This window comes from Mus musculus, chromosome 18 (assembly GCF_000001635.26).
Source record: "Mus musculus strain C57BL/6J chromosome 18, GRCm38.p6 C57BL/6J".
Taxonomy (NCBI): domain Eukaryota; kingdom Metazoa; phylum Chordata; class Mammalia; order Rodentia; family Muridae; genus Mus; species Mus musculus.
Window position 1 is genome coordinate 66624096 of NC_000084.6, and position 72089 is coordinate 66696184.

The 72089-nt window shown below is 41.6% G+C and overlaps 3 long non-coding RNA genes across 3 annotated transcripts; 2 read left to right on the forward strand and 1 right to left on the reverse strand.

Moving 5' to 3' along the window:
• The first annotated feature begins 9809 nt into the window (after positions 1-9809).
• Gm41762 lies at positions 9810-33043 on the forward strand. The gene is made up of 3 exons (XR_877508.1): positions 9810-9900; positions 10084-10182; positions 32966-33043. It is a non-coding gene; the product is annotated as a predicted gene, 41762 (long non-coding RNA).
• A 15073-nt stretch (positions 33044-48116) lies between these two features.
• On the forward strand, positions 48117-55208 carry Gm22219. The gene is made up of 5 exons (XR_386296.2): positions 48117-48152; positions 50355-50713; positions 50828-50913; positions 52161-52336; positions 55004-55208. It is a non-coding gene; the product is annotated as a predicted gene, 22219 (long non-coding RNA).
• Positions 48919-50487, reverse strand: Gm30190. Its single transcript, XR_386295.3, has 3 exons — positions 50382-50487; positions 49438-49536; positions 48919-49020 (listed from the first exon to the last, which is right to left on the reverse strand). It is a non-coding gene; the product is annotated as a predicted gene, 30190 (long non-coding RNA).
• Positions 55209-72089: the final 16881 nt, after the last annotated feature.

Genomic DNA, 72089 nt, shown 5'->3' on the forward strand with positions numbered 1-72089 from the left:
CATTTGTCGATTCTCAATCTTACAGCACAAGCCATTGCTGTTTTATTCAGGAATTTTCCCCCTGTGCCCATATCTTCGAGGTTTTTTCCCATTTTCTCCTCCATAAGTTTCAGTGTCTCTGGTTTTATGTGGAGTTCCTTGATCCACTTAGATTTGACCTTAGTACAAGGAGATAGGAATGGATCAATTCGCATTCTTCTACATGATAACCGCCAGTTGTGCCAGCACCATTTGTTGAAGAAACTGTTTTTTTCCACTGGATGGTTTTTGCTCCCTTGTCAAAGATCAAGTGACCATAGGTGTGTGGGTTCATTTCTGGGTCTTCAATTCTATTGCACTGGTCTACTTGTCTGTCGCTATACCAGTACCATGAAGTTTTTATCACAATTGCTCTGTAGTACAGCTTTAGGTCAGGCATGGTGATTCCACCAGAGGTTCTTTTATCCTTGAAAAGAGTTTTTGTTATCCTAGGTTTTTTGTTATTCCAGATGAATTTGCAGATTGCTCTTTCTAATTCGTTGAAGAATTAAGTGGAATTTTGATGGGGATTGTATTGAATCTGTCGATTGCTTTTGGCAAGATAGCCATATTTTAAATATATATATATTTATTACGTATTTTTCTCAATTACATATCCAGTGCTATCCCAAAAGTCCCCCATACCCTCCCTCCTCATCACCCTACCCACCCATTCCCACTTTTTGGCCCTGGCGTTCCCCTGTACTGGGGCATATAAAGTTTGCGTGTCCAATGGGCCTCTCTTTCCAGTGATGGCTTACTAGGCCATCTTTTGATACATATGCAGCTAGAGTCAAGAGCTCCGGGGTACTGGTTAGTTCATAATGTTGTTGCACCTACAAGGTTGCAGATCTCTTTAGCTCCTTGTTTACTTTCTCTAGCTCCTCCATTGGGGGCCCTGTGATCCATCCATTAGCTGACTGTGAGCATCCACTTATGTGTTTGCTAGGCCCCAGCCTAGTCTCACAAGAGACAGCTATATCAGGGTCCTTTTAGCAAACGCTTGCTAGTGTATGCAATGGTGTCATCGTTTGGAGGCTAATTATGGGATGGATCCCTGGATATGGAAGTCTCTAGATGGTCCATCCTTTTGTCTCAGCTCCAAACTTTGTCTCTGTAACTCCTTCCGTGGGTGATTGTTTTCAATTCTAAGAAGGGGCAAAGTGTCTACACTTTGGTATTCGTTCTTCTTCAGTTCTTCATGTGTTTTACAAATTGTCTCTTATATCTCGGGTATACTAAGTTTCTGGGCTAATATCCACTTATCAGTGAGTACATATCATTTGAGTTCTTTTGTGATTGTGTTACCTCACTCAGGAAGATAGCCATTTTTACAATGTTGATCCTTGCAATCCATGAGCATGGGAGATCTTTCCATCTTCTGAGATCTTCTTTAATTTCTTTCTTCAGAGACTTGAAGTTCTTATCATACAGATCTTTCACTTCCTTAGTTAGAGTCATGCCAAGGTATTTTATATTATTTGTGACTATTGTGATGGGTGTTGTTTCCCTAATTTCTTTCTCAGCCTGTTTTTTCTTTGTGTAGAGAAAGGCCATTGACTTGTTTGTGTTAATTTTATATCCAGCTACTTCATTGAAGCTGTTTATCAGGCTTAGGAGTTCTCTGGTGGAATTTTTAGGGTCACTTATATATACTATCATATCATCTGCAAAAAGTGATATTTTGACTTCTTCCTTTCCAATTTGTATCCCCTTGATCTCCTTTTGTTGTTGAATTGCTCTGGCTAGGACTTTAAGTACTATGTTGAATAGGTAGGGAGAAAGTGGGCAGCCTTGTCTAGTCCCTGATTTTAGTGGGATTGCTTCCAGTTTCTCACCATTTACTTTGATGTTGGCTACTGGTTTGCTGCAGATTGCTTTTATCATGTTTAGGTATGGACCTTGAATTCCTGATCTTTCCAAGACTTTTATCATGAATGGGTGTTGGATTTTGTCAAATGATTTCTCAGCATCTAACGAGATGATCATGTGGTTTTTGTCTTTGAGTTTTTTTATGTACTGGATTACGTTGATGGATTTCCATATATTGAACCATCACTGCATCCCTGGGATGAAACCTATTTGGTCAGGATGGATGTTTGTTTTGATGTGTTCTTGGATTCGGTTAGCGAGAACTTTATTGAGGATTTTTCATCGATATTCATGAGGGAAATTGGTCTGAAGTTCTCTATCTTTGTTCAATCTTTCTGTGTTTTAGGTATCAGAGTAATTGTGGCTTCATAGAATGAGTTGGGTAGAGGACCGTCTACTTCCATTTTGTGGAATAGTTTGTGAAGAACTGGAATTAGATCTTCTTTGAAGGTCTGATAGAACTCTGCACTAAACCCATCTGGTCCTGGGCTTTTTTTTGGTTGGGAGACTATTAATGACTGCTTCTATTTCTTTAGGGGATATGGGACTGCTTAGATCATTAACTTGATCCTGATTTAACTTTGGTACCTCTTATCTGTCTAGAAATTTGTCCATTTCGTCCAGGTTTTCCAGTTTTGTTGAGTATAGCTTTTTGTAGAAGGATCTGATGGTGTTTTGGATTTCTTCAGGATCTGTTGTTATGTGTCCCTTTTCATTTCTGATTTTGTTAATTAGGATGCTTTCCCTGTGCCCTCTAGTGAGTCTGGCTAAGGGTTTATCTATCTTGTTGATTTTCTCAAAGAACCAGCTACTTGATTGGTTGATTCTTTGAATAGTTCTTGTTTCCACTTGGCTGATTTCGCCCCTGAGTTTGATTATTTCCTGCCAACTACTCCTCTTGGGTGAATTTTCTTCCTTTTTTCCTAGAGCTTTTAGGTGTGTTGTCAAGCTGCTAATGTGTGCTCTCTGTAGTTTCTTTTTGGAGGCAATCAGAGCTAAGAGTTTTCCTCTCAGGACTGCTTTCATTGTGTCCCATAAGTTTGGGTATGTTGTGGCTTCATTTTCATTAAACTCTAAAAAGTCTTTAATTTCTTTCTTTATTCCTTCCTTGACCAAGTTATCATTGAGTAGAGTGCTGTTCAGTTTCCAAGTGAATGTTGGCTTTCCATTATTTATTTTGTTATTGAATATCACCCTTAGTCCATGGTGATCTGATAGGATGCATGAGACAATTTCAATATTTTTGTATCTGTTGAGGCCTGTTTTGTGACAAATTACATGGTCAATTTTGGAGAAGGTACCATGAGGTGCTGAGAAGAAGGTATATCCTTTTGTTTTAGGATAAAATGTTCTGTAGATATCTGTTAGATCCATTTTTTTCATAGCTTCTGTTAGTTTCACTGTGTCCCTGTTTAGTTTCTGTTTCCACAGTCTGTCCATTGATGAAAGTGGTGTGTTGAAGTCTCCCACTAATATTGTGTGAGGTGCAATGTGTGCTTTGATATTACTAAAGTTTTTTTAATGAATGTGGCTGCCCTTGCATTTGGAGCATAGATATTCAGAATTGAGAGTTCCTCTTGGTGGACTTTACCTTTGATGAGTATGAAGTGTCCCTCCTTGTCTTTTTTGATGACTTTGGGTTGGAAGTCGATTTTATCCGATATTAAAATGGCTACTCCAGTTTGTTTCTTCAGACCATTTGCTTGGACAATTGTTTTCCAGCCTTTCACTCTGAGGTAGTATCTGTCTTTTTCCCTGAGATGGGTTTCCTGTAAGCAGCAGAATGTTGGGTCCTGTTTCTGTAGCCAGTCTGTTAGTCTATGTCTTTTTATTGGGGAATTGAGTCCATTGATATTAAGAGATATTAAGGAAAAGTAATTGTTGCTTCCTATTATTTTTCTTGTTAGAGTTGGCATTCTGTTCTTGTGGCTGTCTTATTTTTGGTTTGTTGAAGGATTACCTTCTTGCTTTTTCTAGGGTGTGCTTTCCATCCTTGTATTGGTTTTTTTCTGTTATTATCCTTTGAAGGGCTGGATTCATGGAACGATAATGTGTGAATTTGGTTTTGTCGTGAAATACTTTGGTTTCTCCATCTATGGTAATTGAGAGTTTGGCTGGGTATAGTAGCCTGGGCTGGCATTTGTGTTCTCTTAGTGTCTGTATAACATCTGTCCAGGCTCTTCTGGCTTTCATAGTCTCTGGTGAAAAGTCTGGTGTAATTCTGATAGGCCTGCCTTTATATGTTACTTGACCTTTCTCCCTTACTGCTTTTAATATTCTGTCTTTATTTAGTGCATTTGTTGTTCTGATTATTATGTGTCGGGAGGAATTTCTTTTCTGGTCCAGTCTATTTGGAGTTCTGTAGGCTTATTATATGTTCATGGGCATCTCTTTCTTTATGTTTGGGAAGTTTTCTTCTATAATTTTGTTGAAGATATTTGCTGGCCCTTTGAGTTGAAAATCTTCATTCTCATCTACTCCTATTATCCATAGGTTTGGTCTTCTCTTTGTGTCCTGGATTTCCTGGATGTTTTTAGTTAGGATCTTTTTGCATTTTGCATTTTCTTTGATTGTTGTGCCGATGTTCTCTATGGAATCTTCTGCACCTGAAATTCTCTCTTCCATCTTTAGTATTCTGTTGCTGATGCTTGCATCTATGATTCCAGATTTCTTTCCTATGGTTTCTATCTCCAGTGTTGCCTCACGTTGGGTTTTCTTTATTGTGTCTACTTCCCTTTTTAGGTCTTGGATGGTTTTCTTCAATTCCATCACCTATTTGCTTGTCTTTTCCTGTAATTCTTTAAGGGATTTTTGTGCTTCCTCTTTAAGGTCTTCTTCCTGTTTAGCAGTGTTCTCCTGTATTTCTTTAAGTGACTTGTTAAAGTCCTTCTTGATGTCCTCTACCATCATCATGAGATATGCTTTTAAGTCCAGGTCTATCTTTTCGGGTGTTTTGGGGTGCCCAGGACTGGGTGGGGTGGGAGTGCTGTTTTCTGATGATGGTGAGTGGTCTTGTTTTTTGTTAGTAAGATTCTTATGTTTGCCTTTCGCCATCTGGTAATCTCTGGAGTTAGTTGTTATAGTTGTCTCTGGTTAGAGCTTGTTCTTCAGGTGATTATGTTAGCCTCTATCAGCAGATCTGGGAGACTAGATCTCTCATCTGAGTTTCAGTGGTTTGAGTACTCTCTGCAGACAAGCTCTCCTTTTGCAGGGAAGGTGCCCAGATATCTCGTGTTCGAACCTGCCTCCTGGCAGAAGTTGTGTTCCACTCACCAGAGGTCCTAAGGTCCTGTGGAGAGGTCCTCTGGGGACCTTGGGGGGTGTCTGAAGACTTCTCGCCCAAGGTGTGTCGGTGCTGGTGCTGACGACCAGAAGGGCGATCCTTGCTCTTATAACCTCTACATCTTTTTAAATCCAATAAAAATTCAAGGGAAATAGGTAACACCTAAACGAAGATCTACAGTTTCTATGACACTGAGTAAATCAGTTTATTCTCACATTGGATCAATATCTACATAGAATACATTTAATATAGTGAGAGGTATTCTGTATATACTTGGAATGTGCTTATGAATAGAAGAAAGCTTCAACTCTCCCTTATTTACTAGACCTAGACTATCTTGTCTACTGTTTCAACCTAGACATAAATTGTGTCCTTTTAACACAGAGAGAAGAGCTCTTTTCTTTGGCTCTTGGAAGACCTGTGGCAGCTCCAAAGTGTCTGCACCTTTTAGGTAATAGAGAGAAAAAGTGATGGATTCAGGGTAAGACACTTCTCGGATTGGAGTCTCAGCGCACAGACAGGGAGTCAGACACTCAGGTTGATATTTCAATGTTTCCTTGTTAACACGAAGCTACAGGTCAGACTTTAATGCTTCCCAGTCCCAGGAAACACCTAGCCGCTGTCCACAGCTGCCTGGCTGGCACTCACCTGTCTGGCACTTGAGGTTCTCAATGTTCTCTGTGTCTGGGAGATTTCTGAGGACATAGTTCCAATCTTGGCCAGCGCTAAAAGCTGAGATAAAAGACCTGCTCTTCCATAAGGCAACCCATGAGCACCTCACTGAGAAAGAATTGCTTCTCCTTTCATGAACCAGACTTTCACAGCACGAGGTTATTCACTACACTTTATCTTGTACTGAAGATATATATGTGTGTGTGTGTGTGTGTGTGTGTGTGTGTGTGTATAAATTAGCTGGATTAAAAAAAAGCTTTTTATTGCTTCTTTGTGAATTTGACATCATTCACCCCAATCCTGCTCATCTCCTCCTCCCCTCTTTCCCACCCTCCACCTCAACCTCCCTGTCAACAGAGAAAAAAAAATCTCACTGTGGAAGCTGTGGTGTATCCCACAGTATACCCTTTTGTCCACACTTCTTTGCTTGCAAATGTTCACTGCAACGGTTCCCTGGCCTGGTATAGGAGCTCTGTTTTGTGATAAGCTATCCCTGGAACCTTACTGGGACTCCTCTTGGATAGCCTATTGTTACCCTATGCCATGGAGATCCTGTAGTTTTGGGTCTGTAGGACTGGCCCCTTCACACACTTGAGCAGTTCATCCATGGGTACATGTTGGGGTGAGCCAATTCAAAGCTCTGGATCTGGGCCTGAGAGGTATCTGAGCTGGTCAGATCAACTGCTCTTATGCCCTCAGGGCTGGCTCACCAGCTGACCCACTACCAAGGCCAACTGTACCCTGCTGCTCAGGCGAAGTGCTTGGCCCACTCTTCTTAGTTTTGTAGCTGGTGAGGGACAGGGCCAGTTCTCCCGTTCTTATGACCCCAGGGCCAGCTCTTCTGCCTGTCATAGATGGTGAGGGATAAGGGAGTGGAGGAAGGCATCTCTACCTCGAACTGGATCTTTTTCTAATTAAATTTATTTTCCAAAAAAATTTTTTGGATATTTCCCCTTACAGTACTTTCCAGATTCTCCCAACCTCCTTTCCCACCCAATTCCTGTTCTTTCCCTCAAACAAAAAGTCAATCAGGCAAACACACACACACACACACACACACACACACACACACACAATCCCAAACAAAAGCCCACAAAACAAAACAAAATGAGATTGGCCAATTAATTCTGGGCATTGGGACTTTCATAGAGCTTGGTTGATAGACACAGTGGCCACTCCATTGGAGAAAATGGATTTTCCTTTTTCCAGGAGGTCTCAATTGCAAACAGCTTCTTGGTAAGGGGTAGGACCCCCATGTCCATTTCCCTTTCTCCGTGCTGGGACCCTTTTTTGCTTGAGTCTGTGGAGGGTCTATGCATACTGCCACAGTCTCTATGAGTTAATCTGGGCATCAGTCCTGCTGTGTTTCGAAGACACTGTCTCCTTGGAGTCACCCATCAGCCCTGGGTCTCACAATCTTTCTGCTTTCTTTTCTGCATAGATCCCTTAGGGGTAGGGGGGAGGGCTTGGTGAAAACATCCCATCTGGATCAACTGCTCCAGAACCTTTCAGTCTTTCACTGTCTAGTGGTGGGTCTCTGTGTTAGTTCCCATCTATTGCAAGAAGACACACCTCTGAGTGCCATGGACCGGGCCTAGTCGGCCCCCCTCAATCCGTGGGAATCAGGGTCTCAGACAGATGGGCATAGAGTCGGTGATAATAGGGTGACAAACAGACAGGACACAAGGGAGTGTGCTGAATCTGAATGTAACTTGTCAAATCGAGCATCGAACTTTTTATACAGAAAAAAACAGGGAAGTTAGGTGACACATCAGCAAGGTACAAATGAGGTTACCGGATGCTTAATGACTCTTACACAAAACAGAGGGATGTAATCACAAAGACTGGCAGGAACTGGGCAATAAAACAACTGAGACAAAGTCAGCTCTATCTAAGGTCAGCTATAGTCTTAGAAGCCAGGTGTGAGGTCTATACACTCCCAGGGCAAGGGCTTTCACACCCAAGTCATGGTTCTAATTAAGGAGTTCCACTCTAGCTAACCATCTCACGAATAATGCAACACTCTAAAACCACAGCTGGTTCTACTTCTTAAACCATTGTAAATTCCTGTATATGGGAGCGACTTGGCTTTTATTCTAAGTGATAGTGTGGGGGGACTTTTCTACTAATAAGTAATGTAGTCTGCCATACATAACTATAATAAGAATTCTAAACTTACTTTGCTAAGCTTGCCCTGAGATTTCTAACTCGATGTAGTAGATATTAAAGCCTGATTTCTTTCACTATCTCTCTTACAATACTAGAGGCAATTCTGAATGTCACTGAATAGGCAACATTCTTACTGAATTCCAAGCCCAGGGTTGGCTCAAAGACTACCTAGTAGGCATTGGTGAAGGCCAGGAAGCAAAGTTCGATTTTGCTTAGGTATTTGGCAAGTCATTGCTTGGAGGCACCTATAACAAAACAATACTGAAAGGAAGCACACAGATCCATTTGCAAGGACAAAATTGGAGCATACGTGCTATGGAATGCCACAGTTCCAGGAGACTAAGTTTCCGTGAAACTCTTCATCTCAGGACTGCATCCAGGCTTTTGGCCTGTCATGCATGTCACTACTGGAGTGGATGTAGCCTCTGAGCAAGGCACCGATCCATAGGGAGAGCAATATGTCATTAGAAGTCATGCTATTGCTAGGTCCTTTTAGGAGAGCAATAGTATTGGGTTTGCCTAGGCCCATGACCTGTCTGGTCTCAGGTTGCATGCAAGGTGTTTTGTTCTTCATATTGTCCCTCTAATTTGAGCACACTCCAGAGTGGGAGCCATAACTAATTCATATTCACATATATTGAAAACTTTAAGTAAATGCAACAGTCATTCAATGTTTATCAAGGGTGGGGTGGTTTCTGGTCTGTGTGGCTAGCTTCACTTACAAGAGAGGAAGAACTTGACTTTGTGGGTTTCTTAACTTCACATCGTTATTTAAGACACCCCTGTGTCTTAAATCATCCCCACGTGTTGACAAAACCTAAACTGCTGTATCAATCTGGAAGGGCAATTTTGTAGCAGCCATCAAAATGTGTAGGAATATTATTTTTTTCAACTTTCTACAAACAAGAAGCAGAGGTTTTATCAAATATGCACTCAAGGTTGTTTTATGTTATAGCATTCATAATAATGAAAACCAATTAATTAAATAAACAAAAATCAGAAGCACCAAAATACATTGGGGAGGGGGATTAATAGGCCTTTTACTTCCTTTGTCTACATCTATATTATATATATTTACAGCATTCTTGTTTGCTTTTCTATTGCTGTCATACACACCATGAGCAAATACAAAATGAGGAAGAAAAGGCATATTTCTTATTACAGGTTACCGTCCATCATGTAGTAAGGCCAAGGCAGGAATTCAAAGCCTGACCTTGAAGCAGAGACATGAAGAAGCACTGCTCACTGCCAGGCTCATGTTTATCTACTTAGCCCAGGCCCACTTGTCCAAGGATGGCACCACCCACAGTCAGATGGGTCTTTCTACTTTAATTAGCAATCAAGAAAACGCCCCGTCCAGCCTGGCATCATGTGGGAAGCCACATGTGCCGTTGCTGAGTGGCACTGACTACTGCTGGCCACCATGCATAAGATTGGACAAACAACCAATGTGTACATATGCAGTAAAGTTTTTTGCAAGGACACTGCCTGGCCCAGGCATGATAATGAGGTTCTGTAAGGTACTGAGAGTATAACCAATCAGATGTGAGACATGCAAATGATGCATGATAATGAGGTTCTGTAAGGTACTAAGAGAGTAACCAATCGGATGTGAGACATGCAAATGAGGTATGATAATGAGGCTCTGTGAGGTACTGAGAGAGAGTAGCCAATCAGATGAGGAACATGCAAATGAGGCTTAGTGCATAACCAATCCGGGTATGAGACACGCCTCTCCTAGGCCTATAAAAGCAGCACCAGTTCTGGGCTCGAAGTCTTTTCGCCTCTGCAATCAAGCTCTCCCAATAAACGTGTGCAGAAGGATCCTGTTGCAGCGTCGTTCTTGCTGGTCGAGTCCGGTGCGCGCAAGAGCATCACACATCCTGGTGGGTAGAATAAACCTGAGACTATCCCCAGTCTAGCCTCATGGCAGACCACACCTGAGACGATCCCTGCCCATTGCCACATGGTACGAGGGGTGGGGTGGGGTGGGGTGGAATGGGGTGCGTGGGAGACATAGCACTCCAGAGACAACCCCAGACACTCAGAGAGGCCTATGGAACCACTAGGGTGAGCACGTGGTGGAGAGATGGAAGAGAAAGAGAAGTAGAAGGATGTGCATACAAGGAAGAGAGGTGGAGCTGGAGACTAGTGAGAAACAGCCTGGGGTAAGTAGCTGATAATGATGGGGAGGTCCTGGCCCATGCTGCTACCTAGGGCCATCTCTGGGTCCATGGCCCTGCAGTAGCAGAGGTCAGTTACCACCAAAGGCCAGATGAACATTTCTGATCCAAGCAGCTACCTGGGGCCATGCGGATGTCTGAGGGGCTGTGCAGACCTGGCCCCTCCCTCACCTGGGCATCTTTGGAGAGCTGGCCCTGAAGTCATTCACGAAGGAAAGGTGGCTTTGCCCCCTGCTGGATGTGGCATTGGGTGAGCTAGCTGGGTAAACTTCCCTGGATGAGCTTTCATTTCCATGATGATATCTCTGACCTCTCAGGTTTCTGGAGGTCCTCCACTTATACTGCCCCACCCCCTTACTTCACGCTAACATCGTCATGTGGGTACAGTGTGTCTCCTCAACTTGACTGTTTCTCAGAACTGCACTTGTCTTTGTATAACCGCCGTGAGTGTAGGACTGGGTGAGACATGATGGCAATAGAAATTATGTTTCTTTTGGGCATCACTATCAGTTGGTTTGCTGGAGAGGTGGCTCAGAGGTTAAAAGCACTTGCTGTTCTTGGAAAGAACCAGAGGTTCTGTTCCCAGCAACAGCATGGTGGCTCACAAACACCCATAGCTCCAGTTCTAGGGGGTCTGATTTGCTCTCTTTTGTTCTGCCACGATCTTTTTTTTTTCCATTTTTTATTAGGTATTTAGCTCATTTACATTTCCAATGCTATACCAAAAGTCCCCCATACCCACCCACCCCCACTGCCCTACCCACCCACTCCCCCTTTTTGGCCCTGGTGTTCCCCTGTACTGGGGCATATAAAGTTTGCAAGTCCAATGGGCCTCTCTTTCCAGTGATGGCCGACTAGGCCATCTTTTGATACATATGCAGCTAGAGTCAAGAGCTCCGGGGTACTGGTTAGTTCATAATGTTGTTCCACCTATAGGGTTGCAGATCTCTTTAGCTCCTTGGCTACTTTCTCTAGCTCCTCCATTGGGAGCCCTGTGATCCATCCATTAGCTGACTGTGAGCATCCACTTCTGTGTTTGCTAGGCCCCGGCATAGTCTCACAAGAGACAGCTACATCTGGGTCCTTTCAATAAAATCTTACTAGTGTATGCAATGGTGTCAGCGTTTGGATGCTGATTATGGGGTGGATCCCTGGATATGACAGTCTCTACATGGTTCTGCCACGATCTTAACACGGAGAGAGGAAAGGCTCTTGGTTCCTTTTGTTGGATGACTGACTTGTGGTCTATTTGAAGCCGATGTGCTCCTTACCCTTTCCAGACTTTACGGGAACCCCGTCGTAGCTCTTTTCCACTTGGGTACTCTTGGCTCTCTCCCTAGATAACGGCTCCCAGCTATGTGCTCCTCACACCCACTTCCATGGTGCTGGACTGGGAACAGTCTCAGGTTTGTGATGTGTAGTTTTACTGTTCCTGCTGTGCTGGCTGCATGCTTTTTGGTTTCTGGCTTCCAGAGGACAGCGCTGTCTGGTTTATCAAATGCAAGTCCTTGGTACTCACTCATAAAAGATCATGAGGGGCTCAGTAGAAATTTGACTTAAAGTGGGTATCCTATGTTTTAAAGTCAACTCTCTAAAAAGAGAGGCGAGGCGAGGCGAGGCGAGGCGAAGCGAGGTGGGGCGGGGCGAGGCGGGGCGGGGCGGGGCGAGGCGAGGCGAGGCAGGGCGGGGCTAGGCGGGGCGAGGAGAAGAGAGATTAAACTTAGTAACTACATTTCTGCAATTTAAAATATTTTAATATAAATATTTATAGGTTTGCTGATCACATGTGTGCTCACACAGAAGTGTATATACATGTTTATGTGTGTATGTGTGTGTATGAGAGAGAGAGGGAGAGAGAGATAAAGATACAGAGAAACAGAGAGACAGAGAGTGAGGGAATATAGATACTTGATGACTGCCTTAAAATGATTCTGTGTAGACTATGTGGCGTGCATTATAGATTTGGAAGGACAACAGCTACCTGTCTAGAGGCTGTTGAAATACAAAGCAGGAAAGTAGAGTATTATTTATGCAAATGATTTCAGAAACTCTTTTATCCCGACAGACTGTTTTGTAATTTTCTTTTATGAATAGCGTGTTCAGCTAGATGATCCTCCACTGACATAGTTGTGACTGATCCCTTCCTTCTGGATAAGCCTTCCCAGATGGCGAAGGCGTCAGGCACACAGCCTGACATTTAGTGTCTTTTGTTTTCCTATGTCAAGTAGGACAGCAATATCTGTCCTGACATCTACAGAGCACCTATAATGAGTTATAGGCATAATGAGTTAAGTTATACTTCATTGCAAAGCTTTAAGATGGAAATGCTATTTGAGCTTTCTTAGATGATTTAAACTTAGAAGTGTTCAAGTTAGAGTATCAAGCCTTAAATTGCAAATTAAAACAAGTTGAGTTAGTCCTGGGTTTGGACTACCACCAAGCCAGAGAAACTCAGCATGCTGGAAACCATACAGAGACACAGTGTCTTAGTTAGGGTTTAACTGCTGTGAACAGACACCATGACCAAGGCAACTCTTATAAGGACAACTTTTAATTGGGGCTGGCTTACAGGTTCAGAGGGTCAGTCCATTCTTATCAAGGCGGGAACATGGTGGCATCCAGACAAGCATGGTGCAGGAGGAGCTGAGAGTTCTACATCTTCATGTGAAGGCTGCTAGCAGAACACTGGCTTCCAGGCAGCTAGGATGAGAGTATTATTATTATTATTGTTGTTGTTATTATTGTTGTTGTTATTATTATTATTTATTAGTTATTTTCTTTATTTACATTACAAATGTTATCCCCTTTCCTGGTTTCCCTCCCTCCCGGAAACACCCTATCACATCTTCCCTCCTCCTGTTTCTATGAGGGTGTTACTCCACCCACCCACCCGCTCCCACCTCCCAGCCCTCAATTCCCCTACACTGGGGCATCTATTGAGCTTTCATAGGACCAAGGACCTCTCCTCCCCTTGATGCATGTCAAGGCCACCCTCTGCCACATATGCAGCTGGAGCCATGTGTACTCCTTTGTTGATGGCTTAGTCCCTGGGAGTTCTGGGTGGGTCTGGTTGGTTGATATTGTTGTTCTTCCTATGGGGTTGCAAACCCCTTCAACTCCTTCAGTCTTTTCTCTAACTTCTCTATTGGGGACCCTGCATTCAGTCCAATGGTTGGCCTCAAACATCCACCTCTGTATTTGTAAGGCTCTGTCAATGCCTCTCAGGAGACAGACATATCAGGCTCCTTTTGGCATGCACTTCTTGCATCCATAATAGTGTCTGGGTTTGGTAACTGTATATGGGATGAATCCCCAGGTGGGCAGTCTCTGGGTGGTCTTTCCTTTAGTCTCTGCTCTACACTTTATCTTCATATTTGTTCCTGTGAGCATTTTGTTCTCCTTCTAAGAAGGACTGAAGCACCCACACTTTGGTCTTCCTTCTTATTGAGCTTCATGTGGTCTGTGAATTGTACCCGGGTTATTTGGAGCTTTGGGGCTAATATCCACTTATCAGTGAGTTCATGCCATGTGTGTTCTTTTGCAATTGGGTTACCTCACTCAGGATGATATTTTCTAGTTCTATTCATTTGCCAAAGAATTTAATGAGCTCATCATTTTTAATAGCTGAGTAGTACTCCATTGTATACATGTACCACATTTTCTGTATCCATTCCTCTGTTGAAGGACATTTGAGTTCTTTCCAGCTCCTGGATATTATAAATAAGGCTGCTATGAACATAGTGGAATATGTGTCCTTATTACATTTTGAAGCATCTTCTGGGTATATGCCTAGGAGTGGTATAGCTGGGTCCTCAGGTAGTACTATGCCCAATTTTATGAGGAACCACCAAACTGATTTCCAGAGTGGTTGAATCAGCTTGCAATCCCACCAGCAATGGAGGAGTGTTCCTCTTTCTCCACATCCTCCTCAGCATCTGCTGTCACCTGAGTTTTTGATTTTAGCCATTCTGACTGGTGTGAGGTGGGATCTCAGGGTTGTTTGACTTGCATTTCCCTGTTGACTAAGGATGTTGAACATTTCTTTAGGTGTTTCTTGGCCATTCAATATCCCTCAGTTGAAAATTCTTTGTTTAACTTTTTCCCCCGTTTTTAAAATAGGGTTATTTGGTTCTTTGGAGTCTAACTTGAGTTCTTTGTGTATATTGGATATTAGCCCTCTATCAGACGTAGGACTGGTAAAGATCTTTCCCCAATCTGTTGTTTGCCTTTTTGTCCTATTGACAGTATCCTTTGCCTTACAGAAGCTTTGCAATTTTATGAGTTCCATTTGTCGATTCTTGATATTACAGCATACATAAGCTATTGGTGTTCTCTTCAGGAATTTTTCCTCTGTGCCCATGTTTTTTTGAGGTTCTTCCCCACTTTCTCCTCTATAAGTTTCAATGTATCTGGTTTTATGTGGAGGTCTTTGAACCACTTGGACTTGAATTTTGTACAAGGACATAAGAATGGGTCAATTTGCATTTTTTCTACATGCTGACCACCTGTTGAACCAGCATCATTTGTTAAAAATGCTGTCTTTTTTTTTTTCTACTGGATGGTTTTAGCTCCTTTGTCAAAAATTAAGTGACCATAGGTGTGTGGGTTCATTTCTGGGTCTTCAATTCTATTCCACTGATCTTCCTGCTTGCGTGTGTGCCAATACCATGTAGTTTTTATCACTAATGGTCTGTAGTACAGCTTGAGGTCAGGGATGGTGATTTCCCCAGAAGTTCTTTTATTGTTGAGAATAGTTTTTGCTAACCTGGGTCTTTTGTTATTCCAAATAAATTTGCAAATTGCTCTTTCTAACTCTATGAAGAATTGAGTTGGAATTTTGATGGGGATTGCATTGAATCTGTAGATTGCTTTCAGCAAGATGGCCATTTTTACTATATTAATCCTGCTAATCCATGAGCATGGGAGATTTTTCCATCTTCTGAAATCTTCAATTTTTTTATTCAAAGACTTTTAGTTTTTGTTAAACAGATCTTTCACTTTCTTGGTTAGAGTTACACCAAGGTATGTAATATTATTTATGACTATTGTGAAGGGTGTTGTTTCTCTAATTTCTTTCTCAGCCTGTTCATCCTTTGAGTAGAGGAAGGCCATTGCTTTGTTTGAGTTAATTTAGGATAAGGGTCTTAAGCCCATGCCCACAGTGACACACCTACTCCTACAAGGCCATACCTCCTAATAGTGCCACTCCCTGGGCCAGACATATACAGATCATCACATACTGACAGGCTGGTGATCTTGGTGTGACTCTCGGGCAGTTGGAGAGAAGCATTTGAGCTCATTCAGTTCTCAAGGAATTGAAAGGATTTCATTGGTTCCAGATAAACAAAAGTGAGAATCAAAGGCTCAGAGGCAAGAGTGGGATGTAGGACTATGTAGAATACGGTCCTCACTGTCACAGTTGCTGGCTGTTATATACTTCTTTTTTTAAAGTGTTCAAACTTCATATCTCCTCATATTTTGTCTCGATTTTGGACCTGTGTGAACATAGAAATCCTGTCTCTTCCCCCCCCACCCCCACAGTGGTCACAATTAACCTTTGTGAGTCAGGTTGGTTGTATTATAGAAAAGGGCCACGGGGTGAGTGAGATGTCTCAGTGGGTAAAGGTGCTTGCTGCCAAATCTGATGATCAAGGCTGACAACCCAGGTTCCATCCCCAGCCTTACACAGTGAAAGGAGAGAACCTTGAGAAGCTGTCCTCTGACTTCTTCACGCCATGGTGACTTCTTCATGGCACAGGTGCATGTGCGCGCGCACACACACACACACACACACACACACACACACACACACACACGCACACACGCACACACAAAATAACTGTAATAAAAAAACTAAAAAAATTAATAAAGGAGATAGAAACTTTTAGATTACTCTATATTTTATTTGGCTAAAGCAATTTCTTTGAAACCAGTAATTCACACCTCCCGTTTAAGCTAGTAAGTAAGTATTCCATGATTAACTCAGGGACAGCCGAGGGATCGCCCTAGACTTCTTGACTTCCATAATCTTGTGAACCAACTTCATAATATGTCTCCCAATGTGTCAGTCTCTTTCTCTGTGCATGTATCTCTCCATATAGAAAGACTTCTGTGGTTATGGAAGCTGGAGCTAAATGACCATTCATTTCGCTGTCCTTGAAGTGAGTCCTGCTCTTTGATACCCTAAGGGCACATTTTCTGTCACTCCAATTGTGAATTAATAAATACATGTTCTTATCTTCTCTCACTTTTCCCAAACATCTATATACACTCTCACACTGGGGGGGGGGGGCACCAGAGTGGCCATTCTCTCCTTGTGAACATGTTCTTTAATATTGACTGGTGATGAAGTCACATCCTTTAAATAGCTTTGTTATCTAAAATTTTATAATTTTCTCAACTTTCACACTCATTCAGGTCCATTACTTTTTAAGTTTTCTCCCAACAACTCCATATGGGAAACATTTTATTATATTGATTAATATCATATTTCTCCCTCTTCTCTTCTCTTCTCTTCTCTTCTCTTCTCTTCTCTTCTCTTCTCTTCTCTTCTCTTCTCTTCTCTTCTCTTCTCTTCTCTCCTCTCCTCTCCTCTCCTCTCCTCTCCTCTCCTCTCCTCTCCTCTCCTCTCCTCTCCTCTCCTCTCCCCTCCCCTCCCCTCCCCTCCCCTCCTCTCCTCTCTCTCCTCTTCTTTTCTTCTTCTCTTTTGAGACAAGATTTTTCTACGTAGCCACAGCTGTCCTGGGACTCTCTCTGTAGATTAGGATGGCCTTGAACTCAGAGATACCCCTGTCTCTGCTTTCTGGGATTAAAGGCATGGGCCACTAGCACCCAGGAGCTAATAATGTATTTTTTTAAAAATCCCTTATCAATTGATATTTTAGACAGAAGTCTTCATTTTGAGGACATTACAGTTGAAGCTCTGACATGAAGGTGCTGAATCTTCCTTTTTGAATTTCATTCGTTCTTTCAGACAATACCCATTACGTGCATTTTATGTTACCGCTATTAAGAGAACAAAATCATTAAAGCATAATAAAATGTTGTTGAGAATTGTTAAGTACTTTGTGAAAAATTATCCTGGGCCCTATCAAAGGTAATTTGGAAATAGTCATGAACATCGTTTTTAAAATCTATCACTTCCTGGCTGTTCTATTTGTGAAGTGTTTGAAAATCAAAACCAGACCATTGGAAGTCATATGAAACTACAGCATGCTGTCTTCAGGTCTTTTTGGAGAAAACCTTAAACTTCTCTGTACTGTGAACATCTTTGGAAATAACCCCTCATCTCCAGCACTAAAGGCAGTTGCTTCCTGGGTATCTATGGGGATGTAGATGACAGAGACAGCTCCTCTGGCTAACAAATCCCTTGCAAGGAGGAGGTGAGCTGATGTAACTCCAGAGTCACTACAGTGAAGATCTGTAATGAGCCTGTGAGAGATTAGCTGCCTACTGTTGACAGCTTACCTTCAGGATGGCTGTTCTGACATACGCTTGCCAGATGTAGGCCATGCTTCATCTTACTATTGTCATTTCAAACTCCAATTCACCATGAAGCAATTCTTGCCATTGATCTCAGTCATGGATCCAGATCTTGTTGGCTCAGGAGCCCAGAAAGGGTTGAGCTTCTATCTATGTCCTGGCTTTGAACAGGGAAGCAGCGGAAGTCTTAAGTGCTTTAATTCAGAAAGCTTCCACCCAGCTGCTTGACCCTGAAAACAGAGGTCACCCCAAGTCTCTATCTTATCCACCTACCTCTACCTAGTTACCCTTAGATATTTCTGAGTTCCTCCAGCTCTTACCTGAACCAAGGTCTACACTGCCCCCTTCCCACTCTATTTGTGTATATCTTTCTACCTATATGGAGTAGAGAGCAGCCATAATTTTGTGGACTTAGTATCAAATATTTTACTGCCTTCTTTACTTTTTTGGAAAAGGTCCTTTTTAAGTAGCTCAGACTGACTTTGAATTTATGGCAATCCTCCTTGCTCTCCCTCCTAAGTCCTGACATTTCAGACATGTGCAGGCATGCTTGATTTTTATTTACTTATTTTTTTATGGACATTATCTTTATACTTATTTATATAAATAAGATACAAGGCAACATTTTGGTCTGTGTACATGTTGCTCAATGTACATCTCAGGGCAATTAGCCTGTATGGCATCTTAAATGTTGATCATTTCTTTATATGGAGAACATACTAAACTTCTTGGAACTATCGTCATGTAGTACAGAATGGTCTAGAGTTGGCTGTCTGCTCTGCTGAGCCTTAAAACACCTGGGCTGATTTCTCTCCTCTGTATATGTTGGGACATATTTACCCACTCCTCCTCTCTTCCTAGTCTCTGGTAACTATCCCTCTATTCCAGACTTCTGCAAGATCAGCTCTTTTAGATATCATACACATGAATGGGGTCATGTAGTCAGGCAGTGGTTTTTGTTTTGTTTGTTTGTTTGTTTGTTTTGTTTTTTGTTTGGATGCGTGATGTCTTAGTCAAGGTTTCTATGGCTTTAATAAAACACCATGACCAAAAAGCAAGTTGGGGAGGAAAGGGTTTATTCAGCTTACACTTCCACATTGCTGTTCATCACCAAAGGAAGTCAGGACAGGAACTCACACGGGGCAGGGACCTGGAGGCAGGAGCTGATGCAGAGGCCATGGAAGCTTACTGGCTTGTTCCCCTGGCTTGCTCAACCTGTTCTCTTACAGAACCCAAGACCACCTACCAGTCTAGGGATGGCACCACCCCCAATGGACTGGGCCCTCCTCCATTGATCATTAATTGAGAAAATGCCTTACCGCTGAATCTCATGGAAGCATTTCCTCAACTGAGGCTCCTTCCTCTCTGTGTCAAGTTGACACAAACCCAGCAAGTACCCATAACTTACTTCATTTTACATAATGACCTTTAAGTCCACTTGTGTTTCCCCAAATGTGAGTTCTGTGAATTTCGATGGTTGAATAGTATTGTACTGTGGCTATGTACCCCATTTCCCTTATTATCTTCTTGATATTAGATTGACATAAGGTTGAGTCCATACCCTGACTGCTATGAATTATGGGTAACTCAGTAAGTTTCTTCCTTTGGGTATATCCCCAGAGTGGGATTACCAGCTCATAGAACCTTTCTGTTTAGTCTTTTAAAAACAACATACAGTTTTGTGTAGTGGCTGTAAAAACTTACATTGTTTTTAACACCATGTAAGACTTTCACTTTGGGGGACTGGGAAGATGGTTTAGTGGGTAAAGTGCTTGTTGCCCAAGAACAAGGATCTGCATTTAGATCTGAAGTAGCCCTGTAGAAGCCAGAAAGGGTGGCACACAATTGTAACTTCAGTGTTGGTGTGGGAGACAGGCAGCAGCGGTTCACTGGCTAGTTATTCTAACTTGAATGGTGGAGCTCCAGCTGCAATAAGCGATCCTGCTTCTTTCTTTCTTTCTTTCTCTCTTTCTTTCTTTCTTTCTTTCTTTCTTTCTTTCTTTCTTTCTTTCTTTCTTTCTTTCTTTTAAAGAAAACATGTGAAAGTGATAAAAAAAATAGGTTTTGGTTTGAACTCCTGGTCTCTAAATGAGCACACATAGGTGAATGTACACACAAAAATAAATGCATACACTCTTAATACATACCACATAAACACTACATACATGCACCACACACACGCACGCACACGCACACACGCACACACGCACAGAGAGAGCAATAACAATAAAATAAGAGGAATCAACAACACATAAATTAACAACCATTGGTATTGAGAGATATAAACGGTCTCAGTTCCCCAACAAAAAGGACATCAGCACCCCGTGGGGACAGTACTGCCATCGAGCCAGATCCCTGGAGATCTCACCCTACGAACCTTTGCTTGTTCAGGAGTCAGGAGATGCTCCCTCTGACAAAGCTAGTAGGTGCAGTTCTCGTGCTGCACCAAGCCCAGTGAGAAAGAAATATCAAAAGAAGGCAAACGCCAACCCAGGCGTAGGCATCTCACAGGACCTAGTGGGAGGTCTAGTGGCCACTTCCCAGGATTAAGCTTCAGGACATATTGGGAGTGGCTCCCTCAATCTAAAAGACAGCAGCAGGAACCACAGAGTCACCTTAGGCTGTCTCCAAATCAAAGTGTCACTTTTCTTACTCCATACTCAAATATTCATGTATGAAATGCAATGTGTTAAAAAAATTCACTGCATAAACCACAGGGCAGAAAACTTCTGGGCCTGGGGATGAGAGTGATCCCTTGCTCGATGTGAGGTTTTGTGGTCTTTTTTTTTCTAAAAGGAAAGGCTGCAAGGCCTTTAAAATAAAAAAATAATATATGTATTTTCTTTGTGCATGTTTATGTGAATGCACGTGCTACTGTATATGTGTGGAGGTCAGAGGACAACTTATGGCGGTTGTTTCTCTCCGTTTGTCAGACTTGGTGGCAATCCCTTCTGCTTACCGAGTCAGAATACTGTATATATCCACCCCCCACGCCAGGTTAAAACATGTTTTTTTTTTTTTTTTAAATTTGAAATTAAAATATAATGACATCTTTTCTTCCTTTCTCTTTCCTCTCTCAAAACCTCCCATAAACCTCCTCCTTTCTCTCACATTTATATATCTGACCTCTTTTTTTAATTATTAGTTTACCTCATCCCACACACAAACACACTTCCTAAATCATAAACACAGTTCGCTTAGTTGGAAATGTTACTTGTATGTATGCCATCTGAGTTCACCACTTGGTATTGAATGGCCAATTCAGGGAGTTTTCCCTGGGAAAGACTACTGTCTCTAGTTTTCAGTATTAATTGGTTGCCTGTAGCTCTTTGTCTGTGGTTGGGGCGCTGTGAGATTTTTCAACTTCAATGTTAGCATGTCTATTGGTGTTATTCTCATTCAGGTCTTGTTTAGGCAGCCTTGCTGGTGAGAATTGATGAGTGTAAGTTCTCTAACATTTCTAGGAGAGGCAGTCTCAGTCCAAATATCCTGTTCTTCTGGCTCTTACAACCTCTCTGTCCCGTCTTCTGCGATGTTATCTGATATTTAGGTGTAGACGTATCCATTGGGTCTGGGCATACAAGACCCCTTGTGCTTTCTGAAATGGTTCACCTTTGTTGTCAGGAGAGGTTTCATTGATGGGAAGTGAGAGGTACACTTATATGTGGCATAGGGATAAATGTCTAGAATGCAGCTAAGAATCATGCTCATTTAGGAAAGTATCCGTTGTAGGTTTTCATCTGAGATACATGACCTCACTAGCCCAGGTTGTTAGCTAGGCTTCCAGTACCAGTCATGATTTTCCTCTTGTTGAGTGTGTCCTAAGTTCAATTAGAGAACCATTGGTTACTGACAAGCTATGCATGCTACTATTTATTGCATTCTCAGGATCAATGTGCCATGCTGGTCATTGTTGTAGTTCATAGACGTCATAGCTGTGTAGGTCTAGTGGTTGCTTCCCTCCCTTGCAAGCTTGTGTGGCACCTTCTGGTACTATCAGAGCTAGTCCTCAGGTAGGAAGCCAGCATGTGGGAGGCAGAGACAGGCCAATCCCTGTAAGCCTGAGGCTAGCCTGGTCTACAGAGTGAGTTCCAGGACAGGGAGGGCTATGCAGAGAAACACTCTCTTGAAAAAAACAAAAACAAAAACAAAAACAAAAACAAAAACAAAAACAAAACAAAACAAAACAAAACCAAAGACTGGGATGTGTCAGTGGTAGAGAGCACACCTAGTTCAGGATTCAGTCTCCAGGACTCCGAATGCCAAAACATAATTAAGAATAACAGAATTGCTAGTCATGGATGTTCGAATGAAAGAATTAAAACAGGTGGTCAGCTGAAGTTTATCCAAGGAGTCGAAGTTTAGGATGTAGACAGAAATAAAATAATGGCACACATGAGGCCCACAGATGAGGGACACACATGAGGGAAAGTGAGGAGTAAAAAGGGAAGAGTAAATAAGGGATGGGGGGGATGGAAGGAGCAAGCACAGAATCCCCAACTGATGTGACTCATAAACACTTCTCTCTACATAAAAGAAACTGGTGCATATAAAAATTCAGCGTGCGTACCAAAGTTCAAGCATCCAAGCCGAACATTCCTTTGATCGGGTGTTACATGTTTACTAATGAAGCAGCCACCGCTCAGAATATTTGAGAAACATTCACTTTGAAATTGCCTTTCAGGAACCATTTGTGAACTGCACAAAACTCAGATTGATTTTTTAAAAATATGTGTATATTTTAAAAATCTCAGTCTGTTGTTGACTGAGATTTCCCTCTTGTCTTCCCACGTTTATCACCTTTTTTTCCCCCCAGACAGGGTTTCTCTGTGTATCTCTGGCTGTCCTGGAACTCACTCTGTAGACCAGAACTCAGAAATCTGCCTGCCTCTGCCTCCCAAGTGCTGGGATTAAAAGCGTGCGCCACCACTGCCCCGCTTATCACTTATTTTTTTAAAAAATGTTTTTGATTGAAGTAGCATGACATCACTTCCTCTCTTTCCTCCCTCTAGGTCTCTTAGTTACCCTACCTTGAACCCCTCCCATGTCCCCACTCTCAAGTTGATAGCCTCCTTCTCTTTGATTATACATGTTACATATAGTATGCATATGCACAAATATATGTATATACAGATATATATGTGTATATGCACATATACACAAATATATATTACACATTACACATATATTATATATTTTATATATAATATGCAATATATGCTATAATTTATACTATATGTAATATACAATAAAATAATACTATAAGATATAGTATAATGTATAATATTATTTATATATTATCTATTATACATTACACATTATATACTACTTTATATACATTACACATTGTATACTATTAATACTATGCTAATGCATATTACAATAATAATATAATATATATTACATATTAATCATGTATTATATATCATATATTACATAGTATATGCTATATACTAATTATATACTATATAGTATATATTTACTATATCACATGTCATCTATCATACATCATATATCATATATTATATCTTAGTTATATATACACACACATAAGTAGAACCCGCTGAGTCCATTTACGTTGTTTGTGTGCATATGATTTCAAGGCTGCCTATTCTGCATCTGCCAGCCAACTCCCAGCTCACTTTTCTTGCAGATTCATGGGGATGCAGGGGAGCACTGCCTGTCCTCACTATCAGACATTTCCAGGTGCTGATGCTTTGTTCTTTTCCTCCTCTCCTATCCGTAGTAGGGCTTTGTTGCATGACAGGCAGGCTGGATTCCTCTCCAGTTCTCTTTGCTGATCCATCCTTCTCTTTCATTATGTTTATTCTTTTCTGTGCATTCATTCAGATGCCTCCTTTATCCTCTCTGTATAGTGTTCCTTTAAGCATCTTCTGCAGTGCTGCTTTGGTGGTCACAAATGGCCTCAGTGTGCAGTTGTGTCGAAACGCCCTTCCTTCGCCATCAATTTTAAAAAATAGCTTTTCTGGACACATCAGTCTTGGATGGCAATCTTGCTCCTCTAGGGCTTGAAACACAGTGTTCCCTGCACTCCTGGCTTTTAGGATGATGACACATGGATAGCGCTCTTACCCTGTGTTTGCCTTTGCAGGTCAGTTAGTGTTTTTCCCTTGCAACCTTTTTAAAAAAGATAGTTTAATGGATTTTCAGAGCAAACTTACAAGAACAGTACACAATACAGACAGTGTTAAAAATGTTCTGGCATGTAGGGCAACTCAGACAAGTATAGTGAGCGGATGGAATTTATTGTATGGTAAAAGTACTACAAACTCACTTAGTTGCTGTCAATAAGACATTCACTTATTTAAAAAAATTCCAAATGCTGGATTAGTCCAGAAAAATTTAACAGCTTTACTTATAATCGTTATAAAGTGGAAGATTATGTCTCTGTTTTATATATTTGACATCTTGAATAAAATATGTCACAAGAGTATCCCTTGCTGGACACATGTCTTTGGGTTTCTAGCTGTATCTTGCATTTGGATATCCATTTCTTTGCCTAGATTTGGGAGACTTTTCTGTTAAAATTTTATCAAATATTTTCTATGCTTTTAGTCTTAGTCACAGCTCTTTAAAAAAAAATCTCATGGGATTTTTTAAACTTTTTTTTTCACCATGGTATTTTTGTTGATTTTTTTTTTTTTTTTTTTTTTGATTTTCATATCATGCACCCTGGTCTCACTCATTTTCCAGTCCTACAATGTCTGACCTCCACCCTTGTGACATGTCACCCCACCCTCCCTGCCACCACAAAAAAAAAAAAAAAAGAGAGAGAGAGAGAGGACAAACAACTACTCCCCCTCCCCCATTCCCCTCTGGTGCTGCTGCCAAGGACCATGTCTGGGCTCCTAATCCTACCTCAGTCAGAATCTCTGATGATGTCTGTGGTCTGTTTTACCACTGAAGGCCATGAGGACATCTGTGGTCTGTGCTGAAGCCTAAAGCCATGTTGATGTCCATGGGCCATCCCTCCTTCCAGGGCCATACTGATCTGAGTGGCCTGCACTGCCACCTGAAGCCATGGTGCTGTCCGCACCTATGCTGCCTCCAAAGGACATGTCTGGACCCACGATCCTATTGTCCATGGCCTGTGTTGGCACCAAAGGCCATGTGGATATCTAATCTGTTATGCAGCTTGAAACCGTGTTGATGTCCACGGGGCATGCTGGTGCCAGGGCCGTATTGATGTGAGTGGCCTGCACCGAGGCCATGCTGATGTCTGGAGTCCAAGCATCCTCCAAGGGCCTTGCTTGGGTCAGTGGGTGGGCCTACTGCCACCAAAGGCCATGTTTGCAATCTGTGCTGTCACCAGAAACCACGTGGTAGCCCATGATCTGTGGTTCCAGGGACTATCAAGAGCAAGGAAGATACTTTTGCTGTGGTATCCATGATCACAGATACACAGTTGAGAAAGAGGGACCTGGAAGGCTTCCCCAGATCCCCAAACTCCCCAAAAGTAGTAGCCCAAACAGGCAGCCATTGAAGGGAACCCTTAAAAAGTGTGATAAGGATGCAGAAGCTAGCTCTCCATAGCTGATGGCTTCTAGAGCGGGTGCAGAAGGAGATGAATGACTCAGATCTCATGGATTCTTAACTTTAATTTCTTGTTTATAGTCCAGAGTTCCTGGAGATTATGTTCATTCTTGCTAATTTATTTATTTATTTATTTATTTATTTATTTATTTATTTATTTATTTATTGCTATTTGAATGTAATATTGCCTTGACCTTATTATCATCCCTGAGAGCTGTATCCTTGTCCTGAGTGTGTGCCTACCAGTTTCTTTTTGTCAGGGCTACCCAGCTTATCTTTTAGGCAGGAGTTCTGTCTTTTCTCCCTGTATTAGGAAGCCTAGTGTATGGAGCTAGTTTGGGGCTGGATTCTTCCAGTGTGTGGTCAGCTCCCCCTCAGGACTTTTCAGCTGTTCAGTCATTGTTTTTGTAAATTCCTGAAGGTCTTCTTCATCCCCATTGTGGAACAGGGTCATTTCTTTATTCTACTGAGCTATTACCTGCTTATGTGTGCTAGTTGGGTTTTGTCTTCTTGACACAAACCTACAGATATCTAGGAAGAGGGAATTCCAGTTGAGAAATTGATGTGACCACCATGGGCAGTGTACTGGCTGGTTTTGTGTCGACACAAGCTGGAGTTATCACAGAGAAACGAGCTTCAGTTGAGGAAATGTTCCATGAGATCCAACTGTCAGGCATTTTCTCAATTAGTGATCAAGGAGGGAGAGCCCCTTGTGGGTGGGACCATCTCTAGGCTGGTAGTCTTGGGTTCTATAAGAAAGCAAGCTGAGCAAGCCAGGGGAAGGAAGCCAGTAAGACTCATCCCTCCATGGCCTCTGCATCAGCTCCTGCTTCCTGACCTGCTTGAGTTCCAGTTCTGACTTCCTTTGGTGATGAACAGCAATGTGGAAGTGTAAGCAGAATAAACCCTTTCCTCCTCAACTTGCTTCTTGGTCATGATGTTTGTGCAGGAATAGAAACCCTAAGACAGGTAGTGACATACCTGGGTAGGTGATCCTGGTCTGTATAAGAAAGCAAGCTGAGCTGGCCATGACAGCAAGGCAGTAAGCAGTATTCCTTCATAGTATTTGCTTCAGCCCTGCCTACAGGTTCCAGCCTAGAGTTCCTGCCTTGGCATCCTTTTGTGATAAACTATATGATAAATAAAGCCTTTTTCTCTCCCAACTGTTTTTGGTCATAATGTTTATGACAGCAATAGAAAGCAAACAAGAACACTGTATTATGACACAGAGTCATCTTCTGACATCCCCCACAGAATGAGTTCATTGCTAATGAATCAACACTACAAATCTAAAAAAAAGTGTCTTTAAACAAAGAAACTAGAGTTTTATATCAATTGTTGCAGTGAGACTAGTCCTTTGATTCCAACCCAGAACGCTTGCACCCCACCAAAAGCTGCTATTTACCTGTTCTAGGTGCCAAACTTTAGCATATTCTTTTCATTGTTGGACAGATCTTGGCAATGCTGGCATAACCCAATAAGGGCAAGGGTGGAGTAACATATAGCTTCACTGATTTTGTTCATGAAGTATATTACCTGAGCCTTTTGTAGCGTTGACATGAAGCATAACTCTAAGCCCAGGTTTACATTAATTTTATAGACATAGAGCCATATAAAACAAGACTGAATAGTTGGGAAGTTGAGAAGTTTGGGGGAACATAGCTGTCCCTTAGTCCATAGCTCCATAATAAGCCCTACTAGACTCACCAAAATGAACTTGTGTGAGTCACTCTGGGCCGTCAGTGCCTTCCCAGTTGGAGGCAGGTGTTCACTTTCATATGTCGTGGGAAGCTGTGCAATGATTTGTTAAGACGTAATAGCTGGAGAGGATGTAGGAATCCAGCCTCATACTAACTTTATAGATTATACCCCCCCCCCCCTGCGCGTGAGTAATGCAAAGCCATTTGAGCACACCTGGTTACTCATACATTGTATTTTTAGTTAGTTAAAATAAGTACATTTAGAGTAAACGCAGAGTCGGTAGGCACTGCGGTAGGTTGATATGAAGGGAACACCCAGAGACATTTTTCTGCATCTGGGGTAGAGAACAGAGGAGTTTCTTGGGGTTGGGAAAGAGAGGAAATGGTTTGTGTTAGAATGAGGGTCAGGAGCTGGCAAAGATGTTTCTGGTGAGAGCAAACAGATGTTGTAGGCGACCTGGAGGACAAGCATGCTAGTGTTCATGCTCTCCTGGCTTAGAAACCATACGAAAATGGCGTAATTACTAGGTGGAAATTGTGTACATCTGAAGAGACAGCCAGGCTTTCAAAAGGAAGAGGAGCTAAGAGCAGGCAGGGGGGAAGTGTAAAGAGCTCCAAGTGGAATGGATACTCCATAGCTCAAATTATTCTTGCTCTGACCTACTTCCCTTCCTGGGTACAGGCAGACTGCCTTAATATGGCTACAAAGCTGAATTTCACTAGTAGGCTCTGAACAGGAGAGGTGCTCACCCTAGGCAGACCTGGTCCATAAATGCTGAGTATAGCTGACTCATCATCTTTCTCCATATAACCACTTACAATGACCCCTATTGCTCTTTTTCCATATAAGAAGTTATGATAAGTAGGGCTTGGGCCCTCGAACAGATTCTACATCTCGATCCTCAGAATCCTATTTTTGTCATGCTACATAGCAAAGGAAAATCACATTGATAGATGAGCTATACAGAGCTAGGGAGAATATCCTGAATCATTTGGGCGAAGCAGAGTCCTTCGGTGAAGAAGAGAGAGGGAAAAGAGAGAACCAGAGAGACGGCAGCCTGAAGAAAGCTGCCCTGAAGCACTAGCTTTAAGCTATAAGGCAGCCATTAGCCTGAGAAAGCAGGAAGACTTTGCAATGTGCAGGAGAAGACATTAACTCTTCCCCAGTACCTACACCACAAAATACAGCCCAGCAACACCCCGATCGCTGACCATAGAACGATGTGTCTTATCTACAAATACATGGATAATATATTCATATTGCTCTATACCATGAAGTCAATGCCAGCTTGTTACAGCAAGAACAGGAAATTAATGATCACTTCAGCTTTGAATCCATGTGCCTAAAAACGTTGGATCCACCAGCTGGGATGAGTCTTGGCTCCCTGTGACATTTGTGGGACAGCTGCCCACCAGGCCAAACGCCAGGCCTTGAGATTATTTTGCATAAGAAATAAAAATGTTTTATTTGACATTTTGCAGCTTTCGGTTCTGCAGAGTGGCTACTGCTACGCTGATGAGAACATCTGTTTGCTCCTCCTAGAAGCATCTTTGATTCTAGTGTGGTCTGTTTCCTTTCTTTCCCAACTCCAAGAAACTCCTCTGTTTCCTTAGTTTTCTCATTGGTGAAACATAGCATGTTGCTTGAGAAATTGGTGTTGCTCCTTTTAAACTTGAATCCTCAAGTGAAATATTTAATCTGTATCTTGGTACATAGGAAACCAAGTAGTTTTTCTAGAATCCCTGCCTCGTGGCAAGCCTGAAATGAACTAATATGCATATCACTTAGAATGAATACTGGCAGATGCTAATGTCCCAGTAAAGAACTAGCTAGCCTGTCAACTTCGAGGCATGGACAGAGGAGGGCCCAGGGGCCCCGTCCTTCACTCTTGAGCCATTTGCTATGATAGAGTCAGGGGAAGGGGGTGTCATTGCCTGTGGTTGTGCCCTCACTGGTGACCTCACTAGGCTCCAATGGAGACCTCCAATCCAGGGGTCATAATGACGGCCCTGTTTAAACTGAATGGGTTACAAGACAAAACCCAAAAGCATTAATCTGGGAAAAGGACAGGTAGAGATGATGGGGTGGGAGGGTTGGTAGGGATGGGAGGGAGATAAGAGAGGGTAGGGGGAAGTAATCAGAACACATTATATATGTACATGAAACCATTAACAAAATTAGTCACTGAAAATTAGAAAACCTTTTTAAATGAAAAAAAGAAAAGTCTTTTGAACTCTCAAATCTCTTTTAAAGGTAAGCAAAAACTACAGATCCTCATTTCTTTAGACAAAAATGAAACATCAGATGTTGCATACACTGTAGCACTAGCCTCTTTTCCCTTTATTAATAAACATTTTGAATATATAGAATGATTAGCTATCATTATTATTTAGTGATATAAAGGAAAAGGTGCGGCTTATGGGACCACTGAATCAACAGTTGATTTCTGATGGACACAACACGGGCAGACTCGCTGGCGTGGGTAATGCTTTCCTTTTTTAGAATTTACTTAATATTCTTTCTGGTCCAGAACGGTAAGGACTCTTCATGCTTTATTTAAAATATTACAAATTTGTCCACTATGGAATCTGCGAAGAACTTCATAATCTGGAAGGTACCACATTTCCCTTCTTTATTCTATGTAGTAACACGCATATATATATTTTTAAAACTTTTGAGTACACCCAGTTCCTGGAACGATAAAAACAAATTTGCCCTTTATAGGTGATATGTTCCCGGAATTTTGAAGAAGGAATCATAAAATCCTAACACGAAGAGATAGATATTTAGAAAATGTTCTGGTGATAAACTGGGTATCCATGATAACAAATAGAAAGTTTCAGAAAGTCTTTACGGGGAAACATCAATGATTTTATAGCCGGCTTGCTCTTCCTTCGTTACCATAGCAACAGTCAGGCAAAAATAACTCAAGACTCATCAGCATGGTTATCATAACTCCTGCTCAGCTGCCCGTCCTCCCAGGCATTGAATGCATCCCACGTCCGGGAGGCTCGGCTCCATTACTGACTCTCAGCAGGCATTACTGTGTGAAAACCCAGAGAACGGATTGAGTTCGTATACATCGCCTTTCCGGATTCCAGCAGTTTGCATGGGAAAAATCTGTGAACATCTGATAGTGTTCCAATGTCTTAGCACACCTCCACCTTCAAACTTTGCTGTACACATGCACCCCAGCGTGCGTGGAAGTCAGAGCACAGCTTCTGGGAGTTGGTTTCCTGTTTCTTCTCTGTGGGTTCTAAGGATGGAATTTAGACTGTCAGGTGTGGCGGCAAGCGCCTTTACTTCTGAGTCCTCTCACTGCTCCCCTAAAATATCATTCTCAAACCTAATGATCATATATATATATATTCCGTCGCTGTGACAGGCTAGATAGCGAAGTGCTGGGCGGGCCAAATTTTATACACTATGGTCATGGACTGGTCACTTCCTGTCACCTACCTCATTTTGCTCCAAGATCTCAGTTCTACTGAAGCACTTCCAGAGCTGTCCAGCAGTGCCATTAAGCATCCTGCTAAGAGGCGATGGGCCAGCTCGCCTTCCACGTGAGGAAGTCTGTTTCCAAATAGACAGTGTTACTTGAGGTGGAGGTATTAACAGGCAGTTAGGGGTTTAATTCCTGGCAGGCAAATCTCTTCCTGGTGTTGCAGCACTCTCTCATTTCTGCTCCCATCATCTGGAAGACACTCAGGTTCAGGGAGATCCCAGCTATTTCTGAGGCATCTGGGGGGATACACGGTCCACCTACAGAGAGCTATCTCATCTGCATATAAGACTCTGACCTCACAGCTGCGCATGAGCAGTGACTGTTTCAAGGTCTTAAACCAGGTCCCCCTGCCTGCTCTTAGCCACTCTGTGGATTCCAGTAAACCTGACTGAAAGAAGTAATTAATGTGTGTCCTAGATTAGGTTGTGACTGACCTTCACTGCTATACTCAACTAACATCTCATTTCAGTTGTTGGGAGAGAGAATTCCCAACAGGACTCAAGTACTTCCGTACGTTTTGTGTGCAGGGTACCATTTGTTGTCTGTTCTGGGCTAATGCTGGAAGGTAGTTTGCAGTGGAAAAAGGCTCACTAAGGAGATTATAGCCTGGTGAAGTAAAGAGCAGACCATGTTTTCCTCACCTTATAAAAAACGTTGGCTTCGTTAGGGAGTGCAGTCCTCACCGCTCTCCCTATCTCCCTGAGGGGTGTTGGTAGCACAAGGCATGCTGATATCCAGCCTTCTGCTGTTCCTGTGATTCACACACTTCATTTCTTGTCTGTCCTGGGAGACTGGTATTTTCTTCCAGTATCCGTGAAACAGGAACAATATAACCTTGTTCCCTGCAAGTAAGACAAGATTGCATCCCACTCTTGACTCTCGTTGTGACATCCCTGAGGTGATCCCATGGGAACCACATCACCTTCACCTTCCTTCTGAGTTTCATGAAGTGAGATGCTTTCTTTGTTCTTCTCTGAGCATTCCTGAAGGTTTCGGGGTTAGTAAACACAGAAGCTGCTGCGCATGTATGCGCCATTTCCGGGCTGCTAGTGAGAACATGCTGACTCACTCCCACAGATCCACCCTTTTTAGTTTGGAAGTTGGCAACTCAGTGGGAGCCAGAGTTCTGTATTCTGACCTTGTGGACCCTACCTCAGGGGGCGACCAGCATAGGGAACCGTGCCTGTCTTAGGTTGCCCCTGGATATTGGGTCTTACCCATTATTGACTACCGGCTCTGGAATGTCAGCTTCCTTGGAGAGCGAGCCCTATGGAGTAGGTTGGCCTATTGGAAGGCCTTTCTTATCTTCGAGAATTGGATCTGTGTCTGACCTCACTTTAAACTTAATGATCTACCTGAAGTTCCTATTTATAAATACAGTCACATTGGAAATTAGGGTTTCTTCTCCTGACTCTAGCAGGGATGCACCTAAGTCTCTCACATATGCCACTGTTTCTCATGTTCTGATGTGTCTCCCACTTCCAGTGTCTTCAGATTGTCTCAGCATTTCTGCCTGCACTCCCAGGGCTTTTTGCTTTGCTCATCAGATATACTAGTTTTACTGACTACTAAATGGGCTGATATGATACATTAACTGAGGTCTGAAACAATGACCTTCCATTTGAAGAGAGCTTCCGGAAACCCACTTCACTGCTGGCTGGGTGGAAGTCACTGCAAGTGGCAGCTGTAGCTACACTTCTGTGAAGAACACAACGGCTCTCTTTGTCACACCATTCCTTCGCTGGTTAGACAACACTTTGTGTGACAACAGCCCTGGGTTTCTAGAGGGTCAGTATATGTCCATGATGAAAAGATGGATTGTAAGCAAGCTCTCTCCTGTTAGCCATGCCTCAATAAAAACAATGTCTATGTTGTTTGAATCCCCATCAAGAAATATCCCGATAGCTGAGCTAAAGGTTCAAGCATAAATAAAAATACCCAAGCTGTGAGAGAAAACTGACCCGGGCCTGGTGACCTTGGAGAAGGGAAAGTGAAGGCTTGTGACCATCAAAATAAAGAGCATTGTTATTAGCAGAGTCACAAGATGGAGACTTTCAATCATTTCCAGCACCTGTCATTAAAAGATGCCATGCAAATTATTCTAGCTATTGAGGGATGAGCTGTATTTTAAATGATGATGCTCCAGTGTCCTTGAACAATAACCCGCCTAATTCTCTGTGATTGTGCTTTATGAAAAAAAAAATACTAATTGGCTTTCCACTCTGTCTTTCCAGACTAATGAATTCTTGTCTAAGACAGAGCAATACAAGAAACTTAATTGAACACTCCAGATTTCTCGAAAGGGCTACTTTTGGTCACAGAATTCAGGATTGTATTCACCATTGTGGAATATTACCTTTTCTGCATTCCTTAAAAGTATTGTTTGCTGACTGACAGTATCTGTGACTCCAGACAGAACTACCATCTCCTAGAAAGCCAACCAGTAACGTGTTGCTAGGAAGAGAAGCCCTGGCTCTAGATGGTATTGACAGATTGACTTGTACTTCTGTCTGTCACTTCTCATAGGTACCTAAAGTCTCCCGTTAATCCCAGTGACCTTCAAAGACCCTTCCAGCAGCAGCCACCATGAGTCTCGGGAGCCAGACAGAGGTAGATAATTGTTGAACAAATGGAAATTTTCAGTGCAATTGATGAAAAAGCTTTGTCCTTCAGGAAGAGCCTTAATCCCTTGTCTAAAGTCACTTGGATTGTTTTAGGTAGGTGATATGACTGAGTGTCTCTGGCTGCTGGATTGCAATGGGACTGAAGGAAGCCAAGAGGTATTCCTGTGATCCAAGAGCACATGTGCTGGAATTAGTTTGCACCACAGGAACAGGTTAGGGACTCTTCCAGTTACTACTACTACTACTACTACTACTACTACTACTACTACTACTAACTGAAGCCATCACAAGAATGTACATCCCTTTAACCTCAGACTTTTAACCTCAAAGAAAGGAAAGGAAAAAGCCAACCCCTGTGTGTAAAATCCTTTGTTGATTTGAGGTCATAGAGTAGTAGCAGTGATACTTTTTCTCTTATACCAATCTTGATAATTCTGTATGTTGTAAGAATAAGATGATTGCTGTAAACAGTCTTCTTAGGGGACCGTGGAAGCTATAGATTCTGACCATTCTTGTCAAAGTACCTAACAGTATGGAAATGCAGAGGAACAGCTCCTGGTTTTACGCGTTGCTTACTTGATGTGCTTGTCAAAGGCAGGTGTTGGTGATCCCAGTGTGCGTCTCATCAATGTCTTTCTATGTTTATTTTATTTTTGGTATAATACTTGCATGTGCCACTACTTACAAGGCTTCATTGTAAGAATCTATCCCATTCATTACTTCAAGGAACTGTCTCTGGAAACTTTTAAGAGCAAAAACCAACAAATTCACTTAGCCTCAAAAACTCAAGTTGAGGCTTGCGAGAGAAGTTTGTTTGTAAATCCTAACCAGTTCTGACACATGGCTTTTCTTAGTTTCTGTTTTATCTAAAGAAGCTTAAAAGCAGACGTGTGAGGATTATTAATTTGTTGTGTTTTAGCTCTGATTCCTCAGAACCATTAATCTTGCATTTTCTTGAACATGAATGGTACTTCCGCTGTACTTGCCACTGCCTTTGTCAAAATATGCATTTCCATTATAATGGGCAGATACATTATCATATTTGTTAGACACTTTCTGGGGTGTTTTTTTCCTCCAGAAGAAGCTCTATGATATTTTTCTTTGAAGAAAGTAAATTTTCTCTGTTTGTGTTTAAACCTACAATTTAGATCCTTGGACATGCAGGATTAGCTTCTAGAAAGCCCCACACTACAAGCAATAGAAGAATTGGTAGGAACACATTTCAAACTATGCCTGCATCATCTTCCTACAGAGCAAGAAATGCAAAGGTTGAAGTTTGTATGTAACAACACAGAATCCACTTATGCCTGTGCACTGCGGCATCCCTATCATGGTGGGAATGTTGGCATATATACCCTCAGGATGGTTTATGACAGACTGAAGCAGCGCCATAGTCAGAAATGTGTGAAGAATGTGGTGGGGTTAGAAGCAAAGAGGGTTCCTTGTACTTGACTCCCCTCTTTTACAGAGAATATGTAGAAAAAGAACTCTCTTATCATATGACAATCTTTATGGGCTACCCTTCTAGTAGAGGAAAAGCCAGGGAAATTAATGCCAGACATTTTAACTTGTTTCTGAAATCTAGCCCATCCAATATGGAAGAAAGGCTTTCAGGCATAGATCTAGTCAATATCACGTGCCCATGCCCCTGAGGGTGCTATTCTTTCTAAAACTATATTTTGTATTTAACACTTTTTTCATACAATATATTTTGATTCTCTCAAACTTCTCCCAGATACTCTCCTCCATGAGGTGAGTATCTGGGCCTCCCTCAAATAAAACCAAAACCCAGACCCTACCAAAACAGGACAAAACAAAAAGCATAAAAAAAAATCATGGAATCTTTTTGTGTTAGTCAATTAATCCTGAGCATTGGACCTGCTCTGGAGTGTGGTTGATATACCCAGTGTCACTGCATTGGAGAAAAACCCAATTTTCCTTCTCCTAGCAGCTATCAATGGTGAGTGGCTTTTTAGATGGGCCAGGACTTTCACCTTCTCTGTTCTGAGATTTTTGTCTGTCTTGAGCCTGTGTAGGCCCTGGGCATGCTGTCATGGTCTCTGTGAGTTCATATGTGTATCAATGAATGTAGGGAGCCGTTCTGATGCTCTGATAGGGAGTCTGTGTGTGAACTCTGAAGGTCCTGTTTCCCAATTGGTTCTTGATCGACCAATAAAGATGCTAGCAGCCAATGATCTGGGCAGAAAAGGTGGGACTTCCAGTTTTCATGCAGGCTTGTTAGAGGGAGGAGAAAAAGATTTACCGTGCTTCGGAGGGAGAAAGAGCCACAAGCCACGTGAGATCTAGTCTGGAGTGGCCATTGGCTCTTTGGAGTAGCAGGCAAGAGATTAGAGACCAACTAAAGTTGAGGGCAGATTTAGGGTGCTGTGCTGGGAGTGTAAAGAAAGGTACGATAGGGGAGGAAGGCTTAGAAGAGCCTGACCATTGAGCTAAAGCATATCAAAAATAAGCTAGTGTGTGTGTGTGTGTGTGTGTGTGTGTGTGTGTGTGTGTGTGTGTGTGTGTGTGTGAGAGAGAGAGAGAGAGAGAGAGAGAGAGAGAGAGAGAGAGAGAGAGAGAGAACCTGGGCGGGGCAGGTATCATGGTTTGCCTGGAGCTTAAAGCTGTGTAGTAGGAGTTACACACTACACATCAGCTCTGTTGTGTCCGTGAAACACTATTTCTTTGGAGTCATCCACCACCACTGGCTCTTACAATCTTTTCTCCTTCTCTGCTGAGTTGATCTGAGCCCTAAGAAGAGGGGGTTCGTAATGACATCCCACTTAGTGTTGGATGTTCCAAGATCTCTCACCCTCTGCACATTGTGGAGTTATGGGTACCTGTGTTTATTACCACTTACTGCAAGAAGAAGTTTCACTTATGAAGACTGAGAGATATATTGATCTATAGGTGTAGCACTATGTTACTAGGAATCATTTTATTGCTATATTCATTTGGAATGAATAATAGTGTTAGGTTTTCACATAGGGCCCATGACATATCTAGTCTCAGGGTCTTGGTCTCATTAACAGGGTCCAGTATGGGTTCCAACTCATGGAATGAGCCTTAAATCCAGTTTAGTTACCGGTTGGTTATTCTCATAACATCTGTGCCACTTTGCACCAATATATCTTGTGGGCAGGTCACTGTTATAGGTGACAGGGTTTGTAGCTGGGAGAGATTGCTGCTTACATTTCTTTTCTGATAGCTTGTATATTATCTTCCAGAATAATGAATGCTATTCAGTAGAGGCAGAGCTTCTAGTTGGCATCAGCTCAATTTCTCCAACTTAGATGATATCAGTATGTGGTGTCTTTGGCAATCCGGCCTTATGGTCAGGTTGTGGAGAGTAACCAAGAGCATTGGCAATAACTCATAATGTTTGGACCAATGATTCAAAAAGATGTAACCCATTCCTGGCACTGTGGCTTTACTTGGGAGCATATGATGTCTAGCTGAGATGTTCTCCTCCATCATGTAGTGATTTTGTTTAGGTTCCTATTAGGTGTATATATTTTATGAAGCTTATGCATCTGGACATCCTGTTTTCCCAGAACTGTTTTTTTTTAATACTTTTTCTCCCTGGTTATGTTTTTAAATATTAAATGACTGAAGTTATGTGTACTCACTTTTGGGTCTTATATTTTGTTCCATTGGTCTACATGTCTGTTTTTGTGCCAGTTCTGTATTACTAGGGCTCTGTAAAATATCTTGGATCTGCAATGGTAATTCCTCCAGCACTGACCTTTTTGCTCAGGATTGTTTTGGCTATCTGGAGTCTTTGGGGACTCTACATGAATTTTAGGATAGTTGTGTGTGTGTGTGTGTGTGTGTGTGTGTGTGTGTTTGTGTGTGAAAAATGACATGGGGATATTGATTGGAATTGTATTGAGTATATTAAAAGATTGTGGTAAAATGGCCATTTTCCATAAAATTATGTTTACCAACCTATGAGCATTGGATGTCTTTCTATTTTCTAGTGTATTTATCACTTTCTTCAGAAGTTTAAAGTTTTCATAACAGAGATCCTCCACTTCCTTGGTTAGGTTTATTCCCAGATATTTTTATTTCCTTTGAGGCTACTGTGAATATGGGTGTGTCCATGATCTCCTTCTCTGTATGTTTGTTATTGATGTATAGTAAGAGCTATTGATTTGTGCAAGTTGATCCTATATCCTACTACCTGGTTGATTTTGTTTATTGTTTCTAAAAGTTTAGTATTAAAGTTTTTAAAAAACAATCTCGACTCGAGCCCCGGGCTACCTTGCCAGCAGAGTCTCGCCCAAACCCGCAAGGGCCCACACAGGATTCCCCACGGGATCCTAAGACCTCTGGTGAGTGGAACATAGCGCCTGCCCCAATCCAATCGCGTGGAACCTGAGACTGGGGTACATAGGGAAGCAGGCTACCCGGGCCTGACCTGGGGCACAAGCCCCTTCCACTCCACTCGAGCCCCGGGCTACCTTGCCAGCAGAGCCTTGCCCAACACCCGCAAGGGCCCACACAGGATTCCACACGGGATCCTAAGACCTCTAGTGAGTGGAACACAACTTCTGCCAGGAGTCTGGTTCGAACACCAGATATCTGGGTACCTTCCCTGCAATAAGAGAGCTTGCCTGCAGAGAATACTCTGCCCACTGAAACTAAGGAGAGTGCTACCCTCCAGGTCTGCTTATAGAGGCTAACAGAGTCACCTGAAGAACAAGCTCTTAACAGTGACAACTAAAACAGCTAGCTTCAGAGATTACCAGATGGCGAAAGGCAAACGTAAGAATCCTACTAACAGAAATCAAGACCACTCACCATCATCAGAACACAGCACTCCCACCCCACCTAGTCCTGGGCACCCCAACACAACCGAAAATCGAGACACAGATTTAAAAACATTTCTCATGATGATAGTAGAGGACATCAAGAAGGACTTTCATAAGTCACTTAAAGAATTACAGGAGAGCACTGCTAAAGAGTTACAAACCCTTAAAGAAAAGCAGGAAAACAACGCCAAACAGGTAGAAATCATTAAAGAAAAACAGGAAAACACATCCAAACAAGTAATGGAAATGAACAAAACCATACTAGAACTAAAAAGGGAAGTAGACACAATAAAGAAAACCCCAAGCGAGGCAAGGCTGGAGATAGAAACCCTAGGAAAGAGATCTGGAACCATAGATGCGAGCATCAGCAACAGAATACAAGAAATGGAAGAGAGAATCTCAGGTGCAGAAGATTCCATAGAGAACATCGACACAACAGTCAAAGAAAATACAAAATGCAAAAGGATCCTAACTCAAAACATCCAGGTAATCCAGGACACAATGAGAAGACCAAACCTACGGATAATAGGAATTGATGAGAATGAAGATTTTCAACTTAAAGGGCCAGCTAATATCTTCAACAAAATAATAGAAGAAAACTTCCCAAACATAAAGAAAGAGATGCCCATGATCATACAAGAAGCCTACAGAACTCCAAATAGACTGGACCAGAAAAGAAATTCCTCCCGACACATAATAATCAGAACAACAAATGCACTAAATAAAGATAGAATATTAAAAGCAGTAAGGGAGAAAGGTCAAGTAACATATAAAGGAAGGCCTATCAGAATTACACCAGACTTTTCACCAGAGACTATGAAAGCCAGAAGAGCCTGGACAGATGTTATACAGACACTAAGAGAACACAAATGCCAGCCCAGGCTACTATACCCGGCCAAACTCTCAATTACCATAGATAGAGAAACCAAAGTATTCCACGACAAAACCAAATTCACACAATATTTTTCCACGAATCCAGCCCTTCAAAGGATAATAACAGAAAAGAAGCAATACAAGGACAGAAATCACGCCCTAGAACAAGCAAGAAAGTAATCCCTCAACAAACCAAAAAGAAGACAGCCACAAGAACAGAATGCTTCTAATGCTAAAAACTCTAACAACAAAAATAAAAGTAAGCAACAATTACTTTTCCTTAATATCTCTTAATATCAATGTACTCAATTCCCCAATAAAAAGACATAGACTAACAGACTGGCTACACAAACAGGACCCAACATTCTGCTGCTTACAGGAAACCCATATCAGGGAAAAAGACAGACACTACCTCAGGGTGAAAGGCTGAAAAACAATTTTCCAAGTAAATGGACTGAAGAAACAAGCTGGAGTAGCCATTTTAATATCGGATAAAATCGACTTCCAACCCAAAGTTATCAAAAAAGACAAGGAGGGACACTTCATACTCATCAAAGGTAAAATCCTCCAAGAGGAACTCTCAATTCTGAATATCTACGCACCAAATGCAAGGGCAGCCACATTCATTAAAGTCACTTTAGTAAAGCTCAAAGCACACATTGCACCTCACACAATAATAGTGGGAGACTTCAACACACCACTTTCTTCAATGGACAGATCGTGGAAACAGAAACTAAACAGGGACACAGTGAAACTAACAGAAGTTATGAAACAAATGGACCTGACAGATATCTACAGAACATTTTATCCTAAAACAAAAGGATATACCTTCTTCTCAGCACCTCACAGGACCTTCTCCAAAATTGACCATATAATTGGTCACAAAACAGGCCTCAACAGATACAAAAATATTGAAATTGTCCCATGTATCCTATCAGACCACCATGGCCTAAGACTGATCTTCAATAACAACATAAATAATGGAAAGCCAACATTCACGTGGAAACTGAACAACACTCTTCTCAATGATACCTTGGTCAAGGAAGGAATAAAGAAAGAAATTAAAGACTTTTTAGAGTTAAATAAAAATGAAGCCACAAAATACCCAAATTTATGGGACACTATGGAAGCATTTCTAAGTGGGAAACTCATAGCTCTGCGTACCTCCAAAAAGAAACTGGAGAGAGCACACACTAGCAGCTTGACAACACATCTAAAAGCCCTAGAAAAAAAGGAAGCAAATTCACCCAAGAGGAGTAGACGGCAGGAAATAATGAAACTCAGGGGTGAAATCAACCAAGTGGAAACAAGAAGAACTATTCAAAGAATTAACCAAACGAGGAGTTGGTTCTTTGAGAAAATCAACAAGATAGATAAACCCTTAGCTAGACTCACTAGAGGGCACAGGGACAAAATCCTAATTAACAAAATCAGAACTGAAAAGGGAGACATAACAACAGATCCTGAAGAAACCCAAAACACCATCAGATCCTTCTACAAAAGCTTATACTCAACAAAACTGGAAAACCTGGACGAAATGGACAAATTTCTGGACAGATACCAGGTACCAAAGTTGAATCAGGATCAAGTTGATCTTGTAAACAGTCCCATATCCCTTAAAGAAATAGAAGCAGTTATCAATAGTTTCCCAACCAAAAAAAGCCCAGGACCAGATGGGTTTAGTGCAGAGTTCTATCAGACCTTCAAAGAAGATCTAATCCCAGTTCTGCACAAACTTTTTCACAAGATAGAAGTAGAAGGTACTCTACCCAACTCATTTTATGAAGCCACTATTACTCTGATACCTAAACCACAGAAAGATCCAACAAAGATAGAGAACTTCAGACCAATTTCTCTTATGAATATCGATGCAAAAATCCTTAATAAAATTCTCGCTAACCGAATCCAAGAACACATTAAAGCAATCATCCGTCCTGACCAAGTAGGTTTTATTCCAGGGATGCAGGGATGATTTAATATACGAAAATCCATCAATGTAATCCATTATATAAACAAACTCAAAGACAAAAACCACATGATCATCTCGTTAGATGCAGAAAAAGCATTTGACAAGATCCAACACCCATTCATGATAAAAGAAAGATCAGGAATTCAAGGCCCATACCTAAACATGATAAAAGCAATATACAGCAAACCAGTAGCCAACATCAAAGTAAATGGTGAAAAGCTGGAAGCAATCCCACTAAAATCAGGGACTAGACAAGGCTGTACACTTTCTCCCTACCTTTTCAACATAGTACTTGAAGTATTAGCCAGAGCAATTCGACAACAAAAGGAGATCAAGGGGATACAAATTGGAAAAGAGGAAGTCAAAATATCACTTTTTGCAGATGATATGATAGTATACATAAGTGACCCTAAAAATTCCACCAGAGAACTCCTAAACCTGATAAACAGCTTCGGTGAAGTAGCTGGATATAAAATTAACTCAAACAAGTCAATGGCCTTTCTCTATACAAAGAATAAACAGGCTGAGAAAGAAATTAGGGAAACAACACCCTTCTCAATAGTCACAAATAATATAAAATATCTTGGCGTGACTCTAACTAAGGAAGTGAAAGATCTCTATGATAAAAACTTCAAATCTCTGAAGAAAGAAATTAAAGAAGATCTCAGAAGATGGAAAGATCTCCCATGCTAATGGATTGGCAGGATCAACATTGTAAAAAATGGCTATCTTGCCAAAAGCAATCTACAGATTCAATGCAATCCCCATCAAAATTCCAACTCAATTCTTCAACGAATTGGAAGGAGCAATTTGCAAATTCGTCTGGAATAACAAAAAACCTAGGATAGCAAAAAGTCTTCTCAAGGATAAAAGAACTTCTGGTGGAATCACCATGCCAGACCTAAAGCTTTACTACAGAGCAATTGTGATAAAAACTGCATGGTACTGGTATAGAGACAGACAAGTAGACCAATGGAATAGAATTGAAGACCCAGAAATGAACCCACACACCTATGGTCACTTGATCTTCGACAAGGGAGCTAAAACCATCCAGTGGAAGAAAGACAGCATTTTCAACAATTGGTGCTGGCACAACTGGTTGTTATCGTGTAGAAGAATGCGAATCGATCCATACTTATCTCCTTGTACTAAGGTCAAATCTAAGTGGATCAAGGAACTTCACATAAAACCAGAGACACTGAAACTTATAGAGGAGAAAGTGGGGAAAAGCCTTGAAGATATGGGCACAGGGGAAAAATTCCTGAACAGAACAGCAATGGCTTGTACTGTAAGATCGAGAATTGACAAATGGGACCTAATGAAACTCCAAAGTTTCTGCAAGGCAAAAGACACCGTCAATAAGACAAAGAGACCACCAACAGATTGGGAAAGGATCTTTACCTATCCTAAATCAGATAGGGGACTAGTATCCAACATATATAAAGAACTCAAGAAGGTGGACTTCAGAAAATCAAATAACCCCATTAAATAATGGGGCTCAGAACTGAACAAAGAATTCTCACCTGAGGAATACCGAATGGCAGAGAAGCACCTGAAAAAATGTTCAACATCCTTAATCATCAGGGAAATGCAAATCAAAACAACCCTGAGATTCCACCTCACACCAGTCAGAATGTCTAAGATCAAAAATTCAGGTGACAGCAGATGCTGGCGTGGATGTGGAGAAAGAGGAACACTCCTCCATTGTTGGTGGGATTGCAGGCTTGTACAACCACTCTGGAAATCAGTCTGGAGGTTCCTCAGAAAATTGGACATAGTACTACCGGAGGATCCAGCAATACCTCTCCTGGGCATATATTCAGAAGAAGCCCCAACTGGAAAGAAGGACACATGCTCCACTATGTTCATAGCAGCCTTATTTATAATAACCAGAAGCTGGAAAGAACCCAGATGCCCCTCAACAGAGGAATGGATACAGAAAATGTGGTACATCTACACAATGGAGTACTACTCAGCTATTAAAAAGAATGAATTTATGAAATTCCTAGCCAAATGGATGGACCTGGAGGGCATCATCCTGAGTGAGGTAACACATTCACAAAGGAACTCACACAATATGTACTCACTGATAAGTGGATATTAGCCCAAAACCTAGGATACCCAAGATATAAGATACAATTTGCTAAACACATGAAACTCAAGAAGAATGAAGACTGAATTGTGGATACTATGCCCCTCCTTAGAATTGGGAACAAAACACTCATGGAAGGAGTTACAAAGACAAAGTTTGGAGCTGTGATGAAAGGATGTTCCATGTAGAGACTGCCATATCCAGGGATCCATCCCATAATCAGCATCCAAACGCTGACACCATTGTATATACTAGCAAGATTTTATCGAAAGGACCCAGATGTAACTGTCTCTTGTGAGACTATGCCGGGGCCTAGCAAACACAGAAGTGGATGCTCACAGTCAGCTAATGGATGGATCACAGGGCTCCCAATGGAGGAGCTAGAGAAAGTACCCAAGGAGCTAAAGGGATCTGCAACCCTATAGGTGGAACAACATTATGAACTAACCAGTACCCCGGAGCTCTTGACTCTAGCTGCATATGTATCAAAAGATGGCCTAGTTGGCCATCACTGGAAAGAGAGGCCCATTGGACACGCAAACTTTATATGCCCCAGTACAGGGGAATGCCAGGGCCAAAAAGGGGGAGTGGGTGGGTCGGGGAGTGGGGTTGGGTGGGTATGGGGGACTTTTGGTATAGCATTGGAAATGTAAATGAGCTAAATACCTAATAAAAAATGGAAAAAAAAATCTCTAAGATATAGTTATCTGAAAATAAGGATTGTTTGACTTTTTTCCTTATTTGTACCCCTTTAATTCCCTTTCCTGCCTTATTGCTGCAGCTAGTTATTTGAGCACAACACTGAGAAGAATGGGGATGGTGGAGAGCTCTATCGAAGTCTTGACTTCAGTGGGATCCATTCAAGTTTTTCTTCGTTTATTATGATGGTTCTTGGGTTTTGATATATAGCTTTTATTAAGTTGAGTATGCTATATCTAGTCCTAATCCTTCTAGGATTTTAAATATAAGACATGTTGTATTTTGTCAAAGGCTTTTTCTGCATCTACTGAGAAGATCATGTGATATATTTAACTCTATTCATGTGGTTGATTACATATTTTGATTTTCATAAGTCACACCATTCTTTTCCCCAGGTAAAAAGCCAACTTAGTCATGGTAGATAATCCTTTTGTTGGATCTTTGTATTCACCTTGCAACTCTTTCATTCAGCATCTTAAAAAACCTACGTTCATCAGAAATAGTGTCTGTAGCTCCAAAAGAATTAAACAGAAAATTTAACTGTCTTGACCCAGTTAGGAATCTTACTGTTATTCATCACATCCATGTTGTATATAGTACCTACCAGTTGATCCTTTAGTAGACACTGTGGTTGTCAGGTTGTCACAGGGTAGCAGTGCTTCTTTGCAAGCAATCCTTTGTAAGAAACAGAGAGACCAAATTAACATAAATTTAGCATATTATACTTATGCTATCTTCAGTTACTGTTATGAAACATCAGGACCAAAAGCAAGTTGAGGAGAAAAGGGTTTGCTTCACCTAGTGGGTTACAGACTTTCATTAAAGAAAGCCAAGAAAAGAACCCATGAAATGATCAAGGAAGTCTACTTATTGGCTTGTTCTTTCTGCCTTGCTCAGCTAAAATTTTTAGGTAGCTCAGGCCCACCTGCCTGGTGATACTGATAACAGTGGGCTGGTCCCTCCTACAATAATCAGCAATCAAGAAGTTGATCTGCCTGCCAATTTGATCAAAGTGATTTCCATTTAAGAACCCCTCAGTCAGCTCTTGGCTGTGTTAATTTGACAGATGAAGTTAACGAGGTGATATAGTATTATAATTGTTATTTTATTAATAATATTGTCACTCTCTTACTATGTTTAATTTATAAATTAATCTTAATAGTAAGTTTGCATAGGAATAAAAAAACATGATATGTGTAGAATTTGGTGGAACAACCTGTGGATTCAGGCATCCTCTGGGGATCTTAAGACATATTCATCCAAATAAAAAGGAGGGCTTATTATATTTTTGAAATGAATTTATTATTTCCAATCTCAATCTCTGGCTTGCATTTGTTTATTGAGATCTAATTCTATACAGGCAGTAATTCTCAAACTCCAACATCCATGACTCAATCAAAACATTTTGCCCTTTGCTCTGACCTCCCCCAAAACCCAAAAGTTTCATCTCTTTATTTCAGTGGTTCAACAGGGTTACAGAGTGGCCTGTACACACACACACACACACACACACACACACACACACACACACACACACGAAAACAGAAAAAAAATATAAAAAATAACAACATACACACATATACACCGAAGAAACCAGAAAAACAACAACAACAACAACAACAACAACAACAAACACACACACACACACACACACGAAAACAGAAAAAATTATAAAAAATAACAACATACATACATATACACCGAAGAAACCAGAAAAACAACAACAACAACAACACACACAAACACACACACACAAACACACACACACACCCTAGAAAAAAAATCCAACATGAGACAATAATAATCTACAAAAGTATCACTGAGTTTGTTTTGTGTTGCCATTTATTGCTGGACATGGGATTTACCCTAAAGAGTGGTTTATACACCCAGGGAGACTCCATTAGAGAAAGCTAACTTTCCTGTGGAAACAGTTGTCAATAGGAGAAAGCGTCTTGTTTAGGAATGAGAGATCCTGTCTACTTCCATTCTACGTGCTGGAAGCCCTCTGGCTTGAACCTGTGCAGCCTCTGTGTATATTGCCACAGTCTCTGTGAGTTCAGAGTTGCCTCAGTCTCATTGTGTCTGGAGTGGAATGTCATCCATTCCCTCTGGCTCATAATCGTTCTGCCCCCTCTTCCACATAGCTCCTGAGCTCTGAGTGAGGTGGTTTGTTGAAGACTGAGTGTTCCAAAGTCTCTCACTCTTTGTGAGTTATTCAGCTGTGGGCCTCTGTCTTTGTTCCCCTCTACTGCACTAGGATGGTTGATCTTTGGATATAACAGAATGTTGTCACAAGTCAATTTATTCTGTGTTCCTTTAGCAGAACAGAAGCATTTGGGTTCCCTCTCAGTCCTCTATCTAGTCTCAGTTCCTTAATCACCTGAGGGACGTCGGCATAGGTTTCATCTCTTGAAGTGGGCCTTAAACCAATCAGAGTGGTTGGTTACTCCTGCATTTGTGCCACTAGTGCCTCAGCATATCTTACAGGCAGTGCACCATTGTAGATCACAGGGTTTGTACCTGGGTTCATGTTTACTTTTCCCCTCTGGTAGCACACACAGTATCTTTCAGTACCATGAATACTAGTCAGAAGAGGTGAAGGCTCTGGTTAGGTGTTGACCTTGACTTTTTCCATGTGCAATCAGACATGCTGGTATTGTCTTTAGCAATAGGCCTTAGCATTACCTTGTGGGGGAGCAACCAATAGCCTGAGTTTGTTTAGGGGTTCCCATGAGGCTCATTTGGTGATGTAATCCATTCCTGGCCTGGATGATTCACTTGGTGAGTGATATCTAGCAGGGGCATTGCCACTCCATCCTTTGGTGACTCTATTTAGATTTCTTTCATACATGTACATATTTTAAGGAGCTTAAACCCCCAAAGTGGGTTTCCTCATGACCTCTGAAATCACCCTTGGAATGAGTTATATCTCCCTCTATTCCCTCCCTTACCACCCTCTTTAATCCCCTTCTCCATTTGATTCTCCTGTTCTAGTCCCCACCCTCCACCCCCAATCTCTCCATACTATAGATTCTACTTTCCTTTTTCTTAGGTTATCCTCTTCTCTCTCCTAGTGCTTCACTATAGACCCAAACCCCATGGCTATATGGATTATAGCATACACATTGAAAGTTTAAAAACTAACATCTGCATATCATACATACCATATTTCTCTTTTGGGGTCTGGGTTACCTCACTCAGAATGATTGTTCCTAGTTCTATATATGTACCTGCAAATTTGATAATTCTATTTTTCTTAATAGCTAATTATCTTACTGTGTAAGTGTACTACATTTTTATTATCCATTCGTGAGTTGGTGGATTTCTAGGCTGTTTCTAATTTTTGGCTATTATGAGTAGAACAGCAATGAACATGGATGAAAAAAAATCTCTGTAGTTGAATATAGAGAGAGAGCTTTGGGTATGTGCCCAAGATGGCTATAGCTGGATCTTGAAGTGTATCTATTCCCAGCTTCCTGAGAAACTACCACTCTGGCTTGCATACATTTGCATTCCCACCAGAAACAAATAAGTGGTCCCCCTTTCTTCACATCCTCATCAGCATGCAGTGTTATTTGTTTAATCTTAAAAGAGTTTTTGATTTGAATTTCCCCAATGACTAAGGATGCTGAACATTTCTTTTAGTGTTTTTTTCCATTAGTGTATCATCTTTTGGGAACTCTGTTTAGTTCTGAACCACATTTTCATTGTTTCTTCTTTATGTCTAGTATTTTGCTGTATATATATATATATATATATATATATATATATATGTATATATGTATGTATATACATATGTATATATGTATATATATGTGTATATGTGTATATATATGTATATATATGTATATATGTATATATGTATATATATATGTATATATATATACACATACATATACACACACTCTCTATCAGATCTGTAATTGGTAAAATTGTCTTTTCCCATTGCACAGGCTACCGCTTTGTCCAAATGATGGTGTTCGTAGCAATACAGACGCTTTTAAGTTTAATGAGGTCTGGTTTATTTATTGTGATTCTTATTGACTATGCTATCAGTGACTTATTAATGTGCTGTCAGCTATTATCAGAGTCACTTCCTCTTGCAGTAGATAGAAACAAATATAACAAAATGCCACCACATTTTATATATAGCTATTGCTAAGACTCTTAGATGAAATAGTGTTTTGAGAAGCCCAGTACCATACTCGCCGTGTAATTGCCTTTTCACCGAGTCTCTGTCTCTTTTAATGCTCCTATACTGGATTTATAATAAATTTTTTCTTAATAAAGTTCAACCTTGCTTCATAAGTTTCATCCTGAGAATAAAATATTGTGGGTTCACCTGTGTAGAGGTCTGTAAGAAGCACTCCTTGGGTTGGTGCGTGTAGCGACAGCAGATGAAGCCTTTTCTGCAATGCTCCTCCACTGACAAATGGAGTCTAGTGCTTAAAAAAAATCCAAATACATTTCCAAGGCACAGTTCTCTCAGCCCTATTGGATCATACTGAGTTAGCACAAATTTGCCATTGAACTGCATTTTATCCTTACCCAACCCCGCCCTTTTTCTAACTTTCTTCTTTCTCAGATGCTATCTCTGACATGTTCATTTGGACCCAATCTCAGCTATATAAAAGGAAAATAGGTAAGACACACACAACCTCCCTCCCATTGTGACATGTAAACCTTAAAACCACAAATATTTCCTTCAGACATTTTGTCCTTTGCTAATGTTAAATAATATTCTTTAGAATAGTTAATATAAAAAAGGTAAAAATGATTTTTTTTCAGAAGAGATAATGCTTGTGTGATTTTACTTATTTCTTCATAGTTGGTTTTTTTTTTTTTTCTTGTCTGACTTAGTTTCTCTTGGACATATTTTAGCTCAGTTCTTCTGATTTTGTAATGTTTTAACTGCTAAAAGTTACCAGTCATAGTACCTGTACCAGGTTCTTCTAAAATGACTTCTAGCAATCTTGGCTCCTGGGCTGTTATCCTCTGCCTCTCTAATGCAGGATGGGTTTTAGATTCCTGACTAATTCAATATGGCAGCATCGACAGCGTAACACTCTAAGGTTCAACAACAACAACAACAACAACAACAACAACAACAACAACAACAAAAATCAGGTATTTTCCTGTTGTGTCTGACCAGTAGATCACAACCTGGGTTCTAGCCTGGAAAGGCATTTTGGAAACCTGGAAGAGAAGAGGGGCTGGGCTGCGCGAGATAAGGAAGGAACCAAGACAAAGGTCTCTGCTCGAGGTTCAATTTTTACTATTTCGGCACTCAGTTATAAAGGAAGGGGGAGGGCCCCAATTCCTGCCATACAATCTTGGGGTCCAGTAGCAGGGTGATCACGTGATAGCTTCGGACCAGCAAAGCGGCAGGTTCCAGCAGTGGGCGTGGCAGAAAGATTGAGCGGGAAGCTCCACCCCTGAGTAAGCAGGTTTCAGGCTGGGAGACGGGAGACTACATTTTCCTTCAACTTGGATGCTCTTCCCTGGATTGCCTGTGGTAGGGGAAATCAGCTGTGATACTGTAAGGAATTTTATGAAGAAAGCAGATGGTGGAGAATCCAGCCCAAGCAACAACCACATACGTGCACGTGGACTAGAGCCTTCTCAGCAGAGCCTTCCAATAAAGTCACAACTCTCAACTATAGTTTAACTGCTACCTCGAGAAATACCTCGACCCAAGCTGCTGATTGTTGCCCGAATTCCTGATTCACAGAAAGCAAGATAATAAATGTTTGTTGCTTTAAGCTGTGTAAATATGGAGGTAATTTGTTAGCCAGAAATAGCTAATTAATGAAATGTCTCAGACCATTGTCAATCCAGACTACGGTATAAAGCTGAGAGTTCTGACTTAATCTGAGCGCATAAGAAACTTATTATTCAAAAGGACAAGAGAAAAATGTAGAACATACCTGTAAAAATTGTAGAAGGTGCCTGCTTATTTTGTAGTCAGTGCATACACAGGTTTTTGGGCCTAATTAAAGGGAAGAACTGGGATATTTTGGAAGCATCTGCAAGGGAAATGATAGTCAATAGGATTATATAAATTATTATTGAATTTAAGACAATATGGAAACAGTGAGCACTAAGTACAAGGTAAACTTTTGTCTCGTGTAAATAGTACATTTCAAGTCTCTATAATGTTTATTTCATTTTTAACATGCATAGTCATATTCATGATGATATGGTGATATTGGAACTAAAGATGCCGCGTGATAAGCATCTCTCAAGTTCATGCCCTGCCCTAGTTCCTCGAAAAGCTGTCTTCCTCGCCTGGAGAACTCATGCTTCATTCCCATGCTTATGCATTCTGAAATGTATGAGAGCATGCCGTGGGGAGGAGTCGCGGGCTGAGCAGCTTGTGGGATCCTTACTGGGCATCCAGTTCTGGTGGACACAGAACTCGCGGTGTATAAAGAAGCAACTCAGGGATTAAAACAACACATTCCATTCTACGTCACCTGCTTCCCAGCTCGCGATGGCCTCACTCTTTCTCCCAGGAATAAATGAATTTATAATTGGTCATCTTAAGAGTCACCGTGAGTCATTTTGTCAGAATGTAGATTTCTTATCCCAAAAGTCTGCCTAATTCTTTCTCAGAAACAACAAACAAAAACCAATCTAGGCTTTCAATTCACAATTTCTCCCAAACTGGCTCTTAGATCTGAGAACTTGCCAGTGTTCCCAATTCCACGGTGATACCAAACAGTTTTTTTTTTTCCCCCTCAGATCTTCTTTGACAGAAACCTATACCCTTTCAAGTTCCTCCGGAGCACTCCTTTTCTTTACAAAAATCCTGAATATTTTATCTCTTTACATTTATATTCAGTCTCTATCACCCTGTTCATGGTCTTACCCTCCTTGAGGGCACCGTTACGAAGAGCTGTGTTCTACGGGAGCCGTGTTGTGGCCCAGAGCAACGGTAGCACAGGGTTTCCGCACCAGCTGGCGCACCTCTGCTGTGACTGTATCCAGGGCATCCCGTCTCCTTGCTTCTTCCTTAATGAGGACAGACATTGGCCATAGAGTTCACTGAGCAGCAGGTGGCTGCTGACAGTAGCAGAGACTGAAAGCGGAACCAGGGAGTAGTGTAAAGTTTTTGGAAGAGTGAATTGAGGATTTTAGCTCTCTACAAGCAACAGCAGTAGCTATGAAGCAGGGGGGATGGTCCAGTCTTACTCCCCGCAGGTGAGTCAGATGCGGGAACGGTGGGAAGCTATTGATCTTGCTTTATCAGTTTAGTTAGGGTGCCTCCTGTGTAGATTCTAACAAGATTCCTCTATTTATCTCTCTTTTTCTAAGGTAGAAATATCATCCATGGCAACATGTCCCCAAAACATTTGAGGAGGGAACACTTTGTAACTAATAGGATATCAAGGGAGCACCAGGTAATGACAAACCGTAGTGTACATTTGCGCTTGAGGGAAGAGCCAAGATATATCAAATAATACTACAGTTAGGTGTTGCAAGACTGGCTGGAAACATTTTGAGCTAGTGGTGGTGATGGCGGGGGTGGTGTCTGTAGAGGTATAGAGGGTAGAGGGTTGGTCTGGTGATGCTGGTATGCAGGTACTTAATTCTGTACCTCAAGATCTGGTTGTTCCAAGATGAGGAGATCCTTGCATATACTGGCTTTTATAGTGTAAACTCCCCCCCCCCCATCCCCTGCTTAAGTTGTTCCCGATTGGTTAATAAAGATGCCTACAGCCTGGCCTGGGCAGAAGAGGCAGGGATCACGAGGAAAGAGAGTAGGGAAGAAGGAAGAAGTAGCCATGGTGTAGGTGGATCATGAGCGCATGGCCACGAGAGCTGACGTGTTGGTAGTACAAGCAGCCAGTCAGAACATGGCAAGTGATATCTCAGGGTTATTGACAGAGAAATAGACAAAGTAGCATAAAGAGTTAATATCTGCCCATCTGTAATGCTTTAAGGTTTATTATAACTCTAAAGGTTTTTGTGTCTTTTATTTGGGGACTACATCATCAATGTGGGATAAAACGGCCCAGAATAGTATTCACCACAACAGGGAGGCCAGTGGCTTACATTGATTGTTTCTCAGGTACCTTCCCTGTTATTGAGACAGGCTCTTTTTGAGATAGGGCCTGCCACTTGGCTTGGAATCTACTGATAGGCTAACCTGGCTGACCAGGAAGACTCCATGATTCCACCGGTCTATGCTTCCCTAGGGCTGAAATTATAAGCAGGCAATACCATGCCCAGGAGTTTTCAAATGGGTTCTGGAGATTGTGCTCAGAACCCCCATGCTTGTATGGAATCACTTTACCAACTGAGGTATGTTTCCTGCTCTAAAGCACCATTTTTTTTTTGAGATACAATCTCAGTACATGACACAGGCTGACTGGCTGTGATCCTTCTGCCTCTACCTCCCCATGCTGCATAGTACGTGCATCATCATGTTGGCCTAAAGTTTGTTTTGAAAGTACAATATTTACCACAGCAGATATATGGACCTGTCACAAGAGGTAGGATACTTCATGTTACTGCGTGTAACATCGAGTGTGTTAAGTAAGTGTAATTATTACGCTTTTGGTGACATGTCATACTATTTCCTGTCGTCACTCAAGAAGCACTGAATATGAGTTTCTACTAAGTGTGTTTCTACCGTTGCTTACAGAAATAACATTGGTAAACTATATCTGCTGGATTAACATTTTAAACAATGAATGCCTAGGAGCATCACACAGAGCGCGTTTTCCCAGAAATGCACATTGGGATTTAAGGAGGATCTGGCTGCAGTTAGCTATCATCCCATTGATCACCATGCTTAATTCAGCTGCTTTAGATGACCGGGTGAGTGTGCCCTTCATCTGCCATTCCTTGTGCATCTTCTTCCTGAAACAGATTGCTCAGTTGATGAAGACAACCTTTGTTGGTAGGGGAAGGCCATTCTGTCATCAGTAAAAAGCAGCTGTGCTCTCCTGCTAGAATCTCCAAAGAAACCCACAAGAAATGCACTGAGCTGTGCTTTCATAAGTGATGGGCAGCTGTGACATGTTGATACTATGAGACTATGATACTAAGTAATACTGTAGCTCATTGAGTTACATTTTGTGCTGTATGTGTAGACATTACTTGGATCAACGAGGCTGAGTTGTAGGCAAAGCTCTCCCAGAGAGCAGGGAAACTCTTTGTCAGTGGGCGCTCCCATTTTCCTTACTTCTCTGTCAATGTCTGTAAGTAGCAGTTCCCACTCAGAGCACATCCAGGCTGTTCTTGGTCCAGGATGGCTTCCGGAGAAGACCAGAAATGTCATGATGGGGGGGGGGGGGGCTAGATGTTTCTGTCCTTGGTTGTATTGAATGCTGTGATCTCACAGAAGCAATGAGATTTTCATTAGCCTAATCAATAATGCAGTTTGGAAGAGTAAGAACTCATTCCCTTGGCAGCAGGGCAGAAGGCACCTGCTGTACAGAGAAGACCTAGGGAGCAAGCCAGTGCCCTCCACAGCCTCTACATCAGCTTCTGTTTCCAAATTCCTATGCTGTTTGAGTTCCTGTCTTGAACTGCTTCAATGATGAACAGTGATATGGAAGTGTAAGCCAAATAAACCCTTTCCTCCCCAAGTTGCTTTGGTCCCGGTGTTCCATCACAGCAATAGTAACCTTAACTTAGAAATTATCTTAATTCTCTTTAAAGAAAATAATGAAATTAAACAACCCCTATATCAACACTTTGTTGCTTTAAGAAAAACTTTAAAACTATCTTTATCAACGCCAGCATGCAGGTCTAAGGTAGTCAGTGCACTTAGCTTAACTTAAGAAAGGTAAATTGCATATTCAATATGAAAGTTTTGAATAAAAAATGTATTGATAAAAATAGAAACCATTTCACTGTTCATACTCCTTTTGTTAAAAAAAAAAAGGGGGAGGGGGACCAGAAGTCAGTAAGGGTGCACTGTGGCTATCTTAAAGTTTCCTACTAACTCTTAATACAAACATTTCAAGAGGTTATTTTTCAGGGCTATTTTTTATTTATTTATTTATTTTGGACACAGTTGCCCTTTAAGGGAAGTTAAAAGGACTGTCAGTCAATCTGCCAGTCTCTCCTGAGCATGTAAATGTGTCTCTGCCATGCTGTGATTCTCACCAGGAAAGAACTGCAGGAGAGGACGGACAATACAGAAGCAAACCAAACCTTTGTGTCACTGGAAGCTCCAGTCTGCTTCCTTTGCTTCCGTTGCTCTTTTCTAATTTTTGTTTGTTTGTTTGTTTAAAAAAAAAACTTTTTATTGACTCTTTGAGAATTTCACATCATGTTCCCCAGTCCCACTCAGCTTCCCATCCCTTTATATCCACCCTCTGCTCTTGCAACCTCTCCCCCCAAAGAAAACCAAAACCCAAAACAAAAGCAAAAAAAAAAAACCCAAAAAACCAAAAAACAAACAAACAAACAAACAAAACCCAAACCAAATCAAACCACCACCACTACCACCAACATAAACAACAACAAAAATCTTGATGTGGAAGTTGGGGTGGGTCACACAGTACACCCTTCTGCCCAAACAGCTTTACTTGTAAATGTTCATTGCAGTGAGCCATTCATTGGTCTTGTTTGAGGCCTCTGGCTCTTGCTACCCTATCAATACTGGATCTTCACCGGGACTCCTCTAGGATGCTTGAGATGACTCCCGCCTCCCACCACATGGCATGGGTGGGGCAAAAGACACCTAGAGGCCCGGGTGCCACAAAGATGAGCAGATATATAGTGGAGAAAAGGGAGAGAAGGAGAAGCAGAACTGTGTGTGCACAGTGAGGAAAGGTGGAACTGGAGACTCGAGGATAGTGAGGAACAGCCTGATGTAAGTAGCCTATGCTGCCACCAAAGGCCATGTCTGTCATGATCCTGCAGCAGTGGGGAGTCTATGTTGATATCCCTGGTTCATGCTACCATCAAAGGCTATGCAGACATCCCTGGTCTAAGCTGACCTGGGGCCATGTTGATGTCCAAGGGCTTCCCAGAGCTGGCTCTGCCCCTGCAGCACTCAGGGGATTGAAGTCTCATACCTCACCTGAGCAACTCAGTAGAGCTGGTCCCGGTTCCAGGGGCTGCAAATGAGCTAGCCTTGGGGATGTGATTGAAGGAGAACTGGCCCTGCCCTTGCCTGGGTCACTCTGGTGAGCTGGTCCTGAAGGTAGGAGAGTAGATGGACCGGCCCTACCCCCTCACTGGCTGTAGCACTTAGGAAAGCAGACCTGCACCTTGCCTGGCCAGCACAGTAGAGCTACCCCTGGTGGTATGGATGCAGGAAAGCCAGACGGAGGGCATGAGTGCTCTAGAGCTAGTGGGCTGACCAACTCAGCTACCACCAAGGTCCAGATTCAGGCCTTTGAGTTGGCCCACCCCCACATCTACAGCATCTATGAACTGCTGGAGTGAGTAAAGGGGCCGGTCCTTCAGAACCAAAGCTGCAGGCTCTCCATGACACAGGGCAAAACAGGCTATTCTTTTCTTTTGAAGGGATGATTCACTATGATATCAAGTTCCCAACTGCCCACTCATGTCCAAGCTGTCCATCAAACTTCAAACTTTTCCGAAAAAGAAAAATGTTCTCAATTCAGAGCTTAGAACAGACATCATACAGACAAATCCCAGGCACCAGGGAGGCACTTTTCAACGATAGAATTTGTCAGGTGGGTGCCTTTCAATTCAGAGACTGGAGAGAGGACGATACACACAAAAGAAAGACAATTTTGTTAAGGACTTTTATTTTGCTGGGAAGATCCCAGACATTTTAAGTCATCAGAGTATCTATTGGGAAGTAGATGTGTCTCTAAGCAGGAAAACTCGAGATTTCCTAACACAAAGCTTGACTAAATTGCGTTCTTGCTCAAAAATGAATCAATTGAGAAAATCAGATCAAAGTTAATAAAACAGCCCTGTAGCCCAAGAGAAGAGCATTTCTCTGAGTGCACAATAGAACATCCGTCCCAGAAAATAGAATTACTACATGACAAGTGGGGGAAAGCACATTAGCAATACCTGGCTGAGAGCCCCTTTTGCTTTAGGAAGACATTATATGTAATAATAAATATGTCCAGACAAGTACAGACTAGCTTGGATAAGAAGACAGTGGAAGGGATCATGTGGTCTCAAATGTAATAATGGCATGATGTCATAGGAAACTGAATAATTTAGTTTAGGTTTTAATAACAAATTGTGTGTGTGTGTGCATGTGTATAAATGAAAGCAGAATCCTGCCTAGAATAAAGATCTGAGTGAGAGTTTTGTTTCTAGCCCAGTGGTTAAGGAGTTTGTTTTTAAAATCATGACCTGTAAATATTACACGTTGTACATTCTTTCCTTTGCTATGTCTCATAGTTGCCACACCCAACACTGGGAACCACCATGAAAATGAGTGGGGAGTGTCATATTATCAATCAGGGCAACTATTTTCAGTCTCTTCCTGGGTTTCTACCTTGTTGGCCAGACCCAAAAAAAAAAAAAAAAAAAAAAGCCCTTCAGTTTTCTTTTGCCTCACTCCTACAAATCTAGACCTGCATCTTGCTTTAATCTATAGTTGGTTGTTCTAAGACCAAATCTTTAAATCCTTTTCTTTTGAGAGTTTCCAGGATCTCAAAGAGAAATTCCCAAATGACTTAGTCAAATATATGATTACTTCAAGCAATTCCAAAGGACAGAGTTGTTCATTTGGTAGTGGCTATGTCTTTCCTGTTTGCCCCAAGAGAGGGAGGCTGCCTATCTGCCCTGTTGGGATTGAAAATCCATCAGGCACCAGGCGGTGGTGGTGCACGTCTTTAATCCCAGCACTTGGGAGGCAGAGGCAGGCAGATTTTTGAGTTCGAGGCCAGCCTGGTCTAAAGAGTGAGTTCCAGGACAGCCAGGGCTACACAGAGGAACCCTGTCTCGAAAAACCAAAATAATAATAATAATAATAATAATAATAATAATAATAATAATAAAGAAAGAAAATCCATCAGGCAAAGAGCCCTGCACATATGAAGATCTGTAGTCTTATCTAGTAATAGGTATGATGGGACCATGACACTCCTATAGCAACAGGAAGTCCTGCTAGGTGATCACGAAACTGAACAGCTCTGGGCTAGATACCATACTCTCAGATCTGTGTTTTAGGTGGAATTCTGCTTTTCTGTCACCTTCACTAATAAAGTAATTGTGAAGATGTGCCCCTCATCTTGGGCACTGGCACTCACAGTAGTGGCCTCTCCATTCTCCAGGGCTAGGTCCAAACTTTTCCTTCCTTTCCCTGTTCTGCCTCAGAAGTGTCTGTTCCCATTCTTTGGCGTACTCTTTCACATGTAAGAGGCGTTCTGTAAGGTTTCATCACTGGCGCTGAAATGATGTTGGAGAAGACTTATCTCTACCAGCTGCCGAAGCAGTGGGCTCTTGCTTCACGAGGTAGAAAAGGGAAGGCTATCTTCAAGGCCACAAAAATTCTTTACGCAGTGATGATGCCAGAAAGAATTCTCCTTGATTAGGATTAATCCAGAGTGTGTGTTTAAGAACGTATTAGAATTCTTTGTTGTTGTTTTTTTTTAACTATTATTTCATTTTTATGTGCATGCATGTTTGCCTGCATATGAGTCTCTGCACCACTTGTAAACCTTGTGCCTGGAGAGACCAGAGGAGGCCATCAGATCGCCTGGAACTAGAGTTACAGACAGGTATGCGCCACCAGTTGGGATGCTAAGAATCAAACCTGGGTCTTCTGAAAGAATGTTCAGGGCTCTTAACCATTGAGCCTTTTCTCCAGTTCTAGGCTTCTTTGCTTTAAAGTGAGTGGTTCCCCAGGCCTGGAAGACATAGAAACAAGATCAGTTACCTTTAAAAAGTATTACATGTGTGGCATGTGTGTGTGTGTGTTTCCAGATACATATGTACCACAGGGCACATGTGGATGTCAGAGTACAACTCCCGGAGAGAAGGCTCAATGGTTAAGAGCCCTGAACATTCTTTCAGTCAGTTTTCCTCGCAATCCTGTAGGATCCAGAGAGTAAACTTAGGCCTTCAGGTCTGTCTGTGCTGAAGAACTAACTTCTTGCCAGCTCCTCTGCTAACTCTTTTTGCCTGAAATTTACAGATAATCTCACCTAGGTATTTCTACTGAAAAAAATAATACTACCCCCCTTCCCCACCAAGTGTCACCCCTCTGAAGGCCCACATAGACAGAGAGAAAGTGCATTCAACTGACTGACCTTAAATCATTTACATTCTCTTGGCCCCAGGGAGCAAGAAGAGGGATCTGGTGGAGAGAGGAGGATGGGAGTTCTTTGATTCTGTAATTGTAGTTCAGAGCTCTCCAAGGGTGCAATCTTATCAACACCATGCGGATAAGGATTTCATTCTTCATATGGAACAAGGGAGGAGCTTCCAGGAAAGGGTGATGAAGGATGAATGGCCTTGATAGGGTAAGTCTCTTAAGGACAGTGCAGCTTGTAGTCATCCAATAAAGACGTATATATTCCTGGTTCCTCTTCCATCATAAAGGTCTTCTATATAACTCATTCATTCAAATCTCAGAGTCCCTCATCAAAGTTCTCTTTCTATTCTTTTGATGTTCTCACGGGGATCAAGGACAAGGTGGGGGATGCAGGGGAAGCAGAATGCCAGTGACTTGCTTTGCCCTCAGTGTGGCGAAATGTCCTCCTCAGGAAAGGGATTGCTCTTGTCAGTGGTCTTTTTTCACCCCCGTGGGATTTCTTTCTTCATCTCTCAACAATCTCAAGGGTTTTTCTGTCTCCTGAACTGCAATAGCTCTTTATCTGTACTAATGGTGATTCTTGTCCACTTTGGGACTGGTTTGCTATTAAAATTGTTAGTATTTAGAACTATAAATAATCTAGTGAACATGGCCATGTAGAAATGCTAGGCCTTCAATGAGACAAACTATACTTTATTTAAGTAAAAAGAGTCAGTATAAAATCTATTATCTAAGTCAGGACAAGGTTCGAAGTCAAATGAAATCTTTATTTAAAATGGCATTATGCCATTGGTTTTTTTTTTTTTAATACTGGGATGCCACACAAAATTTTTGATAACATTTTTGAAAAATATTTGATTTTTTTAACAAAAATTGGCTTTTAAAACAGCCATGAAGCTTTGATATATCTTTAATAGAATCATGAATAGTCCTAATTTCCCTCGGCCATTGAAGCGTGCCAGCCCTCATTTTCTTTCGCTATCAGAATCGCTATCACTTCCTTAGTCCAGTTTAGAGATATGTCCACTGCAAGTACCACATTCTTTCCATTCCACCCGCCCCAGGCCTGCACAGACATAGCTTCCCACTGCCCTCATGGTCCACTGCTGTGACGACGGAGGAAAAGGTACATTGACGTATGGATGGAGTATATTTAACTATGCACATCTGAATCAATTATTTAACTGTGTCAGACATAATTTAAAAAGATGACAGTAACTGTATACCTCACCTTGCCAGTTTAAAAAAAATGATACAATTTAAAGCAAATGTTGAAACACAGACAATGCCCTGTAGTGCTACATAGTACAATACACAATATACAATACATAGTGCTACATAGTACAATACACTACATAAAACAGAAGCAAAGCAAAACGCATTCATAATACAACCCATGTTCTGATTATAGTAATAATTCCCACTAACATTTGTTGAACACTCACTGTGTTCTAGAGACAGCTCATGTTAACTATTTGCTACAGTATCAGACTGCACTGGTTGGCAAGTAGCCAGTGTCTGTTACCAACATGGCCACCCGGCCACCCTGAGTCCTTTCCTATGGTGCTACTCTGCAAATGAAAGGTGATGTTTAGGTCTGAGCAGGACCCTAGAACTCTTAGGGTTTTTATTGCTGTGATAGAATAGCATAACCAAAAGGAACTTGGCAAGGAAAGGGTTTATTTCCGTTTACACTCAATTCTCACATCATGTCTCACTCTGTCAACTGAGGGAAGTCAGGGTAGAAACCTGGAGGCAAGAACTGATGCAGAGATCATAGAAGAAAATTGCTTATTGGCCTGCTCCTCATAACACACTCAGCTAGCTTTCTTATACCACCTGGCCAAGGATGGCATTGCCCACAGTGGGCTAGGCCCATCCATAGTCATCATTGCTCAAAATTATTGTGCTACAGACTTGCCTATAGGGCAATCTGATGGGGTCATTTTCTCAGTTGAGTTTCCCTTCCCAGACAACTTTAGCTGTGTCAAGCTGACAAGCTACCAGGGACCAGGCCACTGTAAAAATGTTGTGTTTTGGTTGGTTAGGGCGGGAGAAGTCATTCCCCACAAATGTCCTGTATTCTAGTCAACTATGTCCAGTAGTTTCATTCCTGTGTCTTAGAGGGCTGACCACATCTTTCATGTATGTCTACCTCATCTCTGGGATGCCCAGTGGAACCAGAGAATCTCAGGTATGTTTCCTGCCTGCCTATCATTAAGCAGACTTTTTTTTGATACTTATATGCTGACTATACCCATTAATGTCACTGGATGCTGTCCCCATACTAAGGTTGTGGGCTGGTACTCACCTGGCTCTCTAAGGTTATGGTAGCCTGTTGCTGGCCAGTACTTTCCTAAGTAGATCTGGGGGAATTTCAGCTGTTGTTGGAGTTGGTCTGTGAGTAGCTGGAAGACCAAGTGAGACAGAAAGAAATCGATGAGTCTTCCTCAGACATTTGTCAGGCTCCGTTGCCTCAGTGGCATGTCGGGTATCTTGAGGCAAACTGAAGTTGGCCTCTTCCACCGTTCACTTAAATTTTAGTTCTCTTTAATGGTCAGCATCTTGAAAACTCCCTAGAATGCCTATTTAGCATGATTAAGTTTCTATCTTATTTAAAGCCTTATTTATTTTATGTGTATGAATGTTTTGCCTGCATGTGTGCTATGTGTGTGCCTGGCACATGAGGGGGTCGGAAGAGTGTGTGGAGGTTCTGAAGTTGAAGTTGCAGATGGTTATTCGTCAACACACGGGTGCTGGGAATCAAACCTGGAGCAACAAATGCTCTAAACTGCTGCATCATCTCTCCAGCCCCTATATTTCTTATTACTATCGAATGGATAATCTTCATAAAAAAATCAAATGTCATATACAAAGACACTAATTTTTTTACATGGACAGAGGAGCTAGATAATGAACCTGCAACAAGTCAGTGACTTTCCGAGCACATTGTAGCATCTCAGGCATGTTTGTATGAGTCAAGCTCTGCTTTCTTCCCAGCTGCAGCCCACTCTGTGTGGAAGGAAAAGGGATTTCAGGATGGGGCCCCGTCCTCCTACAGAAGCTGTTATCACTGTCTATGAGAATGTACTCTAATATACAGTAACACACCCGATGAGTGACACATCCCAGTATTACTGGCACCATGAATTACAAACTTAGTACAATATGAGACTTAGAAAGCAGAGATCTCAGAACCTGTCTCCCCACCCCAAAAAGATCATCAGAGCCCCCTAAGCCCTCTATCGCCAACATTGTGATCAGATCACATTGTCATTGGTAACTGGAAAGTCAAATGATAGTGAATTTCCTGCTTAAGACAGTCCCCAGTGGTCCATGTGTGGGGCAGGCCATTCGTTTTGACACAGGCCTGTGACTCATCAGTCCAGAAGGAACTCTAAAGGAGTGGAGTGGAAGGTCTTCTCCAAAGAAACGAATCCCAGTTTAAAACATTTAGTTTGTATTGAAGAGTTATTCATGGAGCCGGTAAACAAGGTCATTGTGAATTCTGCGACACAGAGTTACTATTCTCTCACTGAACTAAATGCCTTTAATGTTATGTGTTATATAAGTTCCTGTGTGACCGCTCCACGGGAATCTCAGTGTGACCAGTGGAGGCTCTTCTCACATAGGCACTGTGAAGCTTTTCTTCAGCCTGCCAACATTAGTAATAAAGACATGGATGCCCAATATGGAATGGACTTGTGTAAATTTTATTCTCCTCTTAGTCTAACTTTCCTCATATTCTAGATTACCTTAAAAATGTACCCTCTAAACTATTGTATATATTGACATAGGCTTCCTTTCTTGTGTGTGTTTGATGTTTTGAGACAGTCTTGCCTTAGGCTAGGCTGGCCTAGAATTTGTGGTAATCTTGCCTTTCCTTCCAAGTGCTGGCATAGATATGAGTCACTGTTCTCAGCTGCTTGTTGTTGCTGTTGTTGTTGCTGTTGCTGCTGTTGTTGTTACTGTTACTGTTACTGTTGTTGTTGCTGTTGTTGTTGTTGTTGTTGTTGTTGTTGTTGTTCTTCTTCTTCTTCTTCTTCTTCTTCTTCTTCTTCTTCTTCTTCTTCTTCTTCTTCTTCTTCTTCTTCTTCTTCTCCTCCTTCTCTTCCTCCTCCTCCTCCGTGTCCTCCTCCTTCTTCCTCTTCCTCCTCTTTCTCTTCCTCTTTCCCTTCTTCCTCTCCTTCTCCCTATTCCCCTCTACTTGCCTCTTTTCACTGCCTTTCCCTTCCCTAATCTGTGTATACTGGTTTAAGCCTGTGCATGTGGAGGCCTGAGGTTGCTGTTGGATCTCTCCCCTACTGCTCTTCATGCTACTTTTTGAGACAAGACTTATCACTGGATCTGAAGCTTGCCCATTTTCAGCTAGACTGGCTGACATCAAGCCTCCAGAGTCTGTCTGCCCCCTTCCAACCCATTGTTGCCATGACCAGGGCTTTAAGGTCTGTGCTGAAGATACAAACTCAGGTCCTCTCTTTGCCCACTGAGCAGTCTCCCCAGTCTCTTCACCTTTCTTAAATAAACCAAACTTCAAATGTCTGAATATCTGTACATAGAATAGTAAATCTAGATTCTTATCTCACACAACATACAGTTAACTTGGAAATGGATCAAAAAGCAAAATACAATTGCTGAAACTGTCAGTTTCTCAGAAGAAAGTCAGTAAGAATGAAGTTTCATGATCTTAGATCGGATGATAGACTTAAGTGGTGGCATCATGTCATCAAAACAAACAAGAATAGACATACCAGAGACTTCATCACAAATCCACTGTGTATGAAAGGACGCTTAGGAAAGCAGGAGCTGAGCTTGTTGGATGTCTGCCTGCAACCCCAGAAGACCAGAGGTGGGGGAAAGAGGACTGGAAGTTCAAGGCCAGCCTAAGCTACATGACAAGCTGCTTCAACAAAACAAAACAACAAAACCCAAAACTATAGAGCAAACCAATGAGCAAAAACAAAGGCTCCAGGGTCTGTCGGTCTCTGACCCCCTCCCAAATCACTGCTGTCATGACTGGGCCTTTAAAGTAATACATCCAATGACACTCAGGCATTCAGTATAAACTCCAACGAAAAACAAAGCAACCTAGTAAAAATAATAGACTAAAGGCTCAGATACACATTTTCCCTGAAGAATCTGTGCCAACATCCAGAGCATGCAAGTGTGAGCTCTCTGTGTCACTGAGGAGATGCAAATCCAGGTTACACTAAGGGTCACCTGTGGTTCTTCATCGTTAATGTGACTGGGTTCGGAGTTATAGAGTAGACATGTTTCGGGACCTGCCTGTGAGTGTATTTCCAGAGAGGCTTAACTGAGGAAGGAAGTCCTACTTTCAACATGCCTGACATCTTTCCATGGTCTGGGGTGTAATGCTGAATATAAAGAAGCAAGCTCAGTGTGGATATTCTCTTTTTTGTGGGTCCTGACTGGACTCAGTGTAGCTTACTGCCTCATGATTGCATTGCTGTGCTTTTTGTTCACGTTGCCTGTGTCCTGTCTTACACTGAGAGCCACAGTCAACCCTGGCTACGGATGAGGGAGTGAGGAAAAGAAAGGCACAGAGACAAAAGCACAAGGAAGCTGGGATCAGGTGGGATTCTGCTACTGCCAGCCCCGCAACCTGGAACCTGTGTTTATTAGGTAGAGCCCAGGGGGTGTGGTTAGCTAGTCTTTGAAGGCCAGCAGGGTCAGGGTGTAACATCTGGAGGGGGTGGGGCAGAAACCACAGTTTCTAGTCTACCCACATTGGTCAATCATTCAAAGACACTCTTAGTCATATTTCTAAGGAGAACTTTGCCACGCATGTTCAGCCTGGGCCATATGGATAACAGCAATGGGACCTGAGACCTTAGAAATTCTCAACATGGCTGTGCTGTGTCAGAATATACATTCACATAGGATTGCACTCAATCAGTACTTTCTCTGCTACCTACAAGATGTCCTGTCACAGTGACTAGGAAAGCAACCAACACACTCCACCATTTAAACTGGTGTAATAATGACACCAAAGGGGTGGGCGGGATAAGGGGCATCCTTGCACATTGCCACTAGGAAAGTAATGGGGTAGAAATATGGAAAACTGTTGATTTCTCAAAGTTCTGAACCTAGACTTGCTACATGATTCAGCCATTTCACTTCCTTGACAATATTATTCTAGACAATATTGAAAACAGGTGCTCCATCAAAAATTTATACATAAATGTTTATAGCAGCGCTATTCATGCCAGCCAAAAGGTGGACAAAATGCAGAAGTTCATTACGTTGTGCATGAATTAAACAAGAGTCAGATAGTACAGCAGCCGGAAGGAATGCAAAAAACAGGAAGGAGGCTCTGGAAAGCTGACCTGTGGACACCGCATGACCACAGCATTCTTGGACTCACCATAGCTGCCTTTGCTGCACATAACCTTTCCTCTCAAGACAGAGCTAGTTAGAAAACATTCATTCATAGATAAGGGAGTTAAGGCAGTGAAGGGCATCTGTGGGGGAGGAAGCCATCCTGTTCAGTGATGGGAGTTACTCAGGGTCCAGTGGGATGCTCCATACCTGTCCCCACGTGAGTGGCCTGTGTGTCACAAAGGAAATGCAAAAACCACAAAAAGAGACAAAAGTGGAATGGAGACTTTTGGGGAAGTTTATTGAGGGAAGGAGGGAAAGAGAAGGTAGAGACATGAGTGTAAACACAATGTTACATACATGTGAACCTGATGTTACATCCGTGTGAACCCAGTGTTACATTCATGTGAACCCAAAGTTACACACATGTGAACACAATGCTACATACATGTGAACATGATGTTATATACATGTATGACACTGTTAAAGAAAAATAATAAAAACACTAAGATAAGAAAAAAAAAGAGAGATTTTCTTCAGTAGTGTAGCCACTGGGAAGGTGCCCATGCCCCTGTAACCAATCCTCATCAGTGTCCCTGTAAGAAACCCTAATGAAAATCATTGGATCTCAAAAAGAAAAAACATAATACACAATACACAATATATACTATATACATATATAGTATATAAGCATGATTAATATATGATATATAACACACATGATATATGACATAATATGATATATACTATATACTACATACTACATATTATATAATATAGACTATAATATATAAATATATATAATATATAATATATGAAATATAATATAATATAATAAACTATAAATATGTATGATATAATATAAAATAGATGTATAATTAATTCATAATATATAAAATATAAAATGTTTTACATATATATACTTAAATAAGAATAATATGTGTTTATTTCTTTTTCTTTTTTTATTAGATATTTTCTTTATTTACATTTCAAATGTTATCCCTTTTCTTGGTTTCTCCTCCAAAAACCTCCTCCCTTTGTTCACCAGCCCACCCACTCCTGCTTCCTGGCCCTGGCATTCCCCTTCACTGGGGCATAGAACCTTCACAGGACCAAGGGCCTCTCCTCCCATTAATGACCAACTAGGCCATCCTCTGCTACATATGCAGTTTGAGCCATGAGTCCCACCATGTGTACTCTATGGTTGGTGGTTTAGTCCCTGGGGACTCTGGAGATACTGGTTAGTTCATATTGTTGTTCCTCCTATGGGGCTGCAAACCCCTTCATCTCCTCGGGTACTTTCTCTAACCCCTTCACTGGGGACCCTGTGCTCTGTCCAATGGATGGCTGTGAGCATCCATTTCTGTATTTGTCAGGCACTGGCAGAGCCTCTCAGGAGACAGTCATATCAGGCTCCTGTCAGCAAGCACTTGTTGGCATCCACAGTAGTGTCTGAGTTTGATGATTGTACATGGGATGAATCCCCAGGTGGGGCAGTCTCTGGATGGTTATTCTTTCACTCTCTGTATCACACATTGTCTCTGTAACTCCTTCCACGGGTAGTTTGTTTCCCTTCTAAGAAGGATCAATGTATCCACACTTAAGTCTTCCTTCTTCTTGAGTTTCATGTGTTTTGCAAATTGTATCTTGGGAATTCCGAGTTTCTGGGCTAATATTCACATATCAGTGAGTGCATATCATGTGTGTTCTTTTGTGATTGGGTTACCTCACTCAGGATGATATCCTCCAGATCCATCCATTTGCCTAAGAATTTCATAAATTTATTTTTAATAGCTGAGTAGTACTCCATTGTGTAAATGCACCACATTTTCTGTATCCATTTTGTCTGCATAATTAATTCATGATATATAAAATATATATATATATATATATATATATATGTATATATATATATATATATACTCAAAGAAGAATAACATGTGTTTCTTTATTTCTTTTTCAAACATCCCTGGCACAACTTAAATTTTTTATAAGTCTCAGTACACCCTCTGACTTTATTTGCATGTGTAAAAATAAAGCAAAAGATAGATTCATAGGTGAAAATTAAGGAATACATAAAATAACAAAATTCCTGACATAAATATAATGAAATTATATGTTATAAATACAAGATTTTGGTTTTTGGAGGTATGAATTATCTTCCATAAATGACATCTTAAGGGTTATCTTGAGGCTTCTTTAGTAACTTGTAAAATAATAATTTTATAGTTAAAGCAATTTAGTTTATTATGCTTTCCCTTAAAAATTCTGCAAGAAATTAGCATAATTTAAAGCTAAATGATAATTTAGAAATATATTTCAGCCTGTCTCCATAATCTTTTCAAAGTCATTAAAATATGGGGAAATCTTTTAGTCTATATAAAATGGATCAACGTTTTAATAATGTGGTTACGTTTTACACTGATTATAGTTATTGGTGCCATGCACAGTTTTATACATAAAAACATAAATAAGAAAAAGAAATTCTACAACCACTCTGGAAATCAGTTCCTCAGAAAATTGGACATAGTACTACCAGAGGATCCAGCAATACCTCTCCTGGGCATATATCTAGAAGATGTTCCAACTGGTAAGAAGGACACATGCTCCACTATGTTCATAGCAGCCTTATTTATAATAGTCAGAAGCTGGAAAGAACCCAGATGTCCCTCAACAGAGGAATGGGTACAGAAAATGTGGTACATTTACACAATGGAGTACTACTCAGCTATTAAAAAGAATGAATTTATGAAATTCCTAGGCAAATGGTTGGACCTGGAGGGCATCATCCTGAGTGAGGTAACACAATCACAAAAGAACACACATGATATGCACTCACTGATAAGTGGATATTAGCCCAGAAACTTAGGATACCCAAGATACAAGATACAATCTGCAAAACACATGAAACTCAAGAAGAACAAAGACCAAGATGTGGACACTTTGCCCCTTCTTAGAATTGGGAACAAAACACCCATGGAAGGAGTTACAGAGACAAAGTTTGGAGCTGAGACGAAAGGATGGACCATCTAAAGACTGCCATATTCGGGGATCCATCCCATAATCAGCCTCCAAACGCTGACACCATTGCATACATTAGCAAGATTTTATTGAAAGGACCCAGATATAGCTGTCTCTTGTGAGACTATGCTGGGGCCTAGCAAACATAGAAGTGGATGCTCACAGTCAGCTATTGGATGGATCACAGGGCCCCCAGTGTAGGAGCTAGAGAAAGTACCCAAGGAGCTAAAGGGGTCGGCAACCCTATAGGTGGAACAACAATATGAACTAACCAGTACCCCCGGAGGTGGTGTCTCTAGCAAAATATGTATCAAAAGATGGCCTAGTCGGCCATCACTGGAAAGAGAGGCCTATTGGACTTGCAAACTTTATATGCCCCAGTACAGGGGCACGCCAGGGCCAAAAAGTGGGAATGGGTGGGTAGGGGAGTGGTGGGGGGGGAGGGTATGGGGGACTTTTGGGATAGCATTGGAAATGTAAATGAAGAAAATACCTAATTTCTTTTTTTAAAAAAGGCAAAAAAAAAAAAAAAAAAAAAGAAAAAAGAAAAAAGAAAAAGAAACTCAATTAACCTATTAGAGAAGTCACAGCTAAATCTCCCAAATGAGTAACTTAAATCCTGGAAGTTCATTGTTTCTCCATCCTAGACAACTGAAAATCCAAGCCTGGGTATGTGTAGTGAGCATGTCGGTTTCTTAGAACACCCAGCTATGTTATGTGAATATGTTTTTGTTTTAAACCTAGGTGTGGGATATAGTGCTGCTTCAGACTGTCCACATCCACTATGATTGTCTCATGGTGTAAGAGGACATGATTTCTGCCAAGTCCGGAGAGCTTATGTTTGACACTCTGGGGACTCGAGAAAATTTAAATGGGGAGTCTGGGGAGAGCCTGTGGTGGTGGCTGCTGCCTCCAGGGCTGCCCCTGCTGCTGTCTAATCCTGTTGTTGCAGTTTGTCAAGTGGTCATGAGCCAAGCAATTGAGAAGAAGAAATTGGATATCCTGAGGATGGAGATTGGACCGTCCCCAAGGAACCAGATGTCCCTAATCAGAAGGAAGTACTCTAAAGAGGTCTATATCCCTTGCCCCTCTAACTTTCTTTCTCTTCTGCCTAGTATTGGGGGAATTGGGAGAGATTAGGATGGAATAAAGGTTGGAAGGGTAATACATCCCAATAGAGAAGCTAAAAAGACAAACCTACAGCTCCTTCTGAGCACATGCCCAGGCTTCTCCTCCCGCTCTGTAGAATGGCCGCCGCCTTTGGTATTCTTGTAGAATCTGGATGGCTGCTCTCATCCATACATGGAATTTTACCCGAGTGCACAATTTTCCAGATTTCCCTTCCATTAAAAATATACATCTCATTTATTTTTTTGAGAACTATCTACATGTATTTTGACCAAATCTACCCTACTCTGTCCACTCCAGTTCCAGCCTGAGCTGCCACATGTCCCTTTCAGCTTCATGTACCTATTAAAGAAAACAAGTCCAGTGGGTGCAACAGGTAGGTGCATGGTTATAAGACCAAATATTGAAACAAAACCAGCATCTCAGGGGTCACACCCCTGAAGAAAACTGAAGTTTGTTCCTTCAACAGCCATCAGCCACAAATAGCTGTTCAGCTAAATGAGAAATTCATGAGCCTCTCCCCTATCCATGTTGGAATTTTGACTGATTAGATTTTGAGGTACACGGACCCACAACCTCTGTGAGCTCATGTGTGCAACCGGCTTGCCTTGACTATGAAAACAGTTTCACAGCAGTCTTCCACAACCTCTGGCTCTTACAACCTTTAGCATCTCCCACGATTTGGGGGGCCATTATGGCCTTTAAAATAATTGGCTAGTGCTGGGAGCCAAACCATAAACTTAACTTCCATTTTTCTCCTGATTGGCGGATGTTAGTCAGGGACAGGCTTGTAACTTGGGGGTGCAGTTTCATTGGGGAATAACCTGGAGACTGGTGCTAGACGTGGGTCTTGTTGGGGGCAGTAACTGGTGCTTGGTGCCAGTTTGTTAGGACACTCGAGTTCAACCTTCAATCAGATTCTCTAAAATGGAGTCTGAACCCAAAAGATATGTTCTCTCAAGATTTCATAAAATCTACAGTCTATATCACATCGTATTTGCATTGTTCCTAAAGACACACCTTTGCAAAGGAACAAGAACCAAATAGTGCACATCATCTTTCCTCTTAACTTGATATGAAAATGAGAGTCGCCTTCCACTCCACTCCAGCCCAGGGCTTCCTGGCCAGTGGAGTTGCCTGACACCCGCAAGGGCCCACACAGGATTCCCCACGGGATCCTAAGACCTCTAGTGAGTGGAACACAACTTCTGCCAGGAGTCCGGTTCGAACACCAGATATCTGGGTACCTTCCCTGCAAGAAGAGAGCTTTCCTGCAGAGAATACTCTACCCACTGAAACCAAGGAGAGTGCTACCCTCCCAGGTCTGCTTATAGAGGCTAACAGAGTCACCTGAAGTACAAGCTCTTAACAGAGACAACTATAACAGCTAGCTTCAGAGATTACCAGATGGCGAAAGGCAAACGTAAGAATCCTACTAACAGAAATCAAGACCACTCACCATCATCAGAACACAGCACTCCCACCCCACCTAGTCCTGGGCACCCCAACACAACCGAAAATTTAGACCCAGATTTAAAAGCATTTTTCATGATGATGATAGAGGACATCAAGAAGGACTTTCATAAGTCACTTAAAGAATTACAGGAGAGCACTGCTAAAGAGTTACAGGCCCTTAAAGAAAAGCAGGAAAACACAGGCAAACAGGTAGAAGTCCTTAAAGAAAAACAGGAAAACACATCCAAACAGGTAATGGAAATGAACAAAACCATACTAGAACTAAAAAGGGAAGTAGACACAGTAAAGAAAACCCAAAGCGAGGCAACGCTGGAGATAGAAACCCTAGGAAAGAGATCTGGAACCATAAATGCGAGCATCAGCAACAGAATACAAGAAATGGAAGAGAGAATCTCAGGTGCAGAAGATTCCATAGAGAACATCGACACAACAGTCAAAGAAAATACAAAATTCAAAAGGATCCTAACTCAAAACATCCAGGAAATCCAGGACACAATGAGAAGACCAAACCTACGCATAATAGGAGTGGATGAGAATGAAGATTTTCAACTCAAAGGACCAGCAAACATCTTCAACAAAATAATTGAAGAAAACTTCCCAAACATAAAGAAAGAGATGCCCATGATCATACAAGAAGCCTACAGAACTCCAAATAGACTGGACCAGAAAAGAAATTCCTCCCGACACATAATAATCAGAACAACAAATGCACTAAATAAAGATAGAATATTAAAAGCAGTAAGGGAGAAAGGTCAAGTAACATATAAAGGAAGGCCTATCAGAATTACACCAGACTTTTCACCAGAGACTATGAAAGCCAGAAGAGCCTGGACAGATGTTATACAGACACTAAGAGAACACAAATGCCAGCCCAGGCTACTATACCCGGCCAAACTCTCAATTACCATAGATGGAGAAACCAAAGTATTCCAAGACAAAACCAAATTCACACAATATCTTTCCACGAATCCAGCCCTTCAAAGGATAATAACAGAAAAGAAGCAATACAAGGATGGAAATCACGCCCTAGAACAAACAAGAAAGTAATCCCTCAACAAACCAAAAAGAAGACAGCCACAAGAACAGAATGCCAACTCTAACAACAAAAATAAAAGGAAGCAACAATTACTTTTCCTTAATATCTCTTAATATCAATGGACTCAATTCCCCAATAAAAAGACATAGACTAACAGACTGGCTACACAAACAAGACCCAACATTCTGCTGCTTACAGGAAACCCATCTCAGGGAAAAAGACAGACACTACCTCAGAGTGAAAGGCTGGAAAACAATTTTCCAGGCAAATGGTCTGAAGAAACAAGCTGGAGTAGCCATTCTAATATCGGATAAAATCGACTTCCAACCCAAAGTTATCAAAAAAGACGAGGGACACTTCATACTCATCAAAGGTAAAATCCTCCAAGAGGAACTCTCAATTCTGAATATCTACGCGCCAAATGCAAGGGCAGCCACATTCATTAAAGACATTTTAGTAAAGCTCAAAGCACACATTGCACCTCACACAATAATAGTGGGAGACTTCAACACACCACTTTCATCAAGGGACAGATCGTGGAAACAGAAACTAAACAGGGACACAGTGAAACTAACAGAAGTTATGAAACAAATGGACCTGACAGATATCTACAGAACATTTTATCCTAAAACAAAAGGATATACCTTCTTCTCAGCACCTCACGGGACCTTCTCCAAAATTGACCATATAATTGGTCACAAAACAGGCCTCAACAGATACAAAAATATTGAAATTGTCCCATGTATCCTATCAGACCACCATGGCCTAAGACTGATCTTCAATAACAACATAAATAATGGAAAGCCAACATTCACGTGGAAACTGAATAACACTCTTCTCAATGATACCTTGGTCAAGGAAGGAATAAAGAAAGAAATTAAAGACTTTTTAGAGTTTAATGAAAATGAAGCCACAACGTACCCAAACCTATGGGACACAATGAAAGCATTTCTAAGAGGGAAACTCATAGCTCTGAGTGCCTCCAAGAAGAAACGGGAGAGAGCACATACTAGCAGCTTGACAACACATCTAAAAGCTCTAGAAAAAAAGGAGCAAATTCACCCAAGAGGAGTAGACGGCAGGAAATAATCAAACTCAGGGGTGAAATCAACCAAGTGGAAACAAGAAGAACTATTCAAAGAATTAACCAAACGAGGAGTTGGTTCTTTGAGAAAATCAACAAGATAGATAAACCCTTAGCTAGACTCGCTAAAGGGCACAGGGACAAAATCCTAATTAACAAAATCAGAAATGAAAAGGGAGACATAACAACAGATCCTGAAGAAATCCAAAACACCATCAGATCCTTCTACAAAAGGCTATACTCAACAAAACTGGAAAACCTGGACGAAATGGACAAATTT